At 32.0% G+C, this 64635-nt stretch overlaps 5 protein-coding genes and 1 long non-coding RNA gene across 11 annotated transcripts in view; 3 read left to right on the top strand and 3 right to left on the bottom strand.

The window, feature by feature from the left end:
• Positions 1-15467: 15467 nt before the first annotated feature.
• On the bottom strand, positions 15468-27976 carry LOC117128476. 4 transcript variants are annotated; one of them, XM_033280923.1, is made up of 7 exons: positions 25966-27976; positions 21846-25775; positions 21070-21774; positions 20479-20864; positions 20319-20400; positions 19355-20236; positions 17029-17262 (listed from the first exon to the last, which is right to left on the bottom strand). In XM_033280923.1, exons 2-6 carry the CDS (start codon positions 22722-22724, stop codon positions 19544-19546), a joined length of 2745 nt encoding a protein of 914 aa, XP_033136814.1. In that variant the 5' UTR covers positions 22725-25775; positions 25966-27976; the 3' UTR covers positions 17029-17262; positions 19355-19543. The 4 variants fall into 4 exon arrangements, with proteins under 4 accessions (XP_033136813.1, XP_033136815.1, XP_033136816.1 ...); XM_033280922.1 differs by lacking the exon at positions 17029-17262 and adding an exon at positions 15468-15776 and having other exon boundaries at positions 19705-20236; positions 21846-27976; XM_033280924.1 differs by lacking the exon at positions 17029-17262 and adding an exon at positions 15468-15862 and having other exon boundaries at positions 20097-20236; positions 21846-27976.
• Positions 27977-28219: 243 nt separating this feature from the next.
• Positions 28220-39680, top strand: LOC103839120 (terpenoid synthase 28). Its single transcript, XM_009115610.3, has 7 exons — positions 28220-28751; positions 28838-29105; positions 30587-30959; positions 31047-31265; positions 33062-33209; positions 36676-36924; positions 37008-39680. Exons 1-7 carry the CDS (start codon positions 28497-28499, stop codon positions 37290-37292), a joined length of 1797 nt encoding a protein of 598 aa, XP_009113858.2. The 5' UTR covers positions 28220-28496; the 3' UTR covers positions 37293-39680.
• Positions 39681-40055: 375 nt separating this feature from the next.
• LOC103839123 (urea-proton symporter DUR3) lies at positions 40056-47999 on the bottom strand. Of its 2 annotated transcripts, none has more exons than XM_009115612.3 (10): positions 47461-47989; positions 46329-46436; positions 46074-46169; positions 45883-45965; positions 44348-44568; positions 43823-44085; positions 43257-43495; positions 42567-42997; positions 40977-41207; positions 40056-40490 (listed from the first exon to the last, which is right to left on the bottom strand). In XM_009115612.3, exons 1-10 carry the CDS (start codon positions 47629-47631, stop codon positions 40219-40221), a joined length of 2115 nt encoding a protein of 704 aa, XP_009113860.2. In that variant the 5' UTR covers positions 47632-47989; the 3' UTR covers positions 40056-40218. The 2 variants fall into 2 exon arrangements, 1 of the variants encoding a protein (XP_009113860.2); XR_004451778.1 differs by lacking the exon at positions 40056-40490 and adding an exon at positions 41355-42478 and having other exon boundaries at positions 41067-41207; positions 42511-42997; positions 47461-47999.
• On the top strand, positions 46443-47808 carry LOC108869882. The gene is made up of 2 exons (XR_001956397.2): positions 46443-47338; positions 47429-47808. It is a non-coding gene; the product is annotated as an uncharacterized LOC108869882 (long non-coding RNA).
• An 11444-nt stretch (positions 48000-59443) lies between the features above and the next one.
• LOC103839303 (WPP domain-associated protein-like) lies at positions 59444-60799 on the top strand. Its single transcript, XM_033278319.1, has one exon. It carries the CDS (start codon positions 59444-59446, stop codon positions 60797-60799), a length of 1356 nt encoding a protein of 451 aa, XP_033134210.1.
• A 2730-nt stretch (positions 60800-63529) lies between these two features.
• Positions 63530-64635, bottom strand: part of LOC103839124 (WAT1-related protein At5g45370) — a 1992-nt gene continuing 886 nt past the window's right edge. For both annotated transcript variants that reach the window (XM_009115614.3, XM_009115613.3), the window contains 3 exons: positions 64197-64635; positions 63913-64064; positions 63530-63794 (listed from right to left, as the gene is read on the bottom strand). The exon at positions 64197-64635 is cut by the window's right edge and continues 3 nt beyond it. In XM_009115614.3, the coding sequence (XP_009113862.1) occupies positions 63626-63794; positions 63913-64064; positions 64197-64635 (760 nt within the window). In that variant the 3' untranslated portion in view covers positions 63530-63625. The remainder of the gene's footprint in view (positions 63795-63912; positions 64065-64196) is intronic.

Below are 64635 nucleotides of genomic sequence, written 5' to 3'. Positions count from 1 at the left end.
TCGACTTTTAAGCTATGATACAAAGATTTTTGGATTTCACTGATTGGATTCGACATATGTTAAGCTATAAACTACGATCTGCTTATTAACTTTTGAATCTTTGTATCTAATTGACTGATTAACCTTCTTGCTGTTGAGCTCTTGATTCTCTTAAACAAGACCATTGCCACGACCAGAGATGTATTTTGCGGACTGTCTACTGATGGAACAAGAAGAGACAACTGACATTTACAACAATCGGTAATTCGACTTCAGTCTCTGAAGAAGGACTGTAAGATTATCTTCTCCTTAATAACTCAACAAGCATTTAGACTGTCCTTTCTTGAGATTTTCAAGTTTGGTTTTTGTTTCATTAGCACGATTGTGAGCTTCACATTACTACTTCCGATAGTCTGTTGCATCGCTAATTGCAGCACGATTTAGAGATTCACATTACTAATTTAGTCAGTCGGTTTCATTCCTTGTGGTTTCCGGTCTGTTGGTTTTCGGATTTTCAAGTTTGGTCTTCTTAATTATGAGAAAAAATGTGAATAGCCTATTTAGAAAAGCGCAAATATATTGTCGATAGATGTTAAGCCCATATATTTATTCGATTTGGGGATAATAATTAAATAACTTGCGCAAGATTGTTAACTAATTTGCATATTAATATATTTCCTTATTATTCGAATCAATTGCTTGCGCCGGTTGTTATCATATTTATTACATTACTTGCGCAAGTTAAAATCATATCATATGCAAATCAATTTATGACAATACACAATTAATATCTTTTTTTAAACGATTTCAATCTTTATTAGGGATCATTAATATGATAAATAAATCGGCTAAATATATATATGAGAAACCCGAATGCTTAAAATACAAACATTCAGCTCTTACAAGAACAATGGCAATGGTGCGAGCCAAAAAAAATATTGTTTCTTATGTGAGAGGATTAAAACCCCGTAAAGATATGTTGCGTATTGAAGTTAGGATTATTCGCTTGTGGAAAAACTATAACAAAAAATCAGGAAACACCATTGAAATGGTGGTTGTTGATAAAGAAGTAAGTTTACATCACACAAAATGCATTTTTTAGAAGCATCGTTTATATACTTATTATGCGTTTATAAAACTCTTATAATTTTTGTGACCAGGGGACAAGAATTCATGCTTCAGTTGGTGAAGGGTTTGTGTTGAATATACAGGAAGGATCAAAGGATCTATGTATATAATACATAAATGTGACCAGGGGACAAGTAATACTATCTTATTTCATTTTTTTTTGTTGAATATACTATCTTATAAGTAACTTAGCATTATGTATTTTTTATTTAATTCATGAGGTCATTTTCTCACAGCAGAGAACCTTTTGGAATGGCGCAGGGAGGAAATTTCTCAGGGATATACAGAAATGTTCAACTGAAGCCGCTGAAGTGGGATAGTGAAGGCGAAGAAGAAATACCTGTAGAGGCCCTTATGATTCTTAAATACGGCGATGTTCTAACTCACGCTGGTAGAAAACAGGTGTTTACATACTCTACCATTTAATTTGTCATTGTTATATATATGTATGTTTTCCAAATATGGAAGAATTATTTAACTTATTGATGTTTGCTTCATCTGCATGCAGGCAGAAGAGCTTGGTAGATTCTTCTGATATAATATGTATCCAGGTAAGGCCCCCTGATCTGTTACTTTTATTTTGGAGTATTTCACCAATGAAATGGCCTTAAATTACATGCTTTTTTCAGGTGAAGAGACTGGTTTGCGTCGTCTCTATAGTACATACCGTCATGACCTTAAAATTTACAGCTCTGACGAAGGACGTGTTAAGGTACGTACACCTTTTACATTGATACTACTGAAGATAATTAAGCATATGTGTTGGAAAAAAAAATGTTTGAACTGGTTTGCATATGTTGACCAGATGTCTGCAGCTGCTTTTGCTAAAGGCCCGCTTGACCTAGAAGGATAGCTGACGCCAATCCTGGTTTTCCCTTCTTAATATTATATTGATGGTGCTTAATTTGCAATGTCATCATGTGTTTACTAATAATGTCTTTTTATTTTTTTTGCTTCTCAAGGTTTCTTTGGTTAGCAAGGACTCTTCCATGTTGGATGTTCTTGATACTGCCAGCATTGAAATGGAAGCTGCCAAGGTTTGTCCCATGACTTGAGTCATTTTTTTAAGTGTGTGTATCAGTCAATCAACAAGATTGATTTCATTATAATTGGACTATATATGCATGCTAGATTGAATTAGATTCTAACGTCTGGCAAAAAAATGATTAATGAATTACTACTATTTATTATTATCAAATCATAGTAGTAATTATCAAATGAAATAAGCAAAAGGCAAAACAAAAAGAGAGAGGCATAACATAAAATAAGTTAGCATATTAAATTGCAAATAAGCTAAAATATTTCAAAACAGTCAAACAACCTAGAAAATTAATAATCGAACCAGCTACCTTTTTTTATTAGACCGGATATTAATTCCACCAATAATCGTGGTCAACTTACCAACAAGGTGCATATATGTCAAATGGACAAATCTACGTTTAAGTAACCCAATCTGTAAGATATTTATATTTTTTTTGTGAATCTCATGGACTGATCTAACGCAGATTGGGGTTCATAGGTGAAGTTTCAAGAAATTGTTATAATTTGATTGGTCGATTTTTTTTAATTTTTATTTATTTAATTTAGATCTAAAAATTTAAGATAAGTCTAAAATCATTTAACATCACTTGCCATATAATCTAACGAATATTACAAATAACAATTTATGGAAACTAATTCTCGAAATTATAGAAAGATTAATAATGTTTTATTTATTACTTTTAATATTTATAAACTATAAAATACAATGAACGAAATTTTATATAAGATAATTATAATAGTTTTATACTCTACTTGATGAATTGTATTCGAATATAATTATATAATAACTATTTTAAATATTACAAAATCCAAAAATGTTTATTAATATTATTTTAAAATTATTTATCGTTGTTTAAAGAATAAATTTATCATAATTTATCATAATTTATGAAATGCTTACAGAATGCAAGGCAAAGTTGCACTTTCAAGAGTTAAGTCGAGATCTGGATTAAAAATCCTAATAACTGGTAAAGAAGAGAAACCGCAGATAAAAACATTGAATGTTGTCTACAAACAAGTTTTTCAGAATATTCCGTAGTCACGGTACATATTTTTAATCTACTTTTCTTAAATACAAATTTTAAAATATATAAACTGTTACAATTATTTATTTTTTGTATTTGCTAGATGGGTTGTGATGAGTTAGGAGACCGATGACGGTATGTCAATTTAATATTATTTCATTTTTAATAAAATTTAAAAATTTAAAAATCTATCAAATAATGTTAACCCGTCAAATTGTTTACAAAATTTATTTAATTTTTTTGCAGGTTTCTAATTGAATTTGCTTTCTTTATCGAGAAATGTACTTCATAATTTATATTATTTATGGATAATATTTTTATTTTTATTATATTTTCTTTTAATATGTCTACATAAATATTTGTTTATTATTGATGGAAAAATAATATTATTCACCTAAAATAAAGAATTACGACAAATATACAATACAATTCTAATTAATGATAATATAAAATCTGTTACTTCTAAAACTATATACTATTTATTTCATTTTTTGAATGAAAGTGTCTTCGTAAACATACAAAATATTTTGTGACGTTGCAATTATACATACACACAATATCTGCCTCTTCATACTGACGTTATTGTGTTCCCTCTCGTGAGGTGCGGACCGAGAGGGAACACAGAGTGCGAGCCGGTCATGTTCTTATGTCCGCATAGGATGCGGACCGGTCACCTAGTTGTTTTTAAATTAAAACATAATTAATGTAGTTTATTAAACGGAAAAATCGGCAATATAAATATTTAGTAACAAGCACAATCTATACTATTAAAAGAGAAGGAGTTTTAAAAAATCTACCTATAAAAAGTTGTTGGATCCTTTCATTAGACTTAACTATTTTTTTTGGTCTCACCTTATATTTCTCTAACTATGCAATAATCAATTACTTTATATTTCTATAATTATAAAATAATCAATGCACTTATTTATTACTTAAGTTAGTATGATATACCAAAAAATTATACATAACTCCATTATAATAAAATATCATCTTACCAAAATATGTCTCATGAATCCATAACCAAAAAGTGACTGGTAAATTTAAATACCAAAACTATATTGTTCCTTGGTGCTACCAACTTTGCAACATTTCACACTATCATTTATTTTTTGACCAAAAGCTTCACTCTTTCATTTTTTCGTTGATCGAAATGTAGTTTTTCAAATGAATATGTTGACGTTTCTGAAATATTTATCTACACAGCTTATACATCATAGATTCTCCTTGACTAATACTTCTAATATTTTTGACTATATTTTAAAGGAAGTTATTTTGCATACAGTTTAACAATTTATTCTAAATATATTGTTAGAGATTATTTTGTGTACTTTAGTTTAACAATATATTCTAAATATATATATTCTAAATATATTGTTACGATGATTTTTGATAAGAATATATTATAGATGCGATTGAAAATTTATATTATTAAAAGAAAATATTTTAAAAAATATATTATAAAAGAATTTATAACATCTATATAAAACTCTTTATTTTTTATCCTACCATTAACTACAATAACTATAAATAATTTAAATATTTTTAAAAAATCCTATTATTATTTCTCATTTTGTATGATACACTTCTCTAATTATTTTTTTTATTATCATCCAATGTTATTGTTGTTATTCAATAACGTTATATACATCATATATTATGCTCAAAGATGGATATATAATATTTAGATATCAGTAACTAAAATGAAAGCATATATCATACAACATATTATATCATGTCATCTAACATTATATAATTCTAAATATTTACAAAATAATGTATAACAAGACTAAAATACTAATTCATATCATATACTTTTAACAACTGAAAAATAACCCGCGCTTTTAAGCGCGGGTCAAAATCTAGTTTGCCTTATAAATAAAACATAACTAATGTTGCTATTATACAAAAAAATGGCAGGGAAATATTTAAACACGGGTTTCCTTATATGAATACCTATCACAAATTATTTTCCTTCATTTAATACAAAAGTAGTAAATGAAAATACAAAAGCTTGCGAATCAACCCCTATAATTACGAGGTGCATGCCAATACTTAAACCTATTCGTATCCATACTTATCTTTCAAAAATCTTTTATCTTCATTTATTAATTTGTATTTGAATCTATTATCTACTCTATTAAAATAGAGTTTTAATAAAAATCTACCATACTAAGTCTACTTGAACCTATTCATTAGTAACTTAGCTAATCTTTTAACTAATTGTGCTATAATATATTAGACTAGATTTTGACCCGCACTTAAAAGCGCGGGTTATTTTTCAGTTGATAAAAAGATATGATATGAATTAGTATTTTAGTTTTGTTATACATTATTATGTTACAAAATTTTATTATGTCTAAAGAAAATATTATTATGTAATTATATTTTTAATCGTTTGATTACTTTTTTCAAAAAAGATTATATGGATTGATCAGACTCAGTGCGTCTATTATTTTAAAATAAATTATTTTCAATTAGATGAAAACAATACTTTTATATAAAGTTTGGACCCGTCGTCGAACCAGTAAACACGATGACTTGTACATAAGCTGGGTTAGATTTAATGAAAACTCGTTAATTTAAAGCATGCAAACTTCGAAAAAACCTGCAATCAAGTGTGACCCGGCATTTGATTTACTTGGTAGGAAAAAAATAATCTTCAATAATATTTTAAGAGATGAATGAAACTTCTAATATATTAATGTAATAAAAATAATTTAACTTAAATATATATAATTTTGTTTTAACAAATGATTTGCTAAAGTGTTTTTTTATTAAATTTGATTTTGTAAATATTTAGAATTATATATTGTTAGATGACATGATATAATATGTTGTATGATATATGCTTTCGTTTTAATAATTGATATCTAATATTATATATCCATCTTTGAGCATAATATATGATGTATATAACGTTATTGAATAACAACAATAACATTGGATGATAATAAGAAAAATAATTAGAGAAGTGTATCATACAAAATGAGAAATAATAATAGGATTTTTTTAAATTATTTATAGTTATTGTAGTTAATGGTAGGATACAAAATAAAGAGTTTTATATAGATGTTATAAATTCTTTTATAAATATTTTTAAAAATATTTTCTTTTAATAATATAAATTTTTAATCGCATCTATAATATATTCTTATCAAAAATCATCATAACAATATATTTAGAATATATATATATATATATATATATTTAGAATATATTGTTAAACTAAATTAGATAAATATAAGGTAATTGATTATTGCATAGTTAGAGAAATATAAGGTAATTGACTATTGCATAGTTAGAGAAATATAAGGTGAGACCAAAAAAATAGTTAAGTCTAATGAAAGGGTCCAACAACTTTTCATAGGTAGGTTTTTTAAAACTCCTTTTCTTTTAATAGTATAGATATTGTATCATCAAATGTTGGTTTCATATATATATATCATATATAATATTCAAACGTTATTAGGCTTAGACATTTACAACGTAATGATTTGTACTCCATCTGTTTCATATTAAGTGTCATTTTGACCTTGTGCACACAAATTAAGGAAACAATTAATTTTATATATTTTCTATATAAAAACATAATTACCTATACATCTAACCATATTTCAACCAATAGAAAAATAAATAACTGCATAAAATTAATAAATTTTGTATTGAAAATCGAAAATACCACTTATTTTGTAACGAAAAAATTCTTCTACAACGACACTTAATATGAAACAAAGGGAGTATTAACTACTGAACACATTCCTTTGATGTTTTTACATAATATAATATTTTTAATTAAACTTTTATGTCAACCTATTTTCAAAATTGACACCAAAATTTTTTTTTCCAAAATGTTATTCTGATACATTAAGCTACATATATTTTTAACCACATGTATATAAAAATGTTTAACACAATGTTTAATGTTGATTTTAAATATATCATCTACTATATATTTTGTTTGGAAATCAATGTTTATCCTATATGTTCATGTGATTACTATATATTTGTTTTAAATTCATAATTTTGTATTGTATCTTCATATTTAATGTTGGTTCTTTATATATTATCTAATTTCAAATCCTTTTCATAAATTTTCTAACTATGAATTTATATTTAATTTATAAAATTACCATGTAAATTGATTCTGTTAAAATCTCGACACCATATCTAATTTAAAATTGAAAATTTGAACAAATCCAGTTTCAAATAATATTCATCCCGGATTTTTTTTTTTGAAACACCAATCCAAATTTTCTTTAATTTCTTTATATCTAAACAAGCAATAACTACAATTTCCTACTTCCATAACGTCTTCATAAATATATTTAATAATAAATGTGTATTATATATCTAATTGAACTAAACTTGCTTATACAAAACCTAAATAATATATCAAGTCATTTAGATAGGTTTAAGTATATTTACAAATGTCTCGATTAACTCATTTATAATCCCTTCTATATTAACATAGAAACATTTAAAATTTTACAAAATGTAGTTAGTACTAATTAAAAATGTGTTATGCTGAGTTGTCACGTAACTAGAAAACTAATTTTGTTTACGTGGCGACTTGACAATCAATTGAGAATTTTGTTAGTCCAAAATTAAATTGTTAGAGAATGTTATATTATATAGCATGTCCATTATGTACCATACATTTATCAAATTGAAACTATTATATATTCTTTCCTTAAATAAAATCTATGGAATTACCTAATGTGATTAAGATATTATGGTGATTAATGATTTTAAATAATAAATATTTGCTAACAATATGTATACTTTCTATCATTTTTGTTTAATTATTTGTTATTAAAATAAATTACACAATTACATTAATCATATAATAAAAATTTAGATTTTTTTGTATATGTTGTATTTTGAATTTTCAAAACGAGTAAAAATTACTAAAACTGTTAAAAGTCTCACATAAACTTTTGTAATCAATGTTTAAATTTTTTTTCTATAATTAGATACAATGATTATAAAATCATATGAATAAATAATTTTATTTTAATAGGTATTTATGTTATATATATATATATATATTTCATATCATTTAAATTAAACTATACAATATGAAAATACTTACTTATATTTTGATATCTACGTTGAACATATATTGAAAAGTTAATATTTTAATTTTGAAATCTTCATTGTTTTTTAAAAAATGATTATACATTATTGAAACCACTAAACATTCCGAATTAAAAAAAAACCGTTGATGTAAACTTTTGTTACACAAATATGCAAATAATCAGAAAATCATAAAAGTAGAAACCTCATTTAATAAATATCTATATTAAAAGTATATTATATATCTATGTTAATATCATTTAAATTTAATTATATATCAAAAAAGATAGATAAAATTGATAGTTTTGATTTATTTATCCTAAAATAATTACTTATAAACAAGAGCTGTTGTTTGATTTATATGTGCTCGCCAATTTATTACATAATAGTAACTGATTTCTTAGTTATTTAATATATAATTATTATTTCGTTATTTCATAATATGAAAAAATAATATAAAAAGTAATAAATATAAAATATTTATTTTGCACAAGACGCGGATCTTAACCTAAGAATGTATCTCTTTAATAATTTTAAATCTTAAACATTTTCTAAATTTTAGGCCAAAAAAAATAACGAAATGATAATAAACTCAAAAATCAATATTTATATCGAACATTAACCAAAAAAAAAAACGAGACAAAAATAAGAAAAATATTGAAGATAGATATGATTGACACGTGAACGTAAACTTTTTATACTCATAATTAAGTTTTAAATTGCTAAATTATGATATAAAACCGAATTGACATAGTTTCATTGTAACCAAATAGTAAGCCTGAGATTCTTCGGCCTAAACGTTACGTTCTTATGCGATAAGTAATTTTTTGACCTAAAGTATTTTTAAAATGGAATCAGCTCATCAATAAAAAAATTATGCAATTAACAAAAAAGTTTTTAAAAAATTGTTTAAGGGCCAAAAATATTAATTCGATTAAGAATATAAATTTTATTTTTACATGATATTTTTTCAATAATTTTCATTTAAATTCACCATGCGCAAGACACATGTCTTATCCTAATTTATATTATTAATAGCAGTTTTTGGTGCCAATATTTCAAAACTTATAGAGACAATGTTAATAACGATTCCAAAACTTAATTTTGAAAATACCCTAAACCCAGAGCTGGTCCTAGGGAATACAAGACAAGAAGCAAGTTTAAAAAATGGCTTATTTGTGAACTAGCCACCAACAAATTAAGAATATAACGTTGATTTTGGCATTATTAGATCTCATAGAATTTGAGCAATATTCTCCCAGCTTTGTCCTTCTTTTGAACCAGTTGCCAGTAATAGAACAAAAATTTTGATCAATATTTGTGGTGATTATTGTGGCGGTCACTGTGATGGCAGTGGTTATCGGAGCGATGATATTGGTTATCCCACTGGCGGTGGCGGTGACTACAAAGATGATGACTATGGCAGGAGAGATTAAGGATGAAACAGAGGTTGTCAATCCAAAAGAAACAGTCGTGTTTCATACAAAAATTACTATGACTGTGATGATCGGAGAAAGATATAATATTATGGAAGAAGATAAACAGAGTAGATATAATAGAACATTTTTACATATGGTATAGTTCATATTAATGAAATTATAAAATAGTTTAATAATAGTGGAAGTAATGCTTATCCTACGTCAACCCAAACTTTTCATAAACTAAACCCAAAACACTAATCACTAAACTCTAAAAGGAAATATAAACCCTAACCCAAATATCAAAATATGCACACAGTACATAATATGAAGCATTATTAAAATAGAACTAGATTTTGACCCGCCCTTAGAAAGCGCGGATTTATTTGTTGAATTTAATAATTTTTAATATAAATTTTTATATAAGATAGTTTATAAGTTTGACCATATTATTCGGAACCGAATAATCAATCCGTACCAAATTGAAAAAATGAAACTAAACTTGAACCAAAATTTATAAATAACCGAACATATCATGTATATCTAGAACCAAGATAAATAGATACCTGAATTTTTAAAATACAAATTATATACCTACAAATATTAATTATATGTAATTTCTAAATAACCAAATATCTTAAATATACTATTTATAAGCTGAATTATCCAATAAAAACAAATTACTCAAACATTTTTTTCAAATATTAAAAAAATATCTTAATAAGTCCTCAACATTCAGTCTAATTTTTCACTAAAAGAAACCAAAACACCAATAAGTGGTATCCACAGTCAAACCAGTAAACGCAATCACCATATATAATCTAGTTTCAGTTTAATAAAAATCTATTATTTAAAATCCTTTAAAATTTAAAACTCATATTAACTCGTGAATCTATACCAGATGACATGGTAAATATCTAAAATAACATGATAATATTTTTCAAAATTTGATTAAATTTCTCATATAAATTTTACTAAGATATAAAATTGAATAAACTACATTTTTTTATGTTATACATTCTAGTTTATAGGTTTTATAATGACTATATTAAGATTAATTTTTGAGTTTTAGAAATGAAATTATTATTAAGTTGAGTATAGTTGATTTACCTATAAATGTTAAAAATAAATAATATATTTTATTTAAACATAAAAAACATCCTAAAAATGCTATAATTTCCTGAGAAAATATTTATACAAAACTCTTTCTCATAATAAACCCAGTTGTAAAAGATTTTTATCACAATAATAACCTAAGAAGGTTTTCAAAGAAAAAACTATAATTTTGAAATATAATTAAGCTTGTTGTTGTACTGTGAACTATTTCTCTAATCGTAATTGGAAGTTAATATGTTTTGACCGTCGAATGGTATCATGTTAGTTTGGGTCATAAAACATTTAATATGAATTAAAAGCATGGTATTGTTCAGACTTTAATTACCAATAAATCCAAATGTTTTTATAGTAACTGTTTTTGTTAAAAAAAATGATCGTGGGTTGTATGATTATTAAATCAGTTATAAAATAATATGTTTCTTTTAATAGGTTTAGTGGTACAAAAGTAATATTCCAAGGAAAAATAGGGGTAAAATATATCAATGATTCTGAATTAATAATATTGATGTATAAATCTTTGGTGTATTATAGTAAGTTGAGTATTAAATAAGAGCATTGGTTATTTTATAGTTAGAGAAATATAAGGTAATTGATTAGTGTACAGTTAGAAAAATATAAGGTGAGACCAAAAAAATAGTTAAGTTTAGTGAATAGGTCCAACAACCTTTCATAAGTAGATTTTTTGGGACTCCTTCCCTTTTAATAGTATAGATAGTAATAAACGAAATAACATAGTACATATTAATGTTCAAATTTTGAAATGTCTATGATTACAATGAAGAAGGTAATGCTTATCCCAAAGTCAACTCAAACTTTCCATAAACTAAACCCAACACAATAATCACTAAACCTTAAAAGAAAATATAAACCCTAACTCAATATCAAATGCACAGAGTACATAATATGAAGCATTATCAAAATAGAACAGTATTAAGGAAATAACATAGTATATATTAATGTTCAAATTTTGAAATGTATAGAATTATAGGGAAGGAAATAATGCTTATCCCAAAGTCAACAAAAACGTTCGATAAACTAAACCCAACACAATAATCACTAAACCCTAAAAGAAAATATAAACACTAACTCAAATATCATAATATGTACACAGTACATAATATGAAACATTATTAAAATAGAATATTAACAAAAAAAATAGCATAGTACATATTGTTCAAATAGCATAGTACAATCAAAAACTTACATGACAAACGAGGAAGCCTCGACCGTAACACCATCGTGGTCTGTAGATTTCAAAAGCCGGGACGACATATCTAACATAGATTATGGATTGGAGATGGTTGTGATGGCTATATAATTGGAGATGATCGTATTGTAATGGTGACAAAGGATAAGTGGTGATAGTTGATAATTGAAGAAGAAGAATAAAGATATATTTTTATCTTTCATTAACCGGAGAGCAGGGGTAATATTGTATATATTATAAAAATAATGGAGTTATTTTTTTTGGTTAATTGCTTAATTATTGTTTTTGTTTGTGGCTATACATCCCTATTTCCCTTTTAAAAAATTGGCCGATTTGCTGAGGGCGCAGAGAAACAGCAGTCTTAAGGTGTTGCCACTGAACCAAAGGAAATTATTGAAACTTTGTGGCCAAAATTTTATTTAAAATAATGTGGCCGCAAGCCACTGCTTCTTTGGCTTGGCCCAATAAATCCTAAAACATATTTTAATAACAATTTGAATCTATTATTTATATTATTAATAGCAGTTTTTGGTGCCAATATTTCAGATTACGTTACAAACCAATAATCTATGTAGATATATATATGAAAAAATTACCTAATCTTTTACCAAAAAAAAATTAATTACTGAATCAATCTCAAAGCCAATACTCCAATGGATGAATAGTTGCCTACATAAAGATAACCAAAAAATAACCCCAAAATTTGTAATCCCTATATAGACTCAAAATAATAACTAAATATCTCAAAAGTTGAACAAAATATAAATGTATTTATTGTGAATTTTGTTATTTTAACCTAACAACTTATAGAATATCCACACAAATATTTAAAAATTCACTCAACATTTTTTTGTGGTCACCTAATTTATTCGAGTATCCGATATTTTATCTAAAAATCTAAAATGTTATTTTTACCCAATTATTTTTAAAAAATATCCAAAAAGGGGAACCAAACCATAACCGAATTTATTTCATTTTTTAAAAAACCATATAATTGTTATCCAAACAAAACCAATATAACAAAAAAAGAATATCATAAATAACCGAACAGTCCATATCTCTCTCAAACCAAAAAATAAAAACCATAACTGAACCGGAACCAAACTGAAAAAGCCAAAGGAGCCACTATGCCAAGCTCGCTCTCCGGATAATCCTAACATGAGCTATTTCACCACGTTTATATAAATGGGTTTGAAAGGACAAGGAAAAAAAAATGGAACCAAACCTCAAACCCAAAGATGTTAGTGAACTAACAAACAAATCAATACATTTAGTAACTAAAACAATTATGGGAAAACTGTTTTTTTAGAGCAAAAAAATAGTAACTATGTCCCTTTAGACTAATCTATATTTTGTGTCATATTTTCCTATAATACCCTTTAATATTTATGAAAATAATTTTAATAAATAGTTTTACAAACAAAAAAAATTTGGAAAAATAGTAACATTTGTTAAAATACATATATGAACTTAATGGTATATTTTCCAGTTATAAAAAAGTTATAATTATAAATTTCAGATTATGTTCTAAAAAAAGTAGAAATGACATTCTACGAAGTAGAAAACGAAATCTACTTTTTTCATTGAATCTACAATATTTAGAATACGTGATCTACGTAAATAGGAGTATTCTACAAATATGTAGAATACACATTCCGCGCTTAACCTAGCATTCTACAATTCTTAGAAATCAAAATCTACACATTAATCTAATTCTAAAACATGTAGAAACCGACTTCTACAGATTTACTATAAATCTAAAACATGTAGAAATCAAATTCTAAACATTACTATAATTCTAAAAAACTGTAGAAATTGATTTCTACATATTAGTTGTATTCTACGGATAAGAAATCAGTTCCTAAAAATATGGAAACAAAATATTTGAGAATATTCACTTTTATTTTTTAAAAAAAAATCGATTTTAAAAAAAAAAAAAAAAAAACGAAAAAGAACAAAAAAAAAACGACAAAAAATACCTTGGCAACCTTCTTAGCCGTCTTCTATATTCCATTGATTGTTCACAAAATTTTCACAAAATTTTCACATTATTTCTACCATGATTCATGTCTATGCTTCATGTGGTGTTTGGGAATTGGTTGTATCTTCAGGTTGGAGTTTTAATGTTGATAAAAAGAAAGGGGGAAGGTTACTTGCTTTGGAATTGAAGTCTTCTCTGGAAGAGTTACAGAAAATTGTTATAGAGGATTTTGGTTTTGAAGAAACAGATGCTGATTTGGAGTTGAGTTACCTTCCTATTGGATTGATCAATTCATCAAATTGTCCACCAGTGATCATTGGAAACTCAAGGCAAGTTCAAAATTTTCTAGGGTTTTGTAAGAAGCATCAGTCAACTCAATTGTGTGTCAGCTATAAAGCAAAGCAAGGAAATCCAAATAAGATCGACATTGATCTTAATAAGATGCCAACTGATGCAAGCACTAGTGAAGAGAACAAGCGAAATCCTTGTGACATTGGGACCGCTTCAAATACTGTTAAGGGGGCTAAGCATAACGAGAAGAAGAAAGGGAAGATGAAGCAAAGTGAAGTTGATGGAGATGATTATGATGCTGACAAGCATAACGAGAAGAAGAAAGGAAAAATGAAGCAAGACGAGGTTGAAAGAGATGATGATGATGCTGAGAAGATCAATGCTGAAAAAGAAAACAGAGAAAAATTGGCAAAGAGTCAGGTGGTCGAATTGGTTAAGACGGGAGATCTTTTCCTCAACAAAACAGTTTTGAAAGCGAGGTTTGAGTTATGTGCAATGAAGCATAACTTTCACTACACAGTTACCAACTCCAATAAATCAGTTTGGTGTATTAGATGCGCTGATAAGGTGTGCTTTTGGGGTGCTCGAGCTGAGTGTTTGAAGGGCTCCACATATTTTATTATTAAGAAGTATGTCGGTGTACATTCCTGCGCACCTTCAAACAAAACCAGTGCCGGAAGGACAGCTTCAGCGAAAACGATAGGCAATCTGATAATGCATAAATATGAAGGTATCAAGGAAGGGCCTAAAGCGAAAGATATTGTTCAGATTATGCGCAATGATTATGGATGTGAGATCTCTGAATCTTTAGCATGGGATTCCCGTGAATATGCAGTCAACGCTGTTAGAGGTATTCCAGAGGAAAGTTATGGGAAAATACCAAAATATTTGCACATGCTGCGAGAGGCCAATCCGGGTACACATTCCTCTTACAAGACTGACGTCGATGGTAGATTTCGATATCTGTTTATAGCGTTTGGTCAATCGATCAGAGGCTTTAACACAGTCATGAGGCGTGTCATTGTTGTCGATGGAACATTCTTGAAGAGTAAATTCAAAGGGGTGCTACTGGTTGCAACTGCTATAGATGGAAATTCAAATTTATATCCTATTGCATTTGGGATAGTAGACTCTGAGAATGAGCAGTCTTGGGAATGGTTTATGAGAGAATTAAAAGTTGTTGTTGCTGATGATAATGGTTTGGCTTTTATTTCGGATAGACAAGTGTCAATAGCGAAGGCAGTGGAGAAAGTGTATCCCCTAGCGAGACACGGTATCTGTATTCATCATTTGTTGAATAATGTGATATCATATTTCAAGGGGAAGGGATTAGCTGGGTTGATTTCTAAGGCTTCAAAGGCTTATAGAGTGGTTGATTTCAAGAAGACGTTTGCTCATGTTTGCAATATCAGTCCAGCAATTGGAACGTATCTTATGGAAGCAGATGTCAGAAAGTGGGCTAGATGTCAATTTCATGGATACAGGTATGACATTAGGACAAACAATCCTGCAGAGTCGATAAATTCTGCGTTGCGTTCGCCGAGAGAGTTTCCCGTAATTCCTTTGTTGGACAGTATTAGAGAAATGCTGACACGTTGGTTTTTTAAGCGTAAGAAGTTGATTTCAAAGCACACCCACCGTTTGACCATAGATGTGGAGGAAAAGATTGATAGGAGAATTGGAAAGGGGAAAACTTTCGCAGTTTACCCTGTAACCGATAGCCAGCTGCTTGTTAAAGGCGATACAATTGACTGCTTTGTTGATTTGGACAAACGGACTTGTTCTTGTGGGAAGTACGACCTCTCGAAAATCCCTTGTAGACACGCAATAAAAGCTGGTTTCTTTGTTGGTAGAGAACCATATACATTGACTGATTTTTTGTATACCACGGGAGCTTGGAGAGAAGCTTATCAAGAAAGCATAAATCCCATTTCAGTTCCTGAAGATGGTTGGTCTGTCCCACAAGTTGTGGAAAATTCTGAAGTGCTACCGCCTGAGACAAGAAGATCTCTTGGAAGAAATAGAAAACGCAGATATGAAACTGTTGAAGACAAAATCCGATCATCACAAGGATCACAGGGGGGTCAGTCTCGTAAGTGCAGTAGATGTGGTCTTGGTGGTCATAATAGAGCAACTTGCAAGATGCCAATATAGTGGATTTGTTGGCTGTGTTCTTCACAATTTAGTGAAATTTTAACAAACTTCTTTTGCTTGATTTCTAGTAACTTTGTTTCTGTTTGTGACAACTTTGTTTCAGTTTTTCAGATTATATTTGCTTGAATATTAGTAACTTTGTTTCAGTTTGGGAGGACTTTGTTTAATCTTCATGCCGTATTAACTTGGTTAGGAGATCTGATTCAATCAATCCCTTAAACAAACTGTGATGTCCACGAAGTGTGGATCGATCGATCTGTATATTGAACGGTCGATCCATTGGTCGATCCTGATCAATATGCAAAACAAACAAAAACACGGACAATCTTTTGATCGACCTGGTATAGTTCTCTCGATCGGCAAAGCTCGATCTCGTCCCGACCGATCGATCGAAATTCGGACCGATCGATCCGCAATATGGATCGATCGGTTGCCCTTTGGAACGATCGATCCCATACTCTGATACATCCTATTTGAACCGAATTTAACTCAGCAAAATAGAAAGAATATGATAAAAACCTCCATTTATCCTCTCCTACATGACTATAATTAATAGAATGATAACTTACCATAGGTTATATAATTAATCAAAGTTATGATCCAAACTGGACTAATAAAACATGCAAACAATCGAGATCCGAATTCGAAATGCGCAGAAAACTTAAAAAACCGGTGGAATACAATGGAAAGATATAACTGATACTGATCATTGGTGGTCGTCAGGACTGCAGCTCCTACTCTGTCCTGGTGCTCGTCTGCTCCTATGGAGGCGTGAACCTCGCTCTTCATCGGTTGCTTCATCAGATGGTTCATTTTCTGCGTCGTCTCTAGTCATATCAGCTGCCTCTGAAGTCTTTGGAGCGCGGCAGCAGGAAGGAGTAGGTGGACATCTAATCTTTGCGAGTGCACCCCACACAGTCTGCATCATCGTCGAGAGCTTGATTAATGTATCGGCAGTCCATGCGAACTGCTGCTGCTGTGTACCATCTAATGGTGGTGCTCCAGAATCAAACTGACCAGTATATGGTGGTAACAAATACTCCATAGAAGGGTTTGGAGTATGATCGACTGAGATATCCGGAATGGTGTCATCCTCACATTGTGTCTGTGCAGGACCAGAAGAAGAAGAACCACGACGACGTTTTGAAGCTGGTGGAGGAGGCGTGTAAAGAACTTCAGCAGGAGGCTTGAATTCCATGTTCTCCACAGACGTCAGAGATGTGATAGCGGGTTGTGGAAGCTTGCAGTGAAGGATTGTCCCATCAGGCATGGTAAAACGGTAAATTGTACCAGAATGAAGGATCTTGGTGTTTAGGAAGAACTGGGCATCAAATCTGTCAACCGTATCCACACAAGGAGTATCCGAAAGATCAATACCATGGTGCATGAAGATCCGAGTAAGTAGACTGCCAATAGACTCATCCAAAGGCTTCCTGTCAAGAGGACGAAGACCCCTAAACTTCCTTTCAAACAACATCTGAGCAAACAATGCTCCCATGTTTACCGAAAGCTCTGCTGGAGGTTCATCTGCAACACCATACGTCGGCCTGAGAGCTAATGGCAGCCCGTAGTGAATAAGCTGCGCTTCATCTTCAGTAACTGATCCTGCTTCTGATTTTCCTAGTAGAAGATGACCCAGATATTTTGCTACCACTCGCAAGACCGGGTTTCTGAGCATTGCAAGTTTAGCTTCCCGAGATACATAAGAACTGTCTGCAATCTGGCTCCACAACAAGTAAGCACAAGGGAACTTGGGTAAAGAGCATGCCTCATGTCGGGTCTCAAATCCGAATAGTATACACAGCTCGTGTATAGACATCTCATAAAGCAGTCCTCTACATAGGAATGTAAGTTTACCTTCGCTAGCAACTTTGTTTACCTCGGACTTGTAGTGCAACTCAACTGAAGAGAGAAACTGTATAACCAAGTCTGGATATAATGGTTGTGGATTGTAGCCAAGAGTCCCAAGTCCCATGTTTTTCCACATCTTTTTGACATCCCGCACAATTCCCAACTCCTTTGTAGTGTAATCGCAGATGAACTTTGTTGGTTTAAATCTCATCCGCTGCAAACCATTGTATAGAATGCAGTGGTAATCACTCCAACCAGCATAGTAATCGCGGTGTGCGTAGGATGCAAGTTCTCTCAACTCCTTCTTACTTGAGATTTGTCGGTTATGAATTGTAGGGAGTTTAGAGAATGGAGTCAATGGGTCACGAGGCCAAGGGGCTGCTTCCCGAGGCTCATCACTTTCGGGCTGCGCCGAGGTCGAAGCAGCTGTTTCCTTGGTCTTTTTCGGTAGTCCTTTTTTTACCATTTTCTGCACACAAACCTTTACAAATGAGTTCTCAAATGTAAAACTGAGTAAATTGACATGGACAATGATTCAACACCTATGCAACTCAACAACTAACATTACAGCATCAGTAATCTCACTCTATTAATTCCCAATTTTCGGAATTTTTTTATAAAATAAGTAACCCTAAATTTTTAAATCAAACTTAAAACTACGAATTAAGGCAAGAGCTATATGGAAAATCGTCACTAATCATCACCCTAACACACGATTTAAGCCAAAACGACTTAAAAACACTAAAATTTCACTTTTTGCTATTTAAATTTCGAACTATAAAAGTAGAGATAGAGTTTCATACCTTCACAGATCGACCGAAAGAGTGGTAGATTCGGAATTATCTCACGAAATCGTGTGGGTTAGGCTCAAGAATCGTCCAAATCGGAGTTAAATCGAGAGAGATAGGATTTGTGAAGGGGGTTTTGATTCCATTCTCTCAAGAAAAATTCTCACAATCACGGTTTTGCCGAACGACCGTACTGGAACAGGTCGATCAAAAGATGCTGCGCGTTTTGTGTTTGTTCTGCATAATGCTCAGGGTTCGGGATCGATCGATCCGAAAGACAGATCGATCGATCCCGAAACCTGATCAAGCTTTGCCAAACGAGCGTAATGGAACAGATCGATCGATATACTTAGATTTACCGGATTCGCAATTGTTAATGTTGTCTTTTATTTTGTAAGATCAAGTACTGTATATAGAAAAAAACCATTAAAACACAAACTCCTAAAATCATTACAAAATAAGTTTAAAAAAGCATAACCAACAATAAATCATAAATCATCAATCTCAACATACTCGGCAGGCTTACTACACTTAATAGGTTCATACTTTGACATTCTCTCAATCAGTTCTAGATCATTAGCTGCTTCCCATAGATCCCACATAATCTTTATCCGAGCTCCCCAGATGTTCTCATCATTCACCATAAATATGTCCAACCCAAGCACGTGGCATTCGATGTGTTTTATAGTGTACACACCACAATGACATTGAAGTCGGTTAAGACCACTCATAGGTACATAGGAAACATTGTACGGAGTGATGTGGAGATGCTTCTGTATTGTCAATGACTGCACGGCCTTGACAATCCGAGGAATAAGCTGCGCGAAAGCTTCCACTTCCTTGATTTTTTTTTTACCCCCGCAGTCAAACACCTGGATATTCCTAGTCACAAAACTGATGCATAAAGCAATCCAATGGTTGCAATTGACCCAGACAGGAACGTACATCCGATCCACATCGACATTCCACAACATTTGTGTTCTTCCATGGGAAGGCAGTTCACCTTTACCGTATTGCAGTAGTAATGGATCCATAGTGTATTTTTTAATTCCCTTACAGAAATTCTGGTAATCCTTAGCAATGAGGTCGCTGAAGACGCATGTCATGAAAGCAACACGATCTACGTTCCATCGTTTCAATGTTGTTCTTTCCCGGAAAACATACATTATAGCATCAATTTCCTGCAAAAACGAAGACAAATCTGTAATGTATACAGTAATATAATAGGTAACATTTTATAGAAATAACCAGTCGAATGCTTACGTAGTTTTTAAGCCAACTGCTGGCAGACATAATACGTCCGGCTAGATCACCGTCTAACATAGAAGGACCAATCTGTATAGCTCTGTAAACAAAATACAATGGTAGAGATGTCAATTATTAAGAAAATCAACCGAATGATATATACAAAGGAATAACATACGTTCGTGTATCTTGCCAGTCCTGCATCTTCTTAAAATCTGTAGGATGCACAAACACCAAGCAGCGATCAGGGAAATTTTCGCCGTCTAGCTCTATATCTCGGTCATCTAATCGGACCGCTGGCTTCTTCAATGATTTTTGAAGTTCCAATGAATCTGTTGGCTTCTTCAATGATTTAGGAAGTTCCAACCAATCCAATGAATCTTCGACTTTAGCTTGAGAAGGATTCAAACCTTTCACAAATGTGTCTAATGGAAGGTTCTTCATGCAACTTTCCAAAAACTCTTGTGTACCCATACGAAGATCACTAGCTGATGATTGAGTAACTTTTGCACGAGGTAAATTGACACACGAATCAGCAGTCTTTAACTCTTGGTTTTTTACAGCCTGTTGACAAACACGTACAATTACAAATTACACATACAAGTTTCATGTTCAAAATAGAGAATAGACATAAACGCCAAGTTCGAAATCCATAATAAACATACAAACTTCCAAATACATATTACATCAAACCTAGCTTCAAAGACCTACATTCCATCGCCTAGTTCCAAGCTTTCAACATCTTTTAACTCTTTCTCTTAGTAGTTACCTTTTTCTTTGTTGGAGCAGTTCCTTTTTTGCTGGTGCTAGGACCACTGTTGATTTTGGTCAAGCTAGGACCGCTTGCTTGATCACTCTTTCCCACCAATTCAGTCACCACTAAACTTGTCCTGAGCTGTGTAACCTCAGCCTCAATTTTCCCCAATCTGTCGGTTACAACGGTCTCAAATTGCTCAGTTCTCTCTGAAGCTGTCCTGAGTTGTGTAACCTCAGTCTCAATCTTACCCAACCTGTCCGAGAACTGCTGACAGAATTTCTCCCCAAAAGCAGTAAAAGAAGCTTGTACCAGATCCTCCAAGAAATTTTTCATATCTGTGTCAATATTTCCTTTTGATGAAGCAGCTAGGTGGCACAAAACATTCTTTTTCCTTGACTCTGCTCCTCGGTCTGCATGCTTTCTCTTGTTTCTTCCCGAAACATCAGCTGTGCCATCAACATTCCCTGCAACATGACTATTTTCACCTCTCTCAGTATCAGCTGTTTGATCCTCTCCTTTCTCTTCGCCAGATTCCTCAAATTCAGAGTTCGTACCTTCTTTTACTCCCCAAACATGATTGTTCCAATCATGTTTACTATTGATCATATCTAAAATACGATCTACTCTTTCATCTTTCTTCTCATCCTTCTGTACAAAATCAGTTGCCAAAAGGACCACTCCATCTATGTGGGATTCCATGAATGAATGCAAAATTCCCTACATCAATCAAATCATTAGTAAAGTGAACAAAACAATAAATATTTTAATTTGAAAATAAATTTGCATACGTTTTCTGGGAATAAGTTCTCAACGCCAATGATATCTTCATAAGAACATTTTGCACATCCTCTCCAATTACCACACAGTGGACCTGTAAAATCTTTACTGACTTTTGTGCCACAAATCTCTCCTAAAGCAGGAACAGCTTCCATTATCCAAATTTGGAAACCAAACAAGAATCCTTCCATCAGATACCCCTCTTTCTGCTCTAATTTATGCCTTGTTTTATCAATTTGCTTCAGAAGGAAATCAAACGAATACAGACCCCATGGATAATTCCGAAGCTTCTCCAAATCCATCGCCAACTTCATGTACAGATGCGGGATATTCACCTTCTCATCCTTTCCCATCACCACACCCATAATAACGCAAAGATATATCAGTCTCACCCTATCAACCCAAGTCCAGGTATTGCTCTCTTCCAAATGCTTCTTTTTTATGATCTGCAAATTTATTTTTCCATTTGTCTTTATCTGCTTGCTCCAAAAACCATTATCGTCTTTCCATGTCACTAGCCCACTGTTATTCTCTCGCTTCACTTTCAGACCAGTGACAGCATGATACTCTTGCAATCCAAAACGCAGAGGTCTCCTAGCGAAAGTGAACCACTTCTCATGTCTCTTGCTTGTCATCAACTCCTTACACAAAAAAGAGTGTACCAACCTCGCCGAAAACTTCAGATCATTCTTCTGGATAACCATAATCTGTGAAAAAATGGGATCTTTCATAACTTCATCGAATTCTGGTTCCATTTTTTCTTTTAGCAACTCGAGAAGTTTTAGTCGGCAGCTGTTATTAATCTTCTTAACCTGAGGTTCCAATCCCTCACCGTATAAACGATTAGGCAACTCCAACTCCATACCTGAAATTTGAAAACAATACAACATATATCTATTAATAACAAAAACCTAAAATCCCTAAATCTATCCCGAAAATATGATTTAAACCATGATTGTGTACAAAATCTTCTCTAATCATCACCTTAACACATGATTGAAGTCTAAATATCTTAACTAACTCAAAAATCTACCTTTTACCTTTCTAATTTCAAACTCTAAAAAGAAGTGGAGATAGAGTTTCATACCTTTGCAGAACGAACTAAAGAGTGATAGATTCGTAAAAAGCTCACGAAATTGTATGAGTTAGGCCAAATAATCGTCCAAATCAGAGAATTGAGTGAGTTAGGGTTAATGAACTTTGGGTGAGAATTTGATTTTCTCTCCCTTTGTTCGTGAATGGGAAATTAAGGGTTTTGTCCCAGAGAAATCGAGCTTAAAAAGTTGAAATCATGCTTGGTCGGTTCAAATCAAGTGGGAATCAACCCGGATATAATCATACAAAACCAAAAAAATCGATTTGGGATTCTTTCCTGGGCACGGGATCGATCGATCTATTCTTAGTGGATCGGTCGATCTGTAAGGAATCGACCTTCGCCGATCGAGTGAAATGGACCAGGTCGATCAGTATATATTTCGCGTTTTTTTTTGTTCTGAATAATTATCGGGATCGAGCGATCCACTGTAACTTGTAAATCTGGATCGATCGATCCCGCTTGTCGAACTCATTATTTATCTTTTTCAAAAAATTACAATTTTAAGGGCATTACTGCCATTTTCGAAAAAATTAGTCTAATAGGACATAAAGTAGTACAGATTAGTCTAAAGGGACATAGTTACCTTTTTTTTGCTCTAAAAAAACAGATTTCCCAACAATTATTTGCTTTCAAAGCGTAAGCGCAGGTAAAAATCTTGTATATATATTAAAACCTTCCACATATTTTTTTACTTTAGGCAGTTACCAAAATTTTAGTGTTCATTTTCCCGTTTTTATTTTTCTTTTTTCGATGGATGGTATATTCTATCTGTAACAAAAAAAACACCTGAAAAGAACCCCCAATTACAAAATAAAATCCCAAGGAATTCCTAATGGAATATGCCTTCTATAATCCGTCACTATTTTAAAAAAGATATTCAAATTTTATGTTTCCAATAATTTATAGTAACCGAAGTGAAATATATTCCAATCCTTCAGAAATCAAAGTGAAATTCCCGACGGACTGGCATATTTTTGATTAACCCCAAAAATTCCGAAGGATTTGAGGTTTCGTATTACAAAAGAAATAATATATCGACAATATATGATGACAGTATACAAATGATTTAACAAGGTTTATGACCTCCACACACTTTCAAAAACATTTATACAACCAAATTTCTATTATTGTTAATGTAAAATTTATAATTCACTCCATTTAGGATACATATATTTTATATTTTCGATGATTGTTTGTTATGCAATATGATGTTATACACTAATTATATGACCTGTTGATTTTATATTTTCTAATACCATTTGCATAGTTTTGTGTAAATTAATTTGTCTTTGGATCTGTAGGAGGTATATCCATTGACCAACGAAAATTATCAGGAGAAAACATATTTTTTTGGTGATTTGTTGTGAAGGAGGGGAGGTAATATTAATAGATCAATGTGGAAAATTTCCTAATTGATTTCCGATGAACTCGTTTCTCTCGAGAATTTTTGATCCAACGAGATTCGATGGACTGCATTTTGCCGATTCTAGTTGGGGAATTCCTGAGTAATTTTTAACAGATTATGGTCCATTGTGAATTACCCTAATCTATTGTAGTGATGAGAAGTCACAAAAATTAAAATATTTTTTTGGTCTGATACCTGTTTCTTTAGTGTTAGAAATGTTGCATATAACCAAAAATCTGCTTCTCTGTTAAGCTACTGTGTTCATGTGATAAAAAAAATTGTTCCCGTACTTCAGTAGTGTGAAGACGTAAGAATCGTTATGTCAAGATGCATATTTATCTTGGCCTGACTCTCCTGACGAAAGGGATGCACAAGAATGATTACATTCCGTTGATTGAAAAAATAAGAACACGTATAGAAAGCTGGACAACTAGGCTGATCCTGTTAGTGCAGATGAGACGACGAAAAACAAGTGCGGAAAGTAAAACACAAAGTTTGTTAACGGGGTTCGTTTCCTACATCCCCGGGACCTCGTCCAGATTTCATTGACTTAGAATAAAGAGAAACCTACAATTGCTATATGATACAACACACACACTAGTATTTACCACTCTTTTCTAAGTAGCAATCTACAAAGATTAGGAATCAAGCACGCATGCATAGATCACCATCCGACGCATCGGAGCACACCGTCTTCTACAGCTGCAATCTTCATAGATCTCTTCAATGAAACCGCCTCTGTTAAACTCCCCCTGAGTCTAAGCTTCAATCTTCCACCTCCACAGAAGGACTTCACCAAGTACGTCAGCACCTAACGCACACCAGTGATACCAAAACGCTTGATCACCTAAGCACACACAAAGCTCACACGAGCTACACAGGATGGCTAACTCCATCACACAAAGCGCCAACTCCAACGCCACCAAACTAAGTCCACATCGGACTCCATCAGACAATGCTTCAGAATATCCTTCGACACCAAGCAGTAACACACACCAAGGAAACCTCTCTCTCTTTATTCTCTGAGGTCTGGCTTTCTCATAAAGCACGTCCCTCCTTATATAGTAGACCAGAACTTGCTCTCCACGTCTTTAACTCACTCTCCAAGTTTTCAACTTGCTCTTCAAGTCTTCCAAATACACATAAGGTAATTTTCCATTTCCTTTATGGAAAACTTCATCTTCAAGCAAACTCCGTTTTGCTTTATGGAAACGTCCATATGTCTTCAAGCACATATCTTCTTTCCTTTTCCAAGCTCAGCGAGCCCACACACATCACAAAACCCAAACTTTCATTAAGCTCCATCTTTATGACACACGCCTGTAGTACCTCCTGTAGTACTTCGCGAACTGATACAGATCATCTCAGGAAACTGCATCTTCAATCTCCCCCTTTTTGACTATGCATGTGCACTCATCATAACCGACTTGAAAACCACGTCTTCAATCTCCCCCTATGAGTCACATCATGGTCAAAAACCAACTCGAAGATCATCACCTTCCATACCTAGGAAGAAATTCCATCACGCCATCTTCAACGATCTTCAATCAAACTTTATCCTACTTTCTGAACAAGTTTCGTCCTCATCATCCATGATCTCACCAGTAACTTAGGCGACCCGCTCTGATACCAATTGTTAGTACAGATGAGGCGAGGAAAAACAAGTGCAGAAAGTAAAACACACAAAGTTTGTTAACGGGGTTCGTTTCCTACATCCCCGGGACCTCGTCCAGATTTCATTGACGTAGAACAAGGAGCAACCTACAATTGCTATATGATACAACACACACACTAGTGTTTACCACTCTTTTCTAAGTAGCAATCTACAGAGATTAGGAATCAAGCACGCATGCATAGATCACCATCCGACGCATCGGAGCACACTGTCTTCTACAGCTGCAATCTTCACAGATCTCTTCAATGAAACCGCCTCTGCTAAACTCCCCCTGAGTCTAGACTTCAATCTTCCACCTCAACGGAAGTACTTCACCAAGTACGTCAGCACCTAACGCACATCAGTGACACCAAAACGCTTGATCACCTAAGCACACACAAAGCTCACACGAGCTACACAGGATGGCTAACTCCACCACACAAAGCGCCAACTCCAACGCCACCAAACTAAGTCCACATCGGACTCCATCAGACAATGCTTCAGAATGTCCTTCGACACTAAGCAGTAACACACACCAAGGAAACCTCTCTCTCTTTATTCTCTGAGGTCTGGCTTTCTCATAAGGCACGTCCCTCCTTATATAGTAGACCAGAACTTGCTCTCCACGTCTTTAACGCGCTCTCCAAGTCTTCAACTTGCTCTTCAAGTCTTCCAAATACACATAAGGTAACTTTCCATGCATTTCCTTTATGGAAAACTTCATCTTCAAGCAAACTCCGTTTTGCTTTATGGAAACGTCCATATGTCTTCAAGCACATATCTTCTTTCCTTTTCCAAGCTCAGCGAGCCCACACACATCACAAAACCCAAACTTTCATTAAGTTCCATCTTTATGACACACGCCTGTAGTACCTCCTGTAGTACTTCGCGAACTGATACAGATCATCTCAGGAAACTGCATCTTCAGATCTACTATGCAGGACGCTTACAACTTATTAGATCAGTTCTAATGAGCATTGTGAACTTCTGGTCTTCAGCTTTCAGACTTCCAAGTCAGTGTATGAAGGAAATAGAAAGTTTGTGTGCTGCATTTCTCTGGTCTGGCCTTAAGTTAAAAACTTCTAAAGAAAAAATTGCTTGGTCTGATGTTTGTAAGCCGAAGGCTGAGGGCGGTCTAGGTTTGAGGAGGTTGAAAGAAGTTAATCTGGTGAATAGTTTAAAATTGATATGGCGCTTGCTCTCTGGACAGTTGTTGTGGAGTAGTTGGATTAGAGAGTATATGCTGGTGGGGAAAATGTTATGGGAGGTTGGGGTGAGAGGAAATAAAGGTTCATGGATGTGGAAGAAGCTTACTAAACTCATAAGCATAGCTTGAGATTTCTATAAGAAAGAGATTAAGAATGGGAAGAGTACTTCTTTTTGGTTTGATTGTTGGTCGGAGGTGGGAGTTTTGTTTGATATATTTGGTGAGAGAGGTTTTATTGATATGGGAGTTAGTTCGCATGCCACGGTGAATGATGTGATTATTCATCATAGGAGGAGGAGGCACAGAGTTCAGAAATATAATGAAGTTGAAGACATTCTTGATTCCACGAGAGAGTTGATGGTGGAGGGAGACGATGTTAGTCTATGGAAGAGAGGATCTAACTATCACACTATGTTCTCTACCTATGAGACTTGGGAGCTCATTAGGGTGCAGAAGTGTGGTTGGGAGCAAGTTGTTTGGTTTTCTCAAGCTACGCCTAAATATTCCTCTATAACATGGCTGGCGATGTATAATAGGCTCAGTACGATGGACCATATGGTGCGATGGAACATGGCTATACCAGCTCGATCAGTGTGTGCTTTGCAAAAATTTGGCTGAAACTAGAAATCATTTGTTCTTTTCCTGTGAGTTCTCATCCTGGATTTGGTGCAACCTCACCAAAGGTATAGCAGGCTGCTATCCATATGATCTGGTGTGAAAGGAACAAGCGTCTACTGGGGAAGCTCCTCGTTTAGCTCAAGTTCTTCATAAAATTCTGGATAAGAATGTGAGGAACCGACTTGCTTTGCTAAGGTCTACGGACAATAAGAAGCATGAAGCCTTCTACAAATTTGGTTTGGCACTAAATTGTAAAGTTAGGTTTTCTCTAGAGTTTCAAATTTAGTTGCACTTGATGTACAAAACAGGTTTTTGAATAAATTTAACATTAATTCAAAAAATAATATATATATATATATATATATATATATATATATATATATATATATATATATATATATATATATTCAAACAAATATCTATGCAAAGCTTGAAAATGAAATATATCTTAATAAATGTTGTAAGTGGGGAGGCCATAAAATTTTGTTTAGATAAAGAACAAAAATTAGATGAAAAAGTAAATTACAATTTGCATATCCACTAACTTAGTACCAAATAAAGCAAAAAAATATAATAGAATAAAAATCTCCTTCTTTATGAAGTTATTCCTTTCATGTGACAAAAACATTGTGCCTATAAATTTGGTAGTGAAACCTGGATTCCCATAACATCATTGGTGAACATGGAAGCCATTGGAGTTTTTGGACTAAAACTTGGATCGACACTCTCCTTTTGTTGTCAAACCAATTTATTTTCAGCATGCAAACTCTATCGTTTTCCGGTAATCTCATATCCTCGTAAGCATGCACATTTTGTTTCTTTGAAAGCGACGGCTAATTCTCTGGCTTGTCAAGATGAAGCAAATAATCGTAATTTCAGAAAGCCTTTCCCTTCTACATGGGATCATCAATCCCTCGTTGCTAATCTAGATTTCTCAGTAAGTCTCTCTCTCTCTCTTATACGAAGTCATGTTTTTTTTGTTAAATACGTGAATTCATGGGTACATAATTTCCTTTTTGGAAGCAAATGGATGCATTGGGGAGAGAGATAGAGGCACTAAAGCCACAAGTGAGGAACATGTTCATATCTTCCAAAGGCATTAAGAAGAAAATTCTTTTTACCTATTTGCTTGTGACACTTGGTCTTGCATATCATTTCGAGGATGAGATCGTGGAGACTCTAAAAGATGGTTTCCAAAAGATAGAAGAGATGATGGCGGGTGAAGATGATTTGTACACTGTTTCAGTCATTTTCTATGTTTTCAGGACATATGGTTACAACATTTCTTCTGGTAAGGATTTTTTGGCTATGTTTACAATCATATATCCTTTTTAGCACATGGAATTGTGTAGCTAGTAGTACGAAGTTGGGTATCTAGAAAATATTTCTATTTGGTGTACAACTAAAATAAATCAATTAACTGACACACAAAGTGGAGAAAAAGATAGTACAAGAATGACCACGAGTTGAGTTAGATTTAGTGGGACAAATCTCAACCGTACCAGTTTAAGAATACTCAAATGAGACACTAAAATTATATAATTTAAGTGGGTCTAAGAGAACCTGTTTCAACAAAGTGGGTTTTTGGAGTACGTGATGCTTCCATGTTATTTTCAAAAGAGATTGTCTTTAGGTCCCTAGTTCGATTTCCATTTGGGAGGAGCCTAATGAAGCTTTGATTGTTAAAGATAGGACGGATCCAGATATTAGGATTTTAAGGATTTATTTATTGACCCTTTCTACAACTATCCGAATTCAGATATTTGATTTTCGAACATCTATAAAAACAATTTAAAACAAAGATCAGATATATCAATAAATATTAATATAAATCTTAGATATTATTTTGTAAATATTTTTGTGTTAATTAAGCATATATGAGTAATTTTAATATAAATACTGTATGTCAAAACTTTTTCAATGTTCATAAATTTCATTTTAGATTTATTGATAAAATACATATTTTAAGATATATTTATATACAATAAGAAAAAATTTCTTTCAATGTTTATGTATTGATTAAATTTTATGGAATTGGATTTCATACTGTTTTTATTAGATTGTTTCGTGTGTTTCACATATAGCATAGAAATAAATGTATTTTAGTTGTAATCTCATAAAGTAATAGCAAAATGTTTTGAAATGTTAAGGGAAAGTAGAGATAAACCTCACTGTAAATGAAAACTAACAAAACAATTTATTTATATTTATATAAATTTGTATATTTGTTATTAATTAATAAGATCATATATTTACATTTTTTTTAAAGACTTATTATCCTATAATGTTATCATATTATTATATATTTAGAAACATCCAACTCAGAACAAATAATATTTTATTTTATAATGTACCTGTTAATTTATTGAATATGAATTCATAGAGTTTCTACTGCATATCATTTCTAAGATTGATCGCCACTGGGAAATTCTATAAATTTTATAGAGTTTCTATTGCATATCATTTCTAACTTGGATCGCCACTGGCAGTACATTTGAACACAACTTCAATTTTATAGAAATAAATAGAAGTCAAATTTTGAATTTATTATATATTAAGCCTTGCAATTTTTTTTCTTTTGAAACTAGGTCTTACAATTTTTCATATAAAAGAATTTAAGTACGAATCAGAAATATATTTAATACAAAATTTGGAAATCTACAAATAACTTGAGACTATTCCTACTTGTGTGTTATGATCATGACCGGCGTTCGTACGTACAATAATTAATTTGTTATTATTTGACCGAAAGACATTCATCTTGGTCAACAGATGTTTTTGGGAGATTCTTAGGGGACCATGGAGAATTTAAGGAATGTCTTACAAGAGATCCTAAGGGTATTCTAAGCTTGTATGAAGCTGCTCATATGGGGACGACTACAGATTATATATTGGATGAAGCCTTAAACTTCACATTAAGTAACTTGGAGTCGTTAAGTTGTACATGCAAACCTAATCTCTCAAGGCTTATACGAAACTCTTTGGGTCTACCACAGCATAAAAACATGGAGATATTAGTGGCAGAGGAATTTATCCGGTTCTACGAAAAAGAAGAAGATAGCGACCTGACGCTACTCAAGTTTTCCAAGCTTAACTTTAAATTCCTCCAGCTACATTACCTTCAAGAACTCAAAATCCTTTCAAAGTAACTAATCATTTCTCCCGAAAGTTTGTTATAATTTAATATATCTACCTTTTGCAGCTTGGTGTAATATTAATGTTTGTATGCAAGATGGTACAAGGAACAAGACTTTCACTCTAAGTTGCCACCTTACTACAGAGACGTACTCGTGGAATTGAACCTCCATACGCTAACATACCTGGAGCCGAAACTTTCACGAGTGAGAATTTTTCTGACTAAATTTTACACGATGCAAATTATCCTAGATGATACGTGCGACAAATATGCTTCCCTTCGGGAGGTCGAAATCCTCGTCGATATCTTTGAAAGGTACATTATCTATGTCGTATTATTAAAGTAGCTTCCACTCCTCATAATAGTTTTATTTTAGCTTTTCAGAAATTGATACGCCATGTTGTGTTTTCTCCAGTGTCGTTTAACATTTCTTCTAATATTTTTCAGATGTATAATAGTCTAAGTTAAATAGGTCCAGTCTCTGAAAATCGGGGAAATATATCACGTTGTTTAGATAAACTATTTTGTTAATTTTAATAAATTTAGGCTCTTTTGAGTTCTTACTAAAAATTGATTATTTTCATAATAACCTTAAACTTTACTAGATTTTGACCCGCGCAACCGCGCGGATGTTTGTTTTCACTTTTCTATATATAAATTATTATTTTTAAACATTAGTGGTATATATTTTTTAACTTTAATCATATACTTAAATGTTTATATAACTATTTTAAATACAATAATTTTATAATTTACATGTTATAATTAATAAATTCTTTAAAACCGTATGTATTTTCACATCTTATTATATATTTATCTTATTGTATTTGCATTTAGTTATTAAGAAAATTAATATATTTATGAGAAAACATATTTGAAAAGTATTTTGTATTTAATTTATGCTAAAGTCTGACCCGTGTTTCAAAACTGTATTTCTTTTTACTAATATTTTTTATGTTTATTCTTTTTAGATAATATATTATTGTATATACAAAATCTAAGATATGTTAATTTTTAGACATGTATTATATGGTTTGCTAATTTTAAGCCATTATACATCATATTATATTTTTAAAATAATTACTTTATATTTATGAAAATAAAATTTATAAATTTATCAACTGAATATTCTTTTATCATATTTATTTATCTATAATAATTTCATTTTAACATGATCATGACTATAAACTAGATAAAATAGGATATGATTTATTTACTTTTTATTTTATAATGATAACTTAAAATACATTAAATTATTGTCAAAATATTTTTACACAGATTTATTAGAATTATAAAATATAATATATAAATAATATTATATTTAAAATGAAAATATATTATGATTAAAGTAGTTACAAAGATTTTATATTATAAGCTTTAAAGAAATACATGTTAATTTTTATACATGTATTATATAGTTTGCTAATGTTAACCCATCTTACCAACATATTAGATTTTATTTTTGAATATAAATATTTTATACTTACGAAAATAAAATATATAAAATATATAAATTTAATACAATTTTATTATATTTAGCTCAATATAATAATTTTCTGTTAATATGATTGATTATGATTATTATTACAGAATTTTTTATTTTTCATTTTATAAACAATTACTGAATTTATTAATGTATAATAATATTTCAAACTAATTTCGAAATTAGTGAAAATATTTAAATATAATTTCGGAAATGAAGATCTTGTAAAAATATTTTAAAACAGATTTGTTAGAATTTTAAAATAAATATATTTATATTTAAAATGAAAAGATATCAAAAGATATTATGATTAAAGTATTTTAAATATTATTATTAGTCTTAATAAAATACATTTAATAAAATTTCTAAAAGATGGTCCAAATTAAAAAAAAATCACACATGAAAGAAGTCATGACTTCTATTTTAATATATAAGATTTGCAGTTTTAGTATTAATTAGTAAATATGTAATTTATTAATAGAGACCTTAATGTCTTATTACATAAAAAGTAAATTAAAACATTGATAATTTAACAAATTTCTTACAACAAATACTTAACAGGGTATTGATATTTTAGATTAAAAATCACACAGAAAAATGATGATGACAATACATATTGATAACGTAGGTGGGATCTCGAGGATCATGCCATGGATGGACTACCAGATTATTTGAAATCAGTGGTTAAGTTTATATTTGGTACATTCCAAGAATTTGAAAGAGAAATTGGGTCAGAGTTAGGAGGGCTTTACAGTTTGGAAGCTACAATTGAATATGTAAGCAATCGTAATGATTTTTTTTTGGAAACGACGTAATTATAGTAATAACTATACATCTTCAAATTTTTGAGCCATTCCATTACAAGAAAACAGCGTAATTCTGACGGACATTCTGACGGAAAATGAGATCCTCGGAATATTCCGACGAATTTCCGAGGAAATTCCGAGGAAACCCAAAATTTGGGGTTCCTCGGAATTTCCTCGGAATATACCGATGAAATACCGAGGAAATCATATTTCCTCGGAATATTCCGAGGAAATACCGAGGAAATCATATTTCCTCGGAATATACCGATGAAATACCGAGGAAATCATATTTTTCGGAATTTCTATTAATTTATATTGTTCCTCGGAATTTCCTCGGAATATTCCGAGGAAATTCCGAGGAACACATGTTTGGGGTTTCAAAACATCAAATTTTTTTGCCCTATATCATTTCTTATACAAATGCAATGCATACCATTGAGGAAACTTTGTATAGATGATCATAAACCATGAAATAACAAAATTTCAAAACGAATTGTAAGTATTCCCTTTACCGTTCATTAAAGTGTATAAGTGTTTCTCTTATGTTGTGGGGATTTCGTTCATACAATCGGAAAAGTGTTATATAAGTGTTTCACTTAAACAAATTTTTGACTTCATAATCAGTCTAAGACACTTAATAAGGGTTATATAAGTGTTATTCAAACCGCAAAACGTTGTTTTCGGTTTAAAAACCCTACTTCCTCGGAAAAGCCTCGGAATATTCCGAGGAAATTCCGAGGAAAAACAAGTGTTCCTCGGAATTTCCTCGGAATATTCCGAGGCTTTTCCGACGATTAAGGGCTTTGCTTTTAGGGTTTCTGTTTCTTCGGAAAAGCCTCGGAATATTCCGAGGAAATTCCGAGGAACACTTGTTTTTCCTCGGAATTTCCTCGGAATATTCCGAGGCTTTTCCGAGGAAGTAGGGTTTTTAAACCGAAAACAAAGTTTTGCGGTTTGAATAACACTAATATAACCCCTATTAAGTGTCTTAGACTGATTATGAAGTCAAAATTTGTTTAAGTGAAACACTTATATAACACTTTTCCGATTGTATGAACGAAATCCCCACAACATAAGAGAAACACTTATACACTTTAATGAACGGTAAAGGAAATACTTACAATTCGTTTTGAAATTTTGTTATTTCATGGTTTATGATCATCTATACAAAGATTCCTCAATGGTATGCATTGCATTTGTATAAGAAATGATATAGGGCAAAAAAATTTGATGTTTTGAAACCCCAAACATGTGTTCCTCGGAATTTCCTCGGAATATTCCGAGGAAATTCCGAGGAACAATATAAATTAATAGAAATTCCGAAAAAATATGATTTCCTCGGTATTTCATCGGTATATTCCGAGGAAATATGATTTCCTCGGTATTTCCTCGGAATATTCTGAGGAAATTCCGACGGATATTTAAGTGGCCGTCGGAATTTCCTCGGAATATTTTCATTTAACCGGGCAAACAAGCCGCCAAATATTTCGCGAAAATTGAAATTGAAAATACCGAGGAAATTCCAACGGATAGTTTCCGTCGGACCCTAGGTTTTATAGACACGAAACACTTCTTCTTCCCCCATTTCTCTCTTCTTCCTCCGGCGATCTCTCTCTTTTTCCGGCGATCTCCCCCTTCTCTCGCGACGATCTCTCTGGCGAATCCTCTCTATTCCTACACAAATCATGTAAGGACCCTATCCCACTCTCTTAGGTTCTATTTGTTAGGTTTTTAAGTAGATTTGATGATTTTAGAAGTTTTTTGTTAGATTTTTGTTAGGGTGATTGGTTAGGATTGTGATTTGGTTGTGTAATAGGTTTAGAATTGTGATTTGGTTGGATAATTTGTTGTGTTGTATTGATTTAGAACTTTTTTATAAATTTTTTATTATTTTTGTATTTATAAAATCGATTTTGGATTTTACAAAACGTTTTTTGTATATAAATTCAATTTTTGGATTTATAAAAGATGATTTCATATTTATAAAAATATTTATATTTATTAAAACTAATTTTGTATTTATAAAACATTTTTTTGATTTATAAACACTATTTTATTAGTTTTTGTATTTATAAAAACTATTTTGTATTTATAAAAATATGATTTCATATCTATAATTATTTATTTTTATAAAACTAATTTTGTATTTATAAAGCATTTTTTTGTATTTTGTATTTATAGAACATTTTTTTGATTTATAAACACTATTTTATTATTTTTTGTATTTATAAAAACTATTTTTAAATATACAAAACGTTTTTTGTACATAAATTCGATTTTTGGATTTATAAAAGATGATTCATATTTATAAAAATATTTATATTTATTAAAACTAATTTTGTATTTATAAAACAATTTTTTGATTTATAAACACTATTTTATTAGTTTTTGTATTTATAAAAACTATTTTTAAATATAAAAAATGTTTTTTGTATATAAATTCGATTTTTGGATTTATAAAAGATGATTTCATATTTTAAAACTAATTTTGTATTTATAAAACATTTTTTTGATTTATAAACACTATTTTATTATTTTTTGTATTTATAAAAGCTATTTTGTATTTATAAAAAGATGATTTCATATCTATAAAAATATTTATATTTATAAAACTAATTTTGTATTTATAAAACATTTGTTGATTTATAAACACTATTTTATTATTTTTGTATTTATAAAAACTATTTTATTTTTATAAAAAGATGATTTCATATCTATAAAAATATTTATATTTATTAAAACTAATTTTGTATTTATAAAACATTTTTTTTATTTATAAACACTATTTTATTATTTTTTGTATTTATAAAAACTATTTTGTATTTATAAAAAGATGATTTCATATTTATAAAAATATTTATATTTATTAAAACTAATTTTGTATTTATAAAACATTTTTTTGATTTATAAACACTATTTTATTATTTTTTGTATTTATAAAAACTATTTTGTATTTATAAAAAGATGATTTCATATTTATAAAAATATTTATATTTATTATAACTAATTTTGAATTTAAAAAACATTTTTTTTTATTTATAAAAGCTATTTTATTATTTTTTGTATTTTAAATATGTTTTCTATTTCAATTTTAATTTTATATTTTCGAATTTCAATTTAAAAAAATAAATTTATATTTTTTTTTTAATTTTGGAAATATTCCGAGGAAGTGTATCCCTCGGGATATTCCGACGACATCTTCCTCGGAATATTCCGAGGACTTTCCGACGAACTTGTGGTCCTCGGAATTTCCTCGGAAATTCATTTCCTCGGAATTCCGTCGGAAATTTCCGAGGGATTTCCGAGGAAAAATGAATTTCCGAGGAGTTATTTCCGAGGACTTTTTTCGTCGGTATGTCGTCGGAATAGCGTTATTCCGACGACATACCGACGATTTTTTCCCTCAGTATGTCGCTGTTTTCTTGTAGTGTTCCAGTTCAAGATATATATGAGAAGCAACCTTCAACTCGCCAAATGGGCAAGCGTGGATCACTTGCCTAGCTTTGAGGAGTACCTAGACGTTGCTGGAATCGAGATTGCTGTAGATTTTACTTTGGCATGTGTTTTGATGGCCATGGAGAATATCTGCAAGGAAGAAGCTTATGAGTGGTTGAAATCTAGAGAAAAACTCGTTAGAGCAATGACCACAAAAGCACGAGTACCTAATGATATGTTTGGCTATGAGGTAAGTAAAAGATTTGATTTTTTCGATGATTCATTTGGTCTTTTAGTTGGATAATAGATTTAACATTTACGTAACATGATTAGGATGACATGAGCAAAGGATATCTGACGGGCTCGGTCAACTGTTATAAGAAGCAATATGGAGTTACTGAAGAAGAAGCATTCAGAAAGCTTCATCAGTTGATTGTAGAAGTTGATAAGATGATGAATGAGGAGATTTTGAAGCCAATCAATGTGCCCCGCCAGGTTCTGAAGGTAGTCATGATCGACACTTTACGTGCAATAAATGTTGCCTACGATAAACAAGATGGATTTACCCGTCCTGATGGACATCTCCAGCATATAACGTCTATGTACGTTGATCTTTGAGGACGTTGGTGTATCCAACATACTTGTGGTTTATTAAGTAACTGGCGCGTACTTTATTTTTCCTACAATACTATGTCCCGATGGGTTGGTTTTCAAGAAAAGTATTTGAAGACCAACATAAAGTATTTGAAGACCAACATACTGTGGTTTTTTGTTGCTTTCCCTGTTTTTGGCTCTGTTTTGGTTTTATATTTCTTTCTGATGCAGGGCATCTTGTTTTCATCTTTGACTTTGTTTCCATCATAGTCGAAACATCTTTGCTTCTCTATTTATAAATGTGAGAATTATCTTCTACAAAAAGTAAAACACACTATAGCACAAAGGAATCTTTTTCCAAGAAATACAACTACTACATTAGTTCTTTAAATGCACTTATAATTTTTATTTAAAAACAATTGTTTATCAAGTTCAAGACAAACCTTGATCCTTTGAACTAGTCTCTTATGTTTAAGAACTTGTACAAAGCCTCTTGAATCACTCACGTTCCTAACTCCTTAGTGTTTTGTTTTGTCTTTTCACCAAAACTCTCTCAGCTAAAATCTCTCTAAGTGTGTTGACGACACATTCGATGCCCACATGCCTCCTTATACTTAGAAGCAACCCTATAACTAAAGACCTACAAATCTTAAACCTTTCCTTTTGTGTTCTTCGCCAATTAAGGCAATCTTTCTTTTTCTTAAAAGGTGATTACTTTTTCTTAATGACTTCCCTTAAGCTGCTCCAAAGTAAATCTTCCACTTCATTCATTTCCTCTGTCTAGTAGCTCATGTCGCACTTCATGAACTACTTCATATTTGCTCTGATCATACATCTTATATCACCCCTTTTTTAATTTGTGCGTCTCAAAAGTACCTAAGATAAAGATCTAATCCAAACACACACACACACGAGTATTCAACAGAAACATGGCTAACATCTAATTATTTTGATTATCCTAAAAAGTTTCAAGTATTTACTACATCTTAATCAAAGACAACACATAAATGCTCGCCCATAAACCGAGATTGTCTGAAAATAGGATCATAAAGATTTCAACAAAAGATGCAATTGCAAAAGTAAAATATAAAAACAAAGAGAGACGATTCCTCCTGCCCCCAACAAGATTGCGTTTCATCTCAGTCTTCTTCTTCTCTCCCTGCTTGTGAGCACACGAGTTGAAAACACAAACATTGACAACTAAGTTCATAAAAATAGAAAAAAAAACTAACCTGCAGTTGATCGAACCAGGTCTTGAACAATACCAGTGAAAGTTTAGAGAGCCTTGGCCGTGCCCTGATGAGTATCCAACAGCTCTCCTGAGTCACAGTTCCCTACAGTACTTGGATAGAACCAAGCTCGTAGTTGGACACCATTTTAGGTCCTGATCAAGATCCTGAACCAGATGGTGGAAGAAGAGGTGGTGGAGTTCGAGTTGACTGAGTAGAAGTTTTCCACCAGAAATTTATTTTCTTTCATTTTGGCTTTGTTCTTGATGTGTCCATAGTTCTCACCTACTCGCTTGTCCTTCTTGTACCGCGTTGGACGAAAGTTTTTCTCTCCTGCCCTAGGTCAAGGCTGACATTGCTTCTGAAGCATTTCGGTGAATAAAAAAAGAGGAAAGATGAGCTATCAAGAGTTGTTCTTCTGGAGAATTCCCAAACTCGTAATCTGCTTGTAGTTCAAACTCCCAACATCAAACAGAATTCCATGCGCTATTTGGTAGACCAGCCTTGCTCTATCCACTGAGACATGGTTTTGTATGTAGTGAGAATCCAGTTGTAGGTAGAAATGATGATGAGAGCTCTAAAGCGTGGAGAACGATCAGGCATGACCTCTGAGTAATACTGCAACTGCATCATTGTCTTATTCAAGATTTATCCCCGCTTATCATACTCATCTAAGTCCACAAATCATTCATAAATTACATTTCGAGCTAGGTATTAATCATACCTTTGTTTGATTGCACCATGTCAGCCAACTTTTTGGAGTGAACCCGGCTAGACACAAAGGTTTGTACATGAAGATACGGGGACTGAACCGCGTCATATGGCTGGAAAAGTGAGACTGCATGTGCTTAGAGGTGGATTCACTTCATGCTCGCTTAGGAGGAGCTAATCCCAGATTTCTCAGAACCTTCTTCTTCTAGAAACACCTCATTTGATGAGGAATCAATTGAGACCACGTCGTCAACTTTATCATCTTCTTCTTTGTTTTCTTCAGATCCTGGGATCTGAGTCAGTTACCCAATATGATCCTCTTAAAATATTAGTATTCAAAATGATGATCTTGAAATTCAAATTTGGTTTTAGGGTAGGCCAAACCGTTGGGCTAGAATATCTTGGCAACTACATGAATTAAAGAACCTCTAGTTTGTAAATTGCATAGATTTCCAGGCAGCTTTTGAAGTGATTCTACATAGCCTTGGAGCTCTGTTGAGTTAAGAATTAAAGTCAATTAGCTTGATAGTTTATTTTGTCTTGGTTTTTGAGGTATGATTTTTATGACCTGGTTGGTTCCTTAGTCGATTGAGTTGTGCATCTGGTTGGCCTCTGATACAGCTACTGTTTTGGACATGTTGTCTAGAAAACTACATGAATATTGACCAAGGTCATATGTCCATATCAAAGCTCTCGCCTTTTCGGTATCTAGGGAGAAGTCGTACAATTCAGTATTCTACAGTTAAAAATTTACAAATGTTATTTTTTCATAAACAATGATCATTTATGTGCATCTTCCAAGTGTCGAAGAAAAATCAAACCAATAAAAGAAGGACGACAAGTGAAATAAGAACAAATTAGCATGTGCATAGTACATTAGATAAGGAACACATTGTACAATAGGAGATAGTTCTGATATGATTTCACACAAACTAGAAAAACGGGCAAGCAAAGCATATAAACAAAAGCAGAAGAAAATCAATCTTTCATATAACCATATTGATCTTTCTTCAACTTTCTTCATCGGTTTTCTTTGTCTTCTCGATTTCAAGCAGATAAATCCTCTCAGCTTCTGGTACAGCCTTGGTTAAAGCTTGAAGCCTATGGTTCAAGTCATCAAGCTTGTTCATTAACCTATCGTTAGTGAACATTCCCATACAAACGCTCTTGATCGTTTCCCAGCTTTCGATCAAAGGCAAACCAATTATCACAATCGATCCTATAGTTCCCCAAGCTACAGCCACAATTGCCCAAAACCAGAAATATCCTCTGCTAAACACACCTGCAATATTTCGAATGTTTAATTGATGTTAATGATTTATCAGCAATTTTTAACAGCTTGTTATTGTAAAGTTTGGTGTTTTTGAGACGTCTACAGGCTAAAAGAGACGACGGTAATAAACATAGATGAAATGACTTCATCTCTAAGTCTCTAACCTTTGCAAGAACGATAATATTTAGTTATTCTTTTATGATTATAAGGTTATGAATCTGTACATCCACGTAGCATGACAGCCAAATCATGTAATATTTTAAAGTATAGACTTCTCTCAACGTGAATCAATTTTTTGACATCCAAAGTTCATACATTTTTTGTACTAAGAAACTTCACCATTAAACCAACTACTTATTGATAACTTTCAAGCACATTCAACATCTGAAATCGATGGACAATGCATGATTGTTTGATGTCAAACTTTCAGTCAACGTTAAGTTTAGGTATGAATAAATAATTTAATTTTGATTTATATATGTGGGAAATACTTACGTGCTGGGAGAGACAGAACTGGCCAGATGACAACAATGAGGAGAGTGAAGACAAGACCCCATTTAACAATCCAAGCTTTGGCTCTTCTCAGCTTCTCTTCTTTTAGCTCCTCTACAGGAACATCGATATCGTCCCCTGGAGCCTCAGCTTCCACCACTTTGATTTCCCTCGTCGTCGACCAATCGTAGTTCTGTGGCTGTACTAGACTACACACCGCATGGATAAACCCTCCTTTATATTTACACGTAAGACAGGACCAAAAACAAAATGTTACAAAAATCGAACAAAAACCAAACAGGAATAATCATGTAAAAAACCGTTCAGAGTAATATTAGAAACTGGTCGGTACATTAAAAAAACAAGCTGAAACTATCATACATTAATTAGGTTTTTCATTAGACCATCCACAACGAGGGTGTTGAAAACCAATTTCAACGGTTGTGACCATGCAGTGAGGGTGTTGAATTTCTGCGTAAATATACGTGGGCTTAACAAGTGTTGGAAAGTTTCAATGGTTGAAATTTTTTTTTGTGGCCCATGGCACCGTGAGCGGGTATAAATGTTGAGGGCATGCACGCGTGCAAGCTAACACTATTTATTTTTTAATTCATGATAAGATTTAAATGTTGTGTTCTCATTGGATGTGCAGATTTTCTTTGATTTTTATCCCCATCCAATAATTCGAACCCATTTATTTTATAATAAACTATTTAAAAAAATTATATCAAAATTCAAGATTTTTTTAATTTATAAATAGAGACTACTCTATTTCATTTGGATACAGAAAAAATATCATTTTTCATTATAATCAACTATTTTAGTGTTTTAAACTTTTTTTTTGGTTAAATGGATCCCAATAATAATCCTTTCAACATCCAAAACTCTTCTAATTTTCCGTTTAACTTCCAAAAATTCCAACAATTATCAATTTTAAAACCAAACTTCCAACCAGCCCCAAAATATACCAAATTTTGGTTTCCCACCAAATGAAGATGTTCTTAATATTTTTTTATAGTATTAATTTTTCGTATTATAAAAAGTAAGTGAAGTATAATAATTCAAAATAAATATTATTAAATATATGTTGTTTTAGTTTTTAGGTTAATTATAATCAAATTATAAATATGTATTTATTATGTTGTAAAAACAAAAATATAAATTAAAAGTTGTGGGGTAGAGTGTTAAATTTCTTAAAACAAATCATTATATAAGTTTAGAATGAAGTGGATGTTGAATAAATGAGGTGGAAGAGAGATAAGATGATGTGGAATGTTAAAAAGATAAAAAAGAAGATGTTGAATATAGAGAGAGTGATGAAACCATTTTACCATGGTCCTATGTTTTACTTTCATTTATTTCCAAAAACATAATGTATTTTAATTTGGTTATCTACTTTGATTTTGTAAATTTTTTTATCCACCAACTACTAAAATCCAACCCAAAAACCTAATTATACCTAGTATTATTGACCAAAAAAAAGATAAGAAAGAGCAAGAATTCAAACAACACCAGCACAAAATAAATAAGAACTCAAGTGAAAGAAAGAAATGGAACGAAGCCGAAATTTCCTCAAAGTAGTAGAATCCTGACCTGTTAGAATAGCAACGAGGTTACCAGCAAGCATGGGAGCATTTCTCCCTGTGGTATCAAGATCGACACGTCCGTACTGAATCTTTGCGGTGGATAACCAAGTAACAATCCCAAGAACACAGCCAGAGATCGACCCAAGAATAGCACCAAATGCATTAGCTTTGCTCCACAAAAGCATGAAAGCGATGGGGATAACCGCAGAGCCAATGAGAACTCCCATCGCGAGATACATCCATCCGAGGGAAACACCGGCTTTGTTCAAGATCACTGCAAGAATCCCCATGAAACATCCAAATCCAAGAACCGCAGATCTTGAGACTTTCAAGATTTGTTTTCCGGTTGCTCTAGGATTTATGTATGTTCGGTAGATGTCGTAGGTGAAGAGAGATGATACCGCGATAAGCTCGGAAGAACCAGCTGATGTTACAGCCCTAAGGATAAACAGTGACCATAACTATCATAATTCTGATGAGCATTTAGTTGGTAAAACCAAACAAACCAAAACGGAATCAAATTGAGTAGTGACTTATAAAACATACTTTATTTGTAATAAAATAAGATAACCAAAAACATATCAATCTAAATCATACGGAAATTTCGTAAAAATAATCCAAAGATTCTGTTTGCTCTACTTTTTAGGTATGCCAAAATTTTGTTGATAACTTTATATGATCAAGAAACTGTACTTACATGAAAAGCATAGTGAGAAGAAGCAAGGATCCTGATTTACCCATGAGAGCAATGGCAGTAGCAGGCGGGACTAGACCTCGATTAGCCTCATCTGCGCTTATAGGCAAGTCTAGGGCAAGTGCGCCGAGGCCTAAGGAGGTGGCTAGAGAGAAAGGCACAGCGAACCACACGAGTCCACCAAGCAAATACCCCTTGTGGGTTGATGAAGGTCGAGCAGCTATTGCACTCACCCAGTAACCCTAACAAAAACAAATAACACAATGATGAAATGTTTATGCGATTCCGAATTACTCAAAATGTAACCTTTCACATTTCCAAAATGCGTGTCATAGTGACGAGTACTGATAATTTTTTTGTTTAATACTGTATGTAACATTTCATATTTCAAAATTTAACATATCATATTTCAAATACATACACTTTTGGGAAATAAATCTTACTAGAACAAACTATAAATGCTTATGTGCTTGTAACCTATCTGTTTGTAATGGTGTTGTCATGGTGTCAGAGCTCATATTCAATCTTTGGAATATAAGAATTATAGACTTAGTTGAAAATAGTCTCACATTGTCGACGAAGACAGTGCCGAAGTTTCCGACAATGTTGATGATACCGAAGACAGCACCACCAGAGCTCAACATGGTGAGATAAGAGCCTTTGTAGTTGCCGTCGACCGGACCGCAAGCTTGGTCGTGGTGTGAGAGTGGCTCAGTGCATATCCTTGACTTAGCGGCCATATCTCTTAGCCGGTCATAGACCACAGAGGGACTCCCAAGCTCACTACTCGAAGTGTAGACCAGAAACACAAAGACGACTAAAACCACGTGAACTGAAACCAAACAAACAAACCAAACAAAGATGATAAACAACAATTAACTGCAAGGATATCTAACCATATTAAAATTCATTTTGGTTTATCAATTTATCTGTTTGAATATAATCGGTTCAGCTTATGAATATGGAACAATTCTAAAAGTATGTGTATATTAACCGGTTGATAATTTTGAGTTATTTTTATTTCAGACAATAGTTGTTTGCGGAAATATAGTTTATATAAATATGTAGATATTATTTTTGAGTTTTGTAATTACCTATGACAGAGTGAACATAGCTTGCGAGGAAAGTAGCTTTAAGTCCTCCTGCCAAAGTATAAACAATGACACCGAGAGGAATCAGAAAGCTTGCAGCGTATATATTCACTCCGGTGAGAGCATTCACCACGGCCGAGCCACCGAGCAATAGCATAGCCGTCACTACCACGTTTGTCGCCAGACAAAACACCAAGAACACTATATGTGTTGCGGTTCCCCACCTTGATTTACCAAAAACATATAAAAAGAAATTAGTCTCAACTCTCAGAAATCTATTCTATTAAAACAGCAGATTAGAATTTAATCTGTTATGGACCATATTAAATTAGGACCTATATGAACACCATTAACACAGTCCCAATAATAATACTAATATCAACATAGTTAATGAATGTTAAGGTATATATTAGTCTATTTAAATCATATACTGTTTTTTAACAGTCGTATATTAAAATTTAAATCTATTTTATTAAATCAGAATCATGCCAATTTAAAAGTGTTATGTCCAACTAATTATTCCCATGTTTTACTCTTTCAAAAATGAAATATAATTCTTTATTTTATGTAACTAAATATAATATTCTGGTTTCAGAGTTAAAAAACTTAACTCTCTATTAATTTACAAAGCACATAATGTTAAAATAGGATTTAACAGGGTTTAACTGGATTTTTAATAGAAATAGAAAATTCATATAAACTCATTTAGCTTAACAGAGTTTAAATAAGTCATTTAATTAACAACATTTATTAAATGTGATTTTACTTAAAGTTATTGAAGACCATATTAACCATATATATAGATATATAACATAATATATTAGAATTTATCTTTTTCAAACACTTTTCAAATGTTTTGTTCAGTTTTCGGTGCAGGTTGAATTTCATATTGGTTTTTGGATATAACATTTTTTAAGAAAAGTTTAAGTATATAGGTCTAATAGAGTATGAGATTTTAATTTTCAGATCTTTTTAAGTACGGATATTTTTGACTATTATGTTAGGTAACTAATAAAAAAATATAATATATTGCAAACTTTATAATTTTTTAAAAAAAAAAATCTGAAATGCATATAGTATAAGTGAATAGTTATGCAGTTTGACATATTTAATATAGTTACCAAAAATTATATTCAATTAAATCAACATTTAATATAAATATGATTACAAAAAAATAACATAAATATAAAAGTTAAATTTCTCAAAAACGTTAAAACAAAAAATATACCCGCCCTTTCAAGGACGGGTCAAAATCTAGTAGAACATTAAATCACAAATAAACCATGCCTAGTCCTTGGACCGACCAGTACCAGACCATCAAATATAACCACATTTATCCTTAGTTAATTATTACTATTTGGGATCACATATCAGTTTCAGTTCATTTGATTATATCACTTATTTCATTTGTTTACTTAATTTGGATTTTCATAGAACCGTTCGGTTTCTAGTAAATTTTGGCTTAGTTCTGCAAGATAATTCAGCTTGGTTCAAGTGTCTTTTTAAATAAAGTAGATAATAATTAAGATTGTATGTACCGAGCCTTCACTATTTCGCAGACCGTGTGAGCATTAGGAGCTTTTCTTTTTATTTCAATCGCCATCACACCAAACAAGAGTACCTATTTTGTTAATCATCGATCATCCACATGGCATTATGTATATATAAACTAAACCATATTATAAAATACATATAAATGTATTGTATAGTTAATATTTTGGGAATTAACCTGTATGGTGGCCCCACTAGCGTACCAAAACGGTCCGCTAACACCATACTGCCATGCGACGTTTGAACTTTGGAGTATTGTCGCAGCCCATGTCCACTACGCATCCATCGACCAGGAATATAAATCAGTAATTGACTAATTGTATTTCATTATAACAATTAAATACATACATATATATATATATATATATATATATATTGTCTGAATTTGTTTTTTTTTCAACAATTATTGTCTTAATTAAAATCATGTTTTTACCTGTGACACAATGACACTCGCAATGAGTCCTGTCTTGACGTTTCTTCCAGCTGTATTGAACCATTCAGAGGTATGTTGAGCCCCCACATATCGTTTCTCTAACCAAACCTACATTCATTATCCCAGAATTTGTTTATCATAATCCAATTTTTATCGAATCAGTGAACTGTCGTACTCAATCGAACTCCCAAACCGCGTACACTATTCAATATATTTATATCCAGGATCTGTTTTGTTTCGGATAAGTATCAAATTAGTTATTTGTTATGTTCCTTGTTCAAGAAAAAGAAGTTATTTGTTAAGTTCCATCAAGTTTTGTTATCCAGATCTTTTGAATATGACCATGGAACGAAACAAACCATTTTTAGCCTGCGCAAACTAGTGTATTCGAATTTAGAGTATTGTTTTTATTCTAAAAATTATCAAATAAAAACTGAATATATAATAGAGCAAATTAGCTCAATATACTAAAAAGGGTGAGATACCATAATGGGAAGAAAATGATAATGATAGGGGAAAGAAAATTGAAGGGATATAGAGTATGTAATGCAAATAGAGGATATTTGGTGTGTATGGAGTACAAATTCTCTATATAATAACACTCGTATTTAGATAGATATAGTTAAGACCATTATGCATATATTATCCTAAAAATACATTAGTTTTGACTTTCAAATTTTCAAAAATTAATATATACAGATTTTGTTCAGACATATATATATATATAGATTATATCATTTTAATACATAAATTTACTAAAATTTATCTTAAAATGTGTATTTTTTTTTGTCAACATCTTAAAATGTGTATACTTCATTAAATTTCAAAGTCTGTTCTGGCCACGGTTTTCATATATATTATCGACCAAACTACAATTAGTTGGAGGACAAAATAGTGGAAAATCCTTATTAACGTCTAGCTTGGGCATATATCACCTTTGGAAAGTACTAACATTTGTTTTACTCTGAAGCAAATAATTCATAAGATAAGGTATACATTAAGAAAAAAAGGTATACATTTTTGTGTGGTCACGAGTAAATCAAAGAAGAGATATTATTTTTAGTTTTTCATAATAATATATATTTTTTTTTTTTGTAAAGTAATATTTTGGTTTTGGGAAACGAAGACTAACCAACACAGATGTGAAGACGGCAAAGAAAGCACCAAACCCGAGAATAACGGCGTACCCAACGCCTTGGTCGAGCACCGTAGTATCTCCGAAGAAGCTGCTCCGCCTCTCGCATCCGCTTCCGCCACCGTTGTAATATTTCGCCGAGAAGTCGAAAGGAGGACACGTGGCCATATCTTCTTTCTTCTTCCTCGCACTTTATATTGTTGTAAATGGAAAAGTGGATATGTTTCTTCGGAAATATGTAGGGAGTGGTAGTTGAAAGATTCTTCGATCACTTGTTTATAGAAAGAATCTTCAGACAAGGAAGAATCTCGATTTGTTCAAAGAAAATGAATCTTTTAAACTAACCAAAAAAAAAACTGAATCTTTATTTAACAATTTGCAAGAGATGAAAGCTAGTTGAGGAAATTTTTTAAGAAAGATGAAAGCTACATCTATCCACACAAATCTTCAGAAATTAAGGTATTTTATATCAGCACCATTATTGATGATGAAATAGGAGGAAGTCAATTGTTACGTACTACAATAAGTCAATGGATTTTTATTTTGTTTTTGCTATTTAATGGCTTCCACTAGGACAGTGATGTCATCAGTGATCTAAGAGCATGAGCATTGGTGAACCCCTCTTTGGGGTTCACCAACATTTTTTATTATATTTTTGTGGGCCCATGTACAGTTATGAACTCGGATATGCTGTTTTCTGCATTAGTGAACCCGAAGAAGGAGTTCATAAGAATAAAATAATAATATTAATTTAAAAAAAAAAATTAAAATATTCAGAAAAGATGAATAAAATATTAAAACATATTATTAAAATTATGAAAACATTTTATTCATTACATTAAAAATACATTACATAAATGAGAAATTTTTCTAACATACATAACTTATTTATTCATCTTCATCACCAAACATTTGCCAAATATTTTCCACTAAATCAGCTTTCAAACGATGATGCTTGTCGCCATCTCGAACTTCTCTCCGCATGGCTAACATATCAGGGGTGACATTAACACTATCCCTGCTTCTCGCCTCCGAACTTCTGCTAGACTGTCCTGTCTCAAACTCAGATGTATCAATTGGAGCGTATCCGTCTCGTTCATCCTCTACTATCATATTGTGCAATATGACACAAGCTATCATTACTTTTCCTATCCTTTCCTTGTCCCATTGTAGAGCTGGGTTCCTAACAATTGCAAACCTCGATTGCAATACTCCAAAAGCCCGTTCGACATCTTTTCTGGCGGATTCTTGCATTTCTGCAAATTTCTGTGCTTTACGACCTTGAGGAAGTGGGATGGATTGGATAAATGTTGCCCATGGAGGATAAATGCCGTCGGTAAGGTAACGCCATACGATAAGTGTGGTTGTTGACCTTGAACTTTTTAGGGGCTCGACCATGTAAGATGTCATCAAAAACTGGAGACCGATCAAGAACATTGATATCGTTTAGGGTACCTGGTAAGCCGAAAAAAGCGTGCCAAATCCAAAGATCTTGTGATGCCACGGTAGAGATGATCCGTGGGGTTTTCAACTTACCTTTGTTGAATGGTAGAGATGATCCGTGGGGTTGAGTAGTAGTAGAGTTGATTCCTTGTGTTGATTGGTGATTCTTGTTTGATTGTTGTTGTGATTCTCGTGGTGTTGGTTGGTGATTCTCGTAGTGGTGTTGGTAGGTGAGATTACGAGATGGTCATTCTAGTTTTGATAAAAGTATGGCTGATGGTAAGATTACGAGATGGTAAGATAGTTTTGATAAAATGCATGAATGAAACACATAGTCATTTATATAGAAAAACATTGAAGCAAGTAGCATGTGGGTACATACACCCGTGAGTACAAAAGTAAAGCCGTGGGGACATGCCCATGATTTGATACATAAAACGAGTGTAGAAAGTTGAAAAAAACTACACTCTCCCGTGATTCCATCTTACATACCCTACCACTACAACCACCTACTACTACATTACCACCCGTGACTTGATTTGATACATAAAGAAACAGAGACCTGCAACCATCCACGCATCCTCCTCTTTGAACCCGTGACCTACAAAGCACAACAGTTACAATATCAATATACATCAAGGAAAAGATTAAAACACAAACATCATACACTGCATTTCCTAGCAACCAACTGTAAATTTCAAAAAAAATAACCACTCACCAACTTAAAGCAATTCAGATATGAGTTTGTTTTTTAGAGCAAGCTCTTGATCTGTAAGTGTATCAGCGTTTTTGCCTAGCAACCTATCAAGTATTTTCTGTTTGGATAAAATATTCTTGGCTGCTAGAATGGTTTCGATCTGATCAAACGCTGCTTCATTGCCATGCTTCTTGCGTTTTGCTGCTTTGCTAGCCTTGACTCCGGGAGGTCTAACATCTTCCTCGCGACCCACCTCATCCGCAGTTTCCTTCCTTTTCTCCTTTGCACCATTTGATGTCAGACTGTGTGATCTCCATTTTTGATCAAACCGAAGCTCCCTCCAACAATGTTCAAGAATGAACTTGGATTGAGTATTGAAGTTTTTAAGTTTTCGTTTATGTTTTAAGATGTCGATTAGCTAGGTTTTTAAACTACTTTTGGGTTTGCAAGTACAAGGAAGTAAACACCTTCTAACCACTAAAAATTGATGACACTTAACTTAACTACACAACTACTTCACACAGACCATTCAATAAACATCAAATCAGGTTTTCAAATTAATTATTTCAAGTTTAAATTTAGTTCTGGTTCAGTTGAAGTTTAAATACAAGTTCACACAGACCATTCAAAAATTGATTACACTTAACTTAACTACTTAACTACACAACTACTTCAGTTTTGGTTCAGTTCAAGTTTAAATTCTACTACTACTCTAACCTACTCTAGTTCAAGTTCAAATTCATTATTAGGCAACAACTCTAGGGATAGTGTGGTTACCTTTGTGTTTTCAGTCGAAGCAGCATTTCTCCAAGTGATCCACTTGCACGGTCAGGTTATAAACCTTCCAGTGAGCCTATCAACCTCCACAGTGAGGGCTTTTACCTCTGCCTGTTCAAGGAAATGACAATGAGATGGTGTTAGTCACTGTATAAAAGATAAGAAAAAAATTACAAAACAAAATTCATAAGTGGGAAGTCAGATTACCTCCAGACTCTTGATCTTATTATTCACTTCCGGCAGCCACTTGATCACCGCCTCCACCTCCTCCACACGACTTGTGAGCCGTTCGATATGCTCCTGCACACCAATGACCCAAGGCTGACGATAATGAAAACCATCAGCCTTGGTAACAACACATAAACTATATCAGATTGTTAATTAACAGACAAAAACAGAAGACATAATTTAAAAGACAAGAACCCGTTTTATACCTCGTAGTTTATGCAGGTGAAGAAACGCTTGCCGGGGAGAGTGTCGTATTCCTCCTTCCCACGAACCTCGTGAATTATACTCCCACCGCAGGGACACCTCGTCGGAATCCCGTGTTCTGAATCACACACGATTGAAAGCATATCGATGTGCTCCTTTCTTCTCTTTGTGTCTCTTATCTCTGCTTCGGGATCCATCTGTATCAGGAAAACAAATAATTAGAACAGAAGCAACCGAGAAACAAAAAAAAAAAATTTGAAAGACTAACTAAAAACCCCCAAATCCAATTCAAATCCACGATGAACGAACTATAAAAGAAATCTGTATGTTGATTTAAACGAAGAAATTAAAACCCCCTTTTAGATTTCAAACCCTTACACGAAACCCCCAAATCGAAATGAAATCCACGATAAACGAACCCTAAAAGGAAACCGTATGTCGATTTTAACCAAGAAATCGAAACCCCCTTCTCGATTTACAACCCTAAGATGAAACCCCAAATCGACATCCTTAACCTAGAAACCTCTCGAGATCAAATCGAAGCTATCTCGTCCCGGAGTGATTGAGACTCACCTGAGAGCGTTTACGAGTGACTCCGACGACGAATTGATCGAGAAAAGCTCCGGCTCTGGACTCCGACACGAAATCGCCTCAGAGACAGAGAAACCCTAGATTTCGAAGAGAGAAGAGAAAATGGGATCTTTCACGCGATACCCTTTTTTTCTCACTCAACACGCGAGATCGCGTAGCCACTCCCTCTGCGCCGCGTGGCATGACCCCGTATCATACGGGCTCACTTGGAAGACCCGGTTCACGGGTTGAAACCCATTTATTTATTTTTTTTAATCGAAAAGCCCTATGATACCGAGCCCATGACTCCCTCATAAACCCCCGATGCGGGTGGTCTAAGTACTCGAAATAAATTTAGAAGTTCAATGTCATTATAAAAGATGAAGGAAATGTTCAAATATAATTCATGGGTTTTTTTGGTTTAGCAAAAGCAGAAGCAAAACACGTACAGTAAATAAATATTATTTATTCAAGTTACTAACTGATCAATTTTAGGGTGTATGATAATTATCTGTTCAGTTATTTTTCCTAATAAAAGTGGTAGGCGAAAAAGGAGTGAGATTGCGAAAAACACTAAGGTTTTTCTATTTTGCTTAAAAATTTAAGATCCAATCTTTTTTTTTTTGAAACTTAAATCCAATCTTCTTCGGAAGACTTATGGCATGGAACAACAGAAGGGAAGGTTTTGTCGTTTTCTATTTTTTATAACCCCCATCTTCATTATTAATTTTAAAAAAGGTAACAACCATGACTGTAATTATACAGATTAAAAAGCTATTGCAAAAGTGAAGAGAACATACAATGATCAAATGATTAATGTTTCGCTTATTGACTTTCTCCATTTTTTATCTTTTTTTTTTTTTGTTCTCAAACGCAGTTTTGTTTTTCTATTATTTCACAATTTTTATATTTGACATCACATAATTTTAAACCGTTTACTTTAGTTTTTATTTTCTAATATTATTTAAAAATTCAATTTATATTGTTTTGCACCCATATTAATTTTACAATTTTTAATTACAAAAACATTTTAATTAATTGGAACTAATATGACCAATTGCCACTATTAATTTTTCGTTTTTGAACAGACTGGAATTATTCCATTTTTGTAAATAACAAAAATAAAAGCTATACAAAAGTTAAGAAAATCTCAAAAATTTTAATTTTTAATTTTAACAAGTTGCCACATAATAAAAAATTAATAATCAAATTATATCAGTATATATTAGATTCTCAGTTGCGTTTTCAAAACACGAGATGATTTTATACAAAATTTTAGATTAAATAAAAATGTATTTTTAATTTTTGATTTTATATATCTCTCAGTTTGCTTTTAATTGTGTAATACTAAGCATGTTTAGTTCTGTTTGAACTAATAATATTATTTTTTTTAAAATGGATTCATTTTGTTGGAATTTTAAAATTTCTTTTTTTTGTCATTGAAATTTTAAATTTTCTTATATTGCTCATTTGTTATAACTTAATAAATGATTGTTGTTGTCAATTTTTTAAAATAAAATGATATTTTAATGCATACGATAATCTAATAATTAATTATTTTGACAGTTAAAATGTTTCTTAGAAATTAAATATCATAGATTTTTCTTTTTTCCATTGACTATAAAAATAATTAATATTAATTTTACCATTAAACAACATTTGAAATTAAATATTTATTTTATTAAAAATAGTAAAGATATTTTGAAAAAACTTTGTTATAAATAAAACATATATTTATTTTTAAAATAAAATTTATTAGAATATAGTGGAATATATTATGAATAAATGGGTTAAAAGATGATTTGACATTATCATCGTTAATAAAATTCTAATATATAAAATATTTCAAAAGAATATTTCGTAAATAAATCATTATTTTAATTTTAAAAATGTTTCTATTTAAATAAGATATATTAATTAATTAAAATTAATTTTATATTATTTAAAAAATTACAGTTCTTGAAATGATATTTGATCAAATATTTTGAAAAGAAAAAAACATTTGTTTGTAAGAAGAATGTAACATGATCATGTCATATCATGTTTCTTTTCTACAAAATGTTTTTTGTGTTAACAAACTTATAAAAATAAATTAAATCATATATTATCAAAAGTTAAAATTATGCGCCTTTTGGTCTGAATCATAAATTGTCAAAATTATGAAATAAAAGTTCTTATTTTTTGGCTATTATTACTCTATGAAAATACTAATCAATGAGTTAGTTTTAAAAGATTACAAGTTTGATTAGCTAGTGTAATATCAAATTAATTAATACTTTAATTTTCTCTTCTAATTTTAGCTCATAGCATCACATAAATTTTTTTTTTCCAAAGTATGTTAAAATGTAAGATGAAAATTAATCTTAATAAAATTGCAAAATCTAATCATATTTTAGCCTAACTACAACCTATAAACAATTGCAAAGTTTAGATATTTATTTCCATTCCAGTATTATAACTAAAATGGAATAACCCAACCACTCTTATTTTCTATACTTTGAATCACATGTTTTATAACAAAGTTTCATACATAAACACTATAAAAAAATCTTAAAATCTCTATACAAATGAAAGCAGATTATTAATAATGATTTACTTATTTGTGAATTTTCAGGTATATGTATGTATATTATTGATGATGTTTGTTAATGCAACTTCAAAACCAATTCCATTTTCTACCTTTTTCAAAACAACATAAATTAAATTATCTGAATTTATAAAAAATATTTGTAAATTTAAGAGGATGATCTAAATTAGATGCAATGATAAACATATTACAATTTAAACCTAATTAGAACCAATAGAGTTGTGGTTTAATATGGTAATAAGTTTAACCCCGTACACCTAAAATGAATAAATGAACCAATTTAAATTACTATATCAGAATCAAATATCAATCTAAGCTAACATACAAAAAAGAACTAAGGTTACAACGTAATTATATTTAACGTAATTTATTTACTTTTCATAAGCATAAATTACAAATAATTTAGCTAAATATAATTTTTATATTATTATTATTATTTAATTATTTATAAATATCTGCATGGACATGGAAAAGTCATCTAATATGAAAATAAGTATCAAGAAATTTTGTATTTTGTATTGGTATCAGTTCTATCGTCAATCAAGTTTGATCAGTTGCTGATAAGAAGGATAGAAAGATATTAGTTATGCTTCATGCATACTAAAAAAATTTAGTTATATACATTTTAATTGAATAAACATTTTTGATTGATCATATTTGATTATGCATCAAATATAGTGATAGAATGAACTGTAAGAAATTATTCAAGACTATAATTTTATCTACCGTAATCTGATACTTGAGTTTGATTCAATAATTTCTTTCTCCTATACATCATAGTATACTTTTTATCAAAATTTTATATTTCTAAACAAAAACATTTGCAATTTTTATATTGTTAAATTTTAAATATCTAAAAGTTTTTAAGTAATTCATTTTAGATTTAAGACCGGAAGCAATCAAACATACAATCAAGATAACCAAAACTAGAAATGAAGATTAAATTTTGCTAAATTATTCCAAATTCAACCTCAAATTGAATAAATTATATCCATAAGTTACTAGACTCAAAGTTACATAGGAAAGGCAAATCCACATTATATTAGAACTGACAAACATGAAAAAATATACTTATAAATTCAAATGAACAAGAATAAATAATATTGATATTGAATAATCTATACTATTAAAAAATGTATCCTTCTATTTTGAAACTATTTACAGATCCATGTCCCTACCTTATTTAAAGTATATGTTATTTTGGGGAAATACATTTTTACCACTTTTATGGTACCACCTTTCATTTTTACCACCACTAAAGAGACATTTTCAAAAATATCTTCTTCATTAAGTGGAAAAAGACTCTTATGCCCTTGTTATATATATATATATAATAAATCATTATTTAAATAAATTAAAAAAATAATAATAAAAGTAAATTTTTTTTTATGTTTTCGAATTATACTTTTTCAAATTCGAAAAAAATAATTTCAAAAAAAAATTATAAAAAGTTCGAATTTGAGAAAGTATAATTCGAAAACATAAACAAAAATTTTACTTTTATTATTATTTTTTTTAAATTTTTTTTTAAAAACGAAAATTATGTTTGAAACTATTTTTAAAAAATTTTATATATTTTTTAATTATTAATTTATATATTTATTAGAATCCTAAATTTCATATTCCAAAAACCATACCCCACCCCTTAACTCTAAACCCTAAGTCTAGATTAGTTAACCATAAGAGTAAAAGTGGTTAGTGTAAACATGAAAAGTGGTATTATGAATGTTCTATTTGTGGCAATTTTCCATGTCATTTTATTTAAATCATAACCAAATTTATTTAATAAATCTATTTAATCCAACAATATCTAATGATAAGCTTTCTTATTTTAAATGAGTGACACATTTAAAATAAAAGGATAAAGGGGTGGTTCTCCAATGGTAGCACTTTATATATTTCCTTAAATATTTAATATATTACATTATAGTCTTCAATAGTATAATAATTAAATATAATCATTAACTAAAACATACTATTTGATAGATATTAAAATAAATTATTTTTGAAAAACATAATAATATGTAGTCAAATATAACTATAAATAGTATAAAATATTAATAATATATTTTTAATTGACATAATTTTAAGAAACTATAACGATAAGTACTAAAATATGATATATAACAAGTTATCATGCAATTGTGAGACATATATAATTGTAAAAACTAAAGTGAAAAGTGAATAGTGTTTAAAGGGTCTCAATAGTGATTCTTTCTATTTGAAGGTGTATTGTTCAACATTTAAAAAAAAATGCAGTGATAAAAGGCTGTTAGAATACAAAACCCTTTAAAAAATAAATGGATAAATGGCTGTTTGAGATGTTCTTAAATAACCCAACAAAAATAGAATCTCATATTTTAACTAGTCCTTAATTTTTGGATTGATATGTTTGGTATATAATTGTTTTGATCTATTTTGAAAACTTAAAAATATTTCTATATAATTTTAACATCTGAAATTAAATTATAATTAAAAACAATGTGAAAAATATTTTCAATATTTTAAAATATTTATATGTGTTGCAATTATCATTTAAATGACCACATAAATGTTATTTTTTTTTAATTTTAAACAAAAAACAACAAAGATCTCATTTTATAAATAAACTTGTAAAATTTAAAGACACGATTTTAAAAAATGTTACAGCTACTCATAATATTGACACATATTTTAAAATCATAGAAATAATTATTTTCTAAATCAATATGACATAAATTTACTAAATATATGCTTTTAAAAAACTATAATTTTACATAATTTTAATTATTTTTTTAAATCTGTAGTTTAAAATCTTTAAAATAAAGTTGACTTTTTAAAATCAATCTACAATTAATGACTAGAGATTTTTACAATTAATATTTACAGGTTATTCTATTAAATATGTAAAATATGTATCAAGTACAAACGAATCTAACAAATATTTTTTTTTCTATTGTGATCTAGCAAATAGGTTAATAATTTTTATCAACAAGAAATAATTTCGGGCTTTTAAAACGAAGATCACAATCTGGTGTTTGATTAATACTAGTAAAAAGGATAGTCAAGCTTTTACAACCTAAGCTAAAAAAACATACAAATAAAATCAAATTATTTAGATGCCCGTGTGTGGGTTTAAGCTTCCCTTCATGGACTTCAGTTTCCGGGGATATATTCATGTTCCGCCGGATTAGGTGCATATCCTTGGGTTGTTGTAAGACTTTGTTGTTGTTCTAATATAATCCAATCTGGGAAAGAAAAAAAGGTAATAATATGTGAAAAAGGCTAGCAGTAAATGTGTTAAAAAAAAGAAAAGGTTACCAGTAAACTACGGAACAGCTAGGTATTGTCTAAGTGTGAATGCTCCCACGTGAAGACAAATCTGTCCGTTCTTTATATCTGATATATCTATATATAAATACACGCTTTGAAAATATCTTTCTGTTTGCACTTAAATGCCATCACAAGAAGAAAAAGAATTAGCCGTTTGCACTTAAATGCTCCAGCTGTGAAAGAACACAAATATGAAAAGTTGAGTGAAGCTTTGACCTCTTTGGAGACATTTGTTTTATGCAAGACTCATAACAGTATCTCAAACCACATAGGATCTAACGGGACATCTATATTCAAATATTAGGAATCAAGCAACCAAACAAGATGGTCTGGATTCTCAAACTTAACATAGTTATACGGCCAAGTGGAATCATCTCAAAAGCTGAACATACAAGAAAGTTATGTAGTTTACAACCAGAGGTTTTTGAGCCCATACGATTACGAGTATCAATCCATGGAAGTGATATGTACCAAAGTCAATTTTGGACTTCAAAATAGATCTCTAGCTATCCAACAAGCCCAAAACTAGCAGAATGTTGGATTAAGTTTGATGAAAAAGTAAACTTAAAAAATAAGTTAAATATATAATTCTATCGAGTTATGGTTTAAAGGATTAGGAAATATCTAAATATGTTATACCTAATGAGTTTAGGAAATTTGATTTATATATAAGGAGATGCAAGAGTGTTGCATAACTTATGAGTTGAGAGATTGTGTGAGAGCTTAAGGTTTTGAAATAGTTTCCTTAAGATTAATAAAAGAGAGTTATTCTTATTAAGTTGATTGAGTTCACAATCGAGATTCTATATTTGGTATCAGAGCTTTAGGTTCTCAAGATCATTGTTCAGATCGGGTACCGTTCACGAATACCGTTCATTAAAAAAAAACTAACGTCAAACCGAGTAATGGGAGACAAACTTATAACGACTAAGATAGCAGAAGAAGAGCACTCCAGCTTCGAACCTCTCATGGCGCGGGCAAGAACAACAATTGATGTTAACAAACAGGTTGAGAAGATGCGAAATCATCAACTGTTATTAGGTCTACAGACCCAGAAAGAAGAGAATATGATGTCAAGGTATTCCTCTCATGGGTCATTACGAGATCACCTCCATGAATGCCATCCATCACAATCGACTATTTCAGCTTCATCTCCATCACCTAGAAAGCTCCCAAAACCTCCATATTTAGCTAAATTTGATGGTACGAAGCTTCATGAATGGATGGAACGAATGAGCATCATGATGATTCATTGTCTTCAGCAACACGCACCATGTATTCTCTCTCACTACAATTCAAATAACAGTACGGCCCTTGAGCAATGGCGACAACAAGGTTTTGAAGAAACAAAGAAGTTCTTGGAGAAGGTCCCGGAGAATCTTAGAAACGAGTTTATGTACACTGCCCTACTAAAGAAACACATAGAGAAAGTTGTGTTCAACATTATGAGAGAGATAGGTTTACTCTTGAAACCTTCACCGTTTAAGTCCACAATGTTGTTCTGTGTTGGAAACAGAGTTAAGGTAGATGAGATACTGATTGAGAAGAAGATGTGCGATGAGTTTGTGATGCTATGGGCAGATCAGAAGGAGCTAGCGGATCTTCACTCGAAGATACCTACCATGTATAGGCACAAGATAAGCAACACTACGCAGATATGTGTTGGTATTGGTAGAAGAAAGATCATGGTGAACCGTGAGACTAGATTTGCAAAGCTGATTCTGGTGGGGAAAGACTGGTACAGAGTTACCATGAATGTTTACATGAAGGTTTTATCGGAGAGGTGCAGATTTTTCATGGAGAAGATGAGTTGTAGAAGAGAGAAAGGAGTTTCTCATATGGTGGAGATGAGAGAGTGTGATGACGTTGACATCTATGTAGAGACTGTGGTCTTGATGTATTGTGATGATCTCAAGAAGAAGGAGGATGAAAATGTCAACGAGATCTTGGCTTTACTCAAGGTTTATGTTGCTATATTGTTTGATGAAGGAGTGATGTCATGCTTTGAGCACTTGGAAGCTGCTCCATGGTCAGTAGATGAAGAATATATCATTGTGTCATGTTTTAATGAGCTTCATCCTCGTGAAAAATATGTTACTTTGACACTTCAGAGAGTTTAATCTGAACCAACGAGAGCTAGAAATAACTCGGAACTCAAGAAGATGCTGCTAGCGATTACTAGTAAGTCCATCACTGATCTAGAGGATATTGATTGTTCTTTGGACCCCATGATAGAGAGAGAAGTTAAAAGATATCAGAGCAATACAGAGATAAAGAAAGAGGAGAAGAAGGATAAGAAGAAGGAGCATGGAGAAAATAAGAGGTTGAAAGAAACAGAGAACAAACTGCTTACTTCATCCGGAGAGAAATCACGAGAACTAGAGGAGTCCAAGGTAGAGATTGCTTGGTTGAAAGAGAAAATCGACGAATCTTCTAAGAGCCAAAATTCGATCGAAGACGATAGCTCTGTTCAAAATTTTGATATCTACTCCTTGAAGATCGAGATGGATTCTACCAAGGAGAGTCTTGCTCAGGCTCACGCCGCTGCGGAGACTTCTTCTCTAAAGGTATCTGACTTGCTCGAAGAGATGAAGTACGTTAAGAACATGCTCAAGGAAGCGACCGAGACTGAGATGAAGAGCAAGATAACAATGGATGATTTGGCGTTGACTTTGAAAAAGGTAGCTACTGACTGTAGCCAGGCCAAAGAGAAGCTTGTGGTTGTAAAAACAGAGCTCGAGGCTACGAGGTTTGATTCTAAGGAATGGAAGGAGAAGCACGAGGATGCGAAGAAAAAAACTGAGCTGTTCAAGAACACGAGCGTGAGGATAAGGATTGAAGAGGATGAGTCTTTTTTGGCTTGGAATAAGAAAGAGACTGCGTTCATGAGTACTGTAAAGAGAGGAGAAGATGAGAAGAGCCTGCTTCTTGAGCAGAACAATAGGTTGCTTGTGGCTCTCTTCGCAGCTGAGAATCAGAGCAAAAGGGCTAAGGACGAGAATCAAAGGGTTAGAGATATACTTAAACCAGTGATAAGCGAAGCTAATGTGGCTAAAGAAGCGGTCGATAGGGCTGTGAATTCAAAGCTGAAAGATTCCTTGCTGGACAAGGAAGAGGAGTTGCAGTTTTCTTTGAAGGAAGTTGAGAGAGTGAAGATTAATAAAGCTGCTGCCAGTGACAATGATAAGAAGTCAAAGAAGCTGTTGTCTGAGGTTGAGGTAGCCATGGAGGAAGAGAAACACATAAGCTTAAGAAAGAAAGAGTCCACGCAGAAGGAAGTAGAGGTTAAGGTATTAACGATTCTGAACATAGAGGTCGAGACTTTAGATGCTGATGATTCTCATGTTAAAGCTTCTGCCTCTGAAGATGTTTATAGTTGTTATATCACGGAGTTTCTGGGACAGATTAGAACTTCAAAACAGGAAACAGATTTGGAACATAGTTTGATGAGAGAAGCAGGTTTGGTGAACCGCGTGAATAAGTTTGATACGAAGTATCTTCAATGGGGAAACAACTGAACAGGTTGCTCAACTTGGTGAAGAGGAAAAAATCTAAAACTGAAGGAGACAACAATAGAAAAGGATACATGAGGAATGTCAGCTATTTTAGATATTTGCTTTATACGACCAGACCAGATCTATCTTTATATGTAGAGGTGATAAGTAGAGATATGCAAAGATACAAAGAGTCTTGTGAAGCTACAATGAAGATAAGTGCAACCTTTTGGATACCAATTGTTGGAGATAGTAATGGAAATCATAGAGTTGGCCCGGATAATGGGAAGAACGTGGCGGTTACTGAAGCTGCAAGGCAAGCTATGTGGTTGTGGGATTTGCTTGGAAAAATCGATATCACTGTAAGTGAGAAAGTCCAAAATGAATCGAGTGAAGTTGAGCACGAAGAAACGAGGGAGCTTATTGGAGTTCAAAAACTATCAAAGATGGAGTTCAAGCTTAAGGGAGAGAATGTTGGATTAAACTTGAAGAAAAAGTAAAGTTGAGAAATAAGTTAAAGATCTAATTCTGCCGAGTTATGGTTAAATGATTAGGAAATATCCAAATATGTTATACCTAATGAGTTTAGGAAATTTGATTTATATATAAGGAGATGCAAGAGTGTTGTATAACTTATGAGTTGAGAGATTGTGTGAGAGCTTAAGGCTTTGAGTTAGTTTCCTTAAGATTAATAAGAGAGGTATTCTTATTAAGTTGATTGAGTTCACAATCGAGATTCTATACAGAAACATCCATGGAAAGTTCAAGTTATGACTCATTTTCCAGAATTGTCAAACTTGTTCTCGATTTGCCTTATTTGGAACCTCACGAGTTTAAACGCTTTCAAATAAAATTTGGTAAATTTGCCAAAAAGGAATTAAAAGACTCACCTATTGTCCTCTAAGAATAATTATGGGAGTTCTTGTCCATTTAGAATGAATATTAATGTTAATCCGATCATAACCCTCTAATTACACAATTAAAATTTTTCTAAAAACAAAATAATTAAAAACAAACTTTTAGTATTAATTTTACCAAAAAGGAATTACATAAAAAATGTTCGTCGTTCCGCCTCTCTAGTAGCCGGCTTACTTTTGCCTCAAAACATCTCTTATGTAAAATTTTATTTTTTTCTTAAAAAATAGAGTAAAGTGGATATGGAGTAAAAATGATCAAATCCTATTTCATTTCTCCCTCCATAATGGAGTAATGAACAAACAAAAATAGAATACTCCATAACTGGAATAAACTCTATTATAGAGTGAGATATAAAATTTGATTGGACCATTTATTACTCCATATCCACTTTTTATACTATGTGAGAGTAAAAAAAATGGAGTTGGATTAGAGATGTCCTCACTGCATTCTTCCTCGTGTTTTCAGGTCAATCTGAACATTGTTAATTTCGAGGCAATAGGATTGTGGTTTCAAGTACGAACATCTTCTGATTTGGATATTGCAATCTCACATTCACTTGTTATTCATCTTGGTTCTTGAGATTGTACTGCATATTTTGTGTTGAAAAGTTCATGATTTTCTGTTAAATGCCAAGGCTAGTGCTTTGTCCATGTATTTGTGTTGGATTAGTGATTGCTGGAGAATCATCTTTAGTGTTCGTAGATGGAATATGGGTTGCTTTTTATTATACGGGGACAATAGAATACTTTGAATAATATACTTGTGTTCTTGTGCTACGTACTTTGGATAACATTGACAAAGAACAGCGTGTGTGCATCGGAGGAGCTTGTATCAGTTTAAAATTAGTGAACCATAACTCTTACAGGCAGAAGTTATTTGTATAGATAATAGCATAGGAGTAATAGTCTCATTGCTTAGAGAGTTTACGTTGATAAGTTGACAAAAAAAAAAAGAGAGTTTACGTTGATGATGGTCACACATTTCTTTTCATTTTTCTCTCTTCCTTGTAAACACTTTTTTGCTAATTTTTTTCTTGCCTACTCACTTAGACGATACTGATTTTACGGGTTATGCACCATGAAATGGAACAGGCTGTGGCATATGATAGATCGAGTGCTCCAACGGAATGCCGTGTATCAGGATGGCGGACCCCTCCAAAAATCACTGTTAGTTCCAACACTCTTCTTTTCGTACTCGTTACCCCATTTTGGGACATGAATCACTTGTTCAGTTTTAGGCTTAAATCTAGGCAGCTATAGCCCTTTTTTATTAATGTTGGATAAGGTTCTGTAGTTTCTTTACAACCGCTCTTGCGGGTCAACAGTCTCCTGCAAAGTTTTTGTAAAGGAGAATCACTTACCACCAAAATTGGTGCATTCTACCAGCTCTAAAGTCTTCTCATTTGGGTCTATCAACATCGATATTATTTCTGACCGTAAGTTGCTTGTTCTGAGTAACGTGTCAAAGTTTCGAGTAAAGTTTCTTCACACTGTCGAGCACACTTTTATCTTTTGTTTTATTGTACTGTTTTTCATTAGTCGTCCTGCTGACGTTGAGTATATCTCCGGCTATAATCTTCTAAAGCCTTTGTGCTCTATCTTAATATAATTGAGATGTTCAAGAAAAGTTGGGCGTCTTTAATTGGGTATTATTTGTATCCCTTCAAACTTATGGGGTAAATTTGCAACATCAGACACTAGTACTGAGTCGTCACTTTCTTGATAAGAACAGCCATGATCTTATCTTTTTTGGCTATTCAAGTTAAAACTTATCTGCCAGCTCTGTTGCTAATTTGTACGGCTTCTGTTTAACTAAAATCGATAAAAGAGATTTAAGAGACCAAACGAAATAACGACACAGCTTAACTGTAAAACCAACTGAATGTGATATAGTTCTTGTCCAACAGTTTAAAAAAAAAAACGACTTGTCTTTTTACCCAATTTTATCGCCACCAGTCCCATCTCTATGAATCAAAGGTTCATAAATTCTTACATCACTTGAATAAGTAATCACATTTCCTGAAGCTGTTGTGTGCTGTTCTCTATAAGATGCCCAAGTAACCATATAAAGCCCTGAAATGATGAGTACTCCACCCACAACGCTGCACATGAGAAAAAGAAAGACAATAGATTATAAGAGACTCTATCTAAGTAGGAACAGATAAAGATGTTGTGTCAGTGTATGTGTGTAAGGAAGGGTTAAAGATGAAAACAAGAAACCTTCCAAGATAGATTGGACTGCCGAGGAAAATCGTCGATAAGAATGCAGATGCTGCAGGCTGAAGAGGGTTGTAAAGAGAAACCAAAGCAGCTCCAAGAATTTTGTTAGACCAAGTCAAGAGTCCATAGTTCAGAGCTGATGCAAACACTCCCTGAAATTTAAAAAAACAAAAAACAAAAAAAGTACTCAGATGAAGTCTTTGTGTCAAACATACCCAAATAAACATGTTTTTTTTTTTTTTTGCTAAAAGCACATGTTACATAGGTTATTGCAAACTTTTTACCGCAAATATAACGGCAAGAATCTCGGATTGTGTCAAGTGCCACTCTTTAGGCTCTCTAACAAACACAAATGCTGTTGTGATCATTATTGATGGACCAAAGAAGTATGAATAGGCGGTAACAGAAAGGTAGGCAGGATACTTCTTCAAAACAGGTATTTGGAGAGCAATAAAAGCAGCCATACACATGCAGTTTCCAATCAAGCATATAACTCCAATGTGCCACAGATCAAGCCCAAGACCAAGAAAACTAGAAACTAACCAACCATGAAGCTCAGGTTTACTTCTATCAGTGATTAGTCTGTTTACTGTAAAGTCTGCTTCTTGATCTCCAAACAAGGCTGGACCACGGAACAAAACCATCACTAAGCCACCGGAAACACAAACGAGAGTACCTCCAACTTTCGTTAGGCCCTCTATTGTAAACAAGTTCACTTTCTCT

The sequence above is a fragment of the Brassica rapa genome, chromosome A09 (genome assembly GCF_000309985.2).
Source record: "Brassica rapa cultivar Chiifu-401-42 chromosome A09, CAAS_Brap_v3.01, whole genome shotgun sequence".
Lineage (NCBI taxonomy): Eukaryota > Viridiplantae > Streptophyta > Magnoliopsida > Brassicales > Brassicaceae > Brassica > Brassica rapa.
The sequence above is the reverse complement of the archived record's forward strand: the minus strand, read 5'-3'. Positions and strand labels throughout refer to the sequence as shown.

What these genes read in the sequence shown, in the direction of transcription:
- LOC103839303 (XM_033278319.1), top strand. Translation starts at nt 59,444, where the DNA reads ATGCTGCTAGCGATTACTAGTAAGTCCATCACTGATCTAGAGGATATT.
- LOC103839123 (XM_009115612.3), bottom strand. Translation starts at nt 47,631, where the DNA reads ATGGCCACGTGTCCTCCTTTCGACTTCTCGGCGAAATATTACAACGGT. An exon ending in TGCGAAATAGTGAAGGCTCG is followed by an intron (nt 44,569 to 45,882) that starts GTACATACAATC and finishes TGGTAAATCAAG; the next exon opens with GTGGGGAACCGCAACACATA. An exon ending in CTTCTCACTATGCTTTTCAT is followed by an intron (nt 42,998 to 43,256) that starts GTAAGTACAGTT and finishes GTTTATCCTTAG; the next exon opens with GGCTGTAACATCAGCTGGTT.
- LOC103839120 (XM_009115610.3), top strand. Translation starts at nt 28,497, where the DNA reads ATGGAAGCCATTGGAGTTTTTGGACTAAAACTTGGATCGACACTCTCC. An exon ending in GAACTCAAAATCCTTTCAAA is followed by an intron (nt 30,960 to 31,046) that starts GTAACTAATCAT and finishes TTTGTATGCAAG; the next exon opens with ATGGTACAAGGAACAAGACT. An exon ending in TGGAAGCTACAATTGAATAT is followed by an intron (nt 33,210 to 36,675) that starts GTAAGCAATCGT and finishes GTAGTGTTCCAG; the next exon opens with TTCAAGATATATATGAGAAG.
- LOC117128476 (XM_033280922.1), bottom strand. Translation starts at nt 22,724, where the DNA reads ATGTTGTATTGTTTTCAAATTTCAGGTATGGAGTTGGAGTTGCCTAAT. An exon ending in AGAACTTATTCCCAGAAAAC is followed by an intron (nt 21,775 to 21,845) that starts GTATGCAAATTT and finishes TGATTGATGTAG; the next exon opens with GGAATTTTGCATTCATTCAT. An exon ending in CTGCTCCAACAAAGAAAAAG is followed by an intron (nt 20,865 to 21,069) that starts GTAACTACTAAG and finishes GTTTGTCAACAG; the next exon opens with GCTGTAAAAAACCAAGAGTT.